This window comes from Crassostrea angulata, chromosome 5 (genome assembly GCF_025612915.1).
Source record: "Crassostrea angulata isolate pt1a10 chromosome 5, ASM2561291v2, whole genome shotgun sequence".
NCBI lineage: Eukaryota > Metazoa > Mollusca > Bivalvia > Ostreida > Ostreidae > Magallana > Magallana angulata.
The window spans coordinates 17,386,819-17,458,907 of NC_069115.1; the positions used below are offsets into that span (position 1 = coordinate 17,386,819).

The following is a 72,089-nucleotide window of genomic DNA, read 5'->3' on the forward strand; positions in this document are numbered from 1 at the left end:
TTTGCAAAGCATTCTGTTTCCATGCAGATGTGTGTATGTACACGATTGAATGCTGTCAGTTTATTACTTTTTTGTCATTAAAATACATAATTGTTGTTAAACCAGAAATAATTGTTAAGCTTTTGATTACTTTATTCTCGAGTATACTTTATCATCCCTCATATAATCATCAAATGTAAATTAATTTACTTAATACTCTAAAACAAATTAAGAAAGTGTTACAAATTTTTAATTCAGCATAAAAGGAATTAGAATACGTTTGATTACATTAGGTGAAGGTACATATCCCATCTAAAATATGTCCAATTAATTACATATATTAAGGTCAGGGGATCGGTTTGAAAGTGGCAATCAAAATACTATGATAATTTATGAGACCTACCTGTCACAGTGATCTGTCGGGTTATATACATAAAGATACCCACAACATTGTTGTCTTCTGATCCGACCCAGAGACGATGAGTGTTTTCATCATAACTCAGACTGTGTGGGATGAATATCCCAGATGGTCTTATAAGGAGATGTGATAAGAATTGTCCATCCTTGTCTATCATCTGTAATGTATTTGTTTTTTTATCACACAGAAGTATGTGCGATAAATCGTCAGTACAAATTCCCCAAAGCATTAACTCTGATCCAGGTGGATGCCCGGTATAAGAGAAACGATGTTTTCCATTACAGTCTATCGCCACAACTGCACCGGGGAAGATAGAGTCAGAAACCACGACATCCCCATTTTCGCAAAGACCATTTATTATTTTCTGGACCTTTGCTTACATCTTTGATCGATAAAGACAGAATTGTGTGTGACAAAATTTGACATCCGCTTTGATTTCTGGAAGAAAAACGCGCATGTACAGAATAGCTTCATTTCTGATGTTTTGAAATGTTTTGCTATGATGTTGTCGTTTTATTTGATAGACTCTTTGAATATTCTGCCACTTATGTGTTCTATGTTCTGCACAATAAAAGCAGACAGGTAAATCACAAGGTTCACAGTACATTTCATAGTCATTGTTAGGATGTTTTGAACAAACTTCATGCCCGGTCGAGTTTTGGTATATTTTTTCGCGATATATTACAACATTGTGGTCTATCGTGTCGAGATCGTGTATATGGTTTTCTCTACACTCGGCACACAAATCACTCGGACAAGATAAACAACTGTATTCCGTGTCTCCTGCACATTTTAAACACTGGCGGACTTTATAACTGCCGTTGATTGTGTACATGGTATGAAAAGCCTAAAAACACAACCTGTTCAAGAGAGAAAAAAGTTTTATAAATGGTATACAAATATATGAAAAGTACATTATATCTGAAGTAAAGGAAAAAGAAAAATAAATAAATAATAAAAATCAAAAGAGGAATAAAATATTATACTTTTATAGAACAGAAAACATAGAGTAATATATAAAAAGCTGTAAGAGAGAGAGAGGAGAGAGAGAGAGAGAGAGAGAGAGAGAGAGAGATTTTACGTATGCCCTACGTTTTTGTGTTCAGAAGGTTGATGTTTAGTTCAACACCAAAACAAAACAAAACTTATTGTTATTAAACAGTGGGAGGTCTTCCCATCTGTTTCTTTTTTTAATATTTCAACTTTTGTTTCTTTATAAAATCGAAGAAATGCTTTCCCTTGCAACATTTCAAGAAACACTAATGTCAAAAGACTAAAAATGATATTTTTTATTTATTTGACCTTTGACCTGTGTATATTATTTTGTTTGCCAAATGTCAAATCTTCATTTTCAAATGGCCCTATGTCGCTACAGTGTATGTTTAAAAAGTTGTAAGTGGTTGTTAACTAAGTTGAAAAGTTAAGGGGCAGAAACTGCTTCAAAAAGACATTGGATCCTTTTGATATGGACATATTGAAAAACACTTGAAATAAATTAAAGACATTTATAAAAGAATCCATCTCATATGGTTTCAGAGTAGTAGCGATCATTACAACCAATTCATGAAATAGGGGCAGTAACTCTATAACTACTTCAAGGTGGAGCTGAAGGGTTATACTTTGAGATACCTTAAGAGGTCCGACTACATTAATAAAAATGTGTTTTATATGCCACCCTAAACATAAGAGTTAGGAACTATCAATAATTTTTGGATTTTCGAATAACCATGACCTTTGACATTTATGCCATTTTGAACAGACAATGTATCCATCCAAAGTTGTCTAATGTCTCTATGAAGAATGGTTTTGAAAGTTATTAAAATTTAGAATGTTTTTAAGATGTTTTTGTTTACCTAAAAATTCCAATTAATCGTGATGAATAAGACCAAATTTAGCAAAATTGCTCATAATTTACCATAAAAGTTACATGTGCAGTATAACAGTAAACAAAATCACACATTTCTTGTACTTTAGAAGTTGGCTTTTAAATGAATATAAAAAAAAACACTTCTGGAAGCGAAAAATGCTTTCAATTCCCAACTCCTCTGTATTACAAGGTGTAGAGGTTTTTACATAGGCAGATTGGCATTTACAGAAAAAAATCTCTGAAAAAAACACCAACTCAATAAAAATCAAAATACATGTAACTATATTTTCAAGAGCCCACAGTGCAAACATTTTGTTCCATGTGAATTTAATTGAAAACAAACACTAAGATGGTAGTGAAGAATGCAACCACACACTTATATAACGCTACATCAGGTTTAAAAAAGTTCTCAGGTTTTATGACCACTCTTAAAAACACAGAACATAATGTGGTCTAAAAGTGCTTTATGGTTTTACAGCCGTATTATATGAAATCTGACTCATTTTTTTTCACTTTCTTTTTTACGCAGGACTTAATCTAGAAACAATTGACATTTGGTTTTCCCAGTTGATTTCAAGCAGGAAGTATATTGTTTAAAGCAATAATTGTAAATTGTCCAGCGAAAACGCAAGTTAAAGAGACATTTACAATGAAAAATTGGTACCATAAACACAAAAATCAAACATTTAACATCAATGTACAATCAGGTTTTATGACCACTCTTTGAAACAAAGAACATATTGTTGTCTTTAAGTGCTTTATGGTTTGACATCCATATTATATGTATATGAAATCTGACTCATTTGTTCACTTCCTTGTATTCACAGCGCTTAATCTAAAAACAATTGACAAAATTTAAGTTATATACACATTCAATTTATATAATTATTATATCCAATTCAAATGAGTAAACAATGTGAGTAAAAAGTTAGAGAGTAAAAAAAAGTAAAAAGGTAACTTATGTATAGGTATAATATAAGGTCGACTTTAGATTTCTACCCCCTTTCGCCTTCGTTATCAGCGGTCTAATTATAATTAAAGACTGGGCGAATTACAATGTCTCAACTAATCTTTCTTAAACCACAGCTGTGTCTGTGCGTATTCAAAACAGGGCGAAACTGTTTGCAAGTAGAGAAGGGCAAAAATTACGCGGGGCGAGAATAAAGTATTTACCACATGTTTGTTATAAAACATAAGTAAAACAGTATTCACTTTGTAAATGGCTAACTACACTACAACTTCTACAGTGCTTATGTATTTTGTAACTGGAAACAAAATCATTAAACTCTTCATACATTTTTTAAAGAATAATAAATATTAAAACATATCAAAAATGAAATAAATAAGCATCTTCAATATTGATGTGATTTAATACATTAAGAGACACGGTCTGTCTCAGATTCACACACATTTGATTCAAGCAATTTCATAAACTCGGATTTAAAACAAAAAGTGTGGAACAAATTTATCATCATTGTACAATTCTATCACTAACACCATAGTATTATTTGTAGGTGTGTATTTCAGGTATACATGTATCTAACTGTTTTGTGAGAAGTGTTGAGGTTTATAGTTGTAAATAAAAGGACCTTATCAACACACCTGATCCAATTAATGCATATTTATCCTGCATACTACAACTAAAAGATTTTTTAAACGATGTACTTACGATTGACATTACAAAAGCACTGGATCATTGGTAATGGACATCCGTTTCATAGAAAAATATTTGCATTTCCATTGTTCTTTCCCACTGTAAGCCCATACGGAGGAGCTGCAATTATTTCTCTATAATTGCAATTGCTCTGTCAGTATACTATGACGTCATAAAGGTGTAACGTTATATATACTTTTACATGACGTTATAGATTTAAACCACTATACGATACATCATGTGTTTTTCTCAAACCCCATTAAAATTGACGTATTTACATGTAATATTAAAACATGTTTTTGATAACATTTTAAAGTAATTACTGTTTTAAAATATCATTGATTCTGTTAACAAATTAAAAAGATACATTACAGTCTGAATGTTTACTTTCGATGTAATAGCTAAATGTCAAGGTCTAGCCTAATACAGGGTATTTGCGAGTGGCAAAATGCAAATATAAGTAATAAACAACGATTATTTAGTGAACATGGCGTTATGAATAGCAACTGCTCTGCTGGCATATTTTCCATGATGCGCTAGCGCGCATCATGGAATATGCCAACAGAGCAATTGCTATTCATAACGCCATGTTCACTAAATAACGTTGTTTATTTCTTAAATATATTCCTCTGTATTTTTGTGTTTCATTTGGTTTTTCCAGTTGATTTCAAGCAGGAAGAATATTGTTTAAAGCAATAATTGTAAATCGTCCAGCGAAAACTAAAGTTAAAGAGACATTTACAATGAAAAATGGTACCATAACAGGAAAATCACAAATTGAACATCAATGTACAATAAGGAAAGGTTTTTTAATTTCAAAACTTCCACGTGTTTTAAAAAGCAGGATAAAATTTCCCCGCGCATATCAACAAATAAAATTGATGTTACCTTCTGTTAATGAAGACGCTTTACCTTCCAGTATTGACCACATTGACAATTTATTTGAGTCATTGATGTGTTTTCAAAGGAAAAACAAGGCCAAATGGAAAATTGAAAGGGGGGGGGGGGCTTTTTTGAAATATCAACAAATTATATTTACATCTACCAAGCATAATTTCCTCTATTTCTTACAGAAACTTATAGCAAATTCATAGCTCTATAGATACAGCCAGACTGAAATCTACACGCCCTACTTATCGATTGGTCGAAATCTACAGCGGCTGAAAGTGACAGGACTGAAATTGACACGCCCTGATTATCGATTGGTCTGAACCAACAGCGATCTTAGTAAAATCCCGGACTGCACGAAATAATCATGACGATGCCAGACTCAAAGTCTCACATGAGACGATTTGGTCGTTTCTTTTAGCTAACGTACTTTTGTACATTAACAGCAATTTAGTGAATTTTACTAACTTTTCATAATCAGTTTATTAATTAGTTAAAGAAAAAGATGTTAATATAAACAAAAATGCTTTCTTTGATGATTCATGCGGGTTATGAAGGTAGCGATCATAGCAGGAACAATTAACATAACCCGCTAACGCGGATTATGTATTTTTCCTGCAATGTCACTACCTTCATATCCCAAATGAATCACCACAGAAAGCATTTTATTATTTAAGTGAATTTCAAATAGTCACTAGACATAGAAATGCAACCCGGAATACCCAACTCTTTTTTGCTATAGCAAATTACATTACTTCAAATCACAGTAGATCCTGATAAGCCAGAAATATCATACTCACACAACGGTATTTTAAGATCTTTATGTCGCAGTAGTTTTTCAAAAGAAATAGATTGTAATGAGTACAGTCGTTTGACCAGTTCCGAAGAGGGTACAGATTTGGAGGTGCTGTAAATGTTCCTGGGTTTTATATTTAGATCTGATTTTTTGGCCGATATACACCATATCCCTACTGATATAACTGCAATTATATTACTGCATTTAATCTTTTTAAAATAAAATTTTATTCTAACAAATTACAGTAAACTTATTACATTCTATTAAGCGTGTCAGTTATTTTGCATACTTTCTGTTGTCACTTTTTTTCATTTTGATCATCGTATAGCACACTATTAAAATGTTTAAAAACGATAAAATACTTTATCATCATTTAGTTTTTTGTAAAATTAACTCAAAAATGGGTAGGGATTTGATACAGGAAATTCGGACTGAAACATTTATTAAAAATTGTAAATGAAAACTTAATGCTTTGTATTTATTTCGTGTCGCTGCCATTCATTAACTGTATTTCATTTTTAAAAGAGTTTAGCAATTTATATTATTTTCACAATTAAGAAAATATCAAACATAGTGTAAAATAAGATTTTTCCTAAATATTTCAAAAAAATATTCAATGGCCAATAACTCAAAAAGTACGTCATTGGCCTACTTTTTTGAAAGTGAAAAATAACACTACAATGATTGGTCTATAACACAATACATTGTTTTTCATTATCATCGGTGGATTTTTTTTTCATTCTGAGTAAACGTATACATTAAAGCGCTGAATCAAATCGTCGTCAACACGTTGAAATTTCAATTTCTGCTAAATATCGTACACATTAAATATATTACGTTTATAGTATATTCAATGTACACTACACAATCAATAAATGTTTTATCACAATAGATTCAAATCAGAGAGTGCTAACCATAATTTATTATTGAATAAAACAAAATTGATTTACAATTGCTTGTTATTATACACGAATCCGGAAACACTTAATTTACAAATAAAAAAAAAATTCTTTACATGTATGTGTCCAAGTTGAGATGTCTTTTTTCGCGCGTTTGTGAAAAGGGCATCTGTTAACATTGTAATTACAAGAACTGCGTTAAGAAAGAAAAAAAGATCAGCATTAAAATTTAAAAAAAAAACTTGGAGAATGTGTATCAAAATTGCTTGGTCATGTACATTTATCAATACATAAACTGTATCTTCACATGCACTTTTCTAGTAAACAAACATGTATACGATTCCGTATCGTCTCACAATTCTATGGCATCTTTATTAGTCATGCATACCGATTTTTGAAATACAATACTGATAAAAATAGACCCTATTAGATGATAATCATTTCACTGTATATATGAATTGGAACATACAAGTAGTAACAGTTCATTTTTTTTTATAATTTGTAGTAGTAATACGTATATGAATATAGTATACATTGACTCATATGTATCAAGACAGATAAAAGTATTACTAAGAACTTCAATTTTGGTTTATGTATAGTAAATCAGGTTGGTGATGTGTATTAGCTCAATCAATTTGTCAATTTGTTGGAAAGTTCACTTATATATTAGCACCCAAATTATTACAAGTTACATTGAATTTTCATCACTTTACCCTGTGATGTCTCAGCCACAAAGAGGTTGTCCTTAGTGTCCACACATAAACCACATGGCATGACTAAATGGGAGTTGTCAATGTAGCGGAGGAAATTGCCTATTTGATCCAAGATGTGGATACGGTGGTTGTCACAGTCTGCTGTTAAGACTCGACTCTGGCTGTCTGTAGCAATACCAAATGGAAAAAATGGTTTCTCGGTCTTTGAGGGAAGACCTGTGTATATAAACTGGAGTTCCCCGGCCTGATTGACCACCACTACTGCACCGGCTTCATTGTCAGCTACACAGATATCTAGGTTCTTGTTCTCACATATGTACTTAGGAGAAGCATTAGATGAATAGAAAGGCTGTCCTTTGTCATCAAATTGAATGGTTTGTTTTTTAGTTGAGCCAGAGTAACGTACAACTTTTGATCGTTTTTGATCATCACTGACTATTGCAACTAGGAGCCCTCCAGAGGAGGTACTACATAAATTGCACGGTCTCCAACTCCCTAACTTGATTATCTTCTGTATCTGTGTATTTTTCACTATGTTTACAGTTTTGTCCTCGTAATCAGTATAAACTAGTTCACCATCTTGTGTTACTGCTACGTCTGATGGCGTGTTCCCTGACTTGGTTTGGATTGATTTCACTAGTTTACTATGGATGTTGTATAGTCTGATCATGCTGTCTAGACCACGCGTCCAAACTTCTTGGTCATTTTGACATGCCACACTGTATAAAGTATTGGTTTTTCCATACGCAGTGTTTATTTCTGTGATGAAAAATGTAGATGACGCTGACAGAGAACCGATCTGTCGATGAATTTGTTTCCTGTTAATTGTTTGAGGAATAAACTTGGGTAGAGAAACAACAATTTTAGGGGGTATGGTTTGAAATTCGGTATTTCTGGGTTTATAGGAGAAGACTTCATTAGAATTAAGTAACTGAGTTAATTTAGCACTAGTTTGAGTGATGTCAGAAATACTGTTGTTAATTTCATCTTCTAGCTTTTGTAAATCAACCATGCATTTATACTTCATCTTATCTACATCAGATTGGAGCTTCTTAATAGCGATGTCTATTTCTCTGTGCAAGGCTTCACCGTGTTTGTTAATTGCTATTGTCAATTTCATGGCATTTTCATTTAGACCATCTTTTTGAACTAGGATGTTAAATGCAATTTCTTTGTATTTAGGATAAATAGAATTTTCAAATTCTTTCAAATCTCTTTGTATTATTTTTTTCTTCTGTTTTAGTACATTCAAAATGTTAACTTGTGTATGTTCTAAATGTTTACCTGAGGAGACACACTCAAAACAAAAAGGAACGTCACATTGTTTACAATAAAGGTCACATAAATTTGTAGGATGTTTTGAACACTTAGGATAAAGTCTCCCGCGCTCGTTAAATGGCACTATTTGATGTTCTTCAGATTTATGAGAGAGATGTTCATTCTTACAGGTAAAACACAGATGCATGCGGCAAAATGCACAGTGCAAAGGGGGTACAGGAGCTTCACAGAGATGACATCGTACAACATCCTGGAGATTAAACTCAGAGTCCATGTTAAAAAAAACCTATGGGTTTGTTAGAGCCCTATAAAAATAATAATAACTGAAGATGAATATTAATCATTGTTTAAGAAATGTTATTTTTTACTCGTGTTAAAGAAAGCTAATGTAAACAAACCTGACACGTTAAAAATTATCGCCTCTTTGAAATATTCTGTATCCTATGTTTTTTAAAAATATTTCTTGATAAATTTGACGACTTTGTGATCAAGTCTTGAGATATTTGTTACGTTTGAAACACCTAACTTAATAATTATTAATAAACAAGCTACAAACCTTTCAAATTGAAAGTGGACATTTCCAGAATTTCACTCCCTGGTTTTTATACCTTAAAAGATTATCGAAAGATTTAAATGTTTGGCGATGGGGCTCTTTTTAGGGCATTCTAGATTTGTCTACCATTTGTCTTATATTTACATATAGAAACAGATTTTATAAAGCAAAATGAGCTCTTATTGAGACGATATTAAAATGATATTGATTGTTAATCAACATATTCAAATGAAATTAAAATTTAAAAAAATCCTCGATCCTTTCCCTCCCTCCCACTGATAAGGAATTTTAAATTTATTGGTGACCAAAAAATCCCCCTTTTCTTGTCTATATCTAAAAGGTATTTAAAACACCTTGCAAGATAAAATATTGTTTTAGTTCATTTCAAAAACGTTTGTGTTTTGTTTCATTTTATCTTTCCTTGTCTCCAGTTCAATCAGTTTCATCAGATAATTACAACATTATTTTCAAACACATTGATTACATAGATTATTAACCATGCATGAAAAAAATGATTTTTTTAACTGCATGGACTCTGTTTAATGTAAGATACTATGAGATGATATGATGATATTGCAGTTATATTGTATTTATAATAATATAGATTATTGAAAAGAATATGAGGTAAAAACAATTATTTTATATTTGGTATAGAACCCCCCAGAAGTTTTGCATCCTTGTTATGAAGAAAGGCACGCGATTTTATCACACCCTAAGTATCACCATCCCCTTTTTCAGCCATTATCACATCCTTTTTATACCTTTTCTGAAAACCTTTGCACTGTTTATTTAGGATTACTTCGGATATTCTACTCTTTTATTAAGTCTTTCCACCTTTCAGATGAAAGACCTTTAGTAAGTCTTATGTTTTCTATGAGCATTAATCTATCTTTTCTTCTCTTTATTTCTAGGAGGCCGCTTTTTTTTATTTTCAGGGATATTTAAGCATTTGTTTCCTTCTGTTATTGACCATTAAAAGTTATGATCCTTTTAAGGACGTTGGATCCTGCGATCAAAAGTCTTTGTTTTTTTAAGTATTCTTTTAACATCTACACACATAGCTAAACCAAAATTCAAAACAAAATGTTGGGGTCTCTATGCTCTTTTCGGTGCTACGGTTCATATGTAATATGACCTTTCTGCACTGAGAGTGCAAATTCCACATGAAACATGGTATCAAATATCAATTTACATTGTTTAGAATTAATAAAATTAAAATCATCATAAAGAAAAAGGTTACGATATTTTCACATTATTAATATTTTGACATTTTTGCACCAAAAAACCAACTATTTTTTAATTAAAAAATTCAACATGAAATAAAATTTATTAAAAAGTCTCAAACTGTTTATCAAATTTTGACAGACTTGTTAAAAAAAGGTATGGGTCTATATTGTTAATTTTGAGATATAGCATGAAATAAACTAATTTCAAGGGAAAATTTGATTTCATTTTTTCTTGACTTTTATTAAGAAATGAACTCAATGTCTACCCAAGTTATACTCGTATAACCTGGGTTGGGGCAATTTACGTTGTATAATCCGCGAAGCGGATTATAAAAAAGCGTAAATTGCTCCAACCCAGGTTATACGAGTATAACTTGGGTAGATATTGAGTTCATTCCTTATAATTTAATTTTCTGGAATTTGCTGTACAAATTGGGTCCGTTTTACTTTTAAAAATGATATAAATCTGTTCAAAATTCATACGTAACGTCAAGTGAATTAGTACGTTGGTGCATTGTGACGTGTCTTGTGACGTGCAAACCAGGTTATACAAATTTAACTAAATTTTTCTATCCAATCAAATGCCGCGTTACAACCAGAATTAAATTATTGAAATATAAGTTAATAAATCCCAATATATGTCGATAGAAATGTTGAAATATTGTTAAAATATGTTTTTTGAAACAACACAAAGATATCTTAATGCATAAACTATCTGGAAATTTGGTCTGCATTGAAAAATAAGAAAGCTACAATTACGGTGCTCTAAAACAACTGAGTTATGAAAAATGATCATTTTTTTTCTTAAAAACCTTCCGCCACAAAATATAGTCCCCTACTAAACTCTGTAAATATATAATGTTCCTTAACTATTTCATTCAATATAGTTCATATGGCATTATAAAAAGAGAATTTACAAGTAGAGTTCATATATGACACAATATTTTTAGACTAGAGGTTACCCAAAATGGCCACCCCAAATCAGAGGAACAAACCTCTTTAATCATTGAATCATTTTTTTAAAGATGTGGTCTCATAACTGCAATCGTGTGTGCATACAAATTTAATAACACGCGCTAGCGTGTTATGATAATTTGTTTGCACACACCGTTACAGTTATGAGACCACATCTTTCAAAAAACACTGATTCAATGCTTATATTTACGTTTTTTAGAATTTATTTTCTTCCCGCAAATATGACTTATTTTTTAAAAAGCTCTGTTTTATTCAACAAGTAATGCGACATTAACGGAAGAGCCACTGGAACAACCGAATTATGCTGACAAAACTAGTGCACAGCGTTTCAAATTCTAATAACACAATTTTATTTTTCTTCCGGTAATTTTAAGAATTTACTTTTGGCATACTAAGAAATTAATCAATTGAATTCATTTAATCGCCAAAATATATTTACATAAATGAAATATTTATCAGCGTTAGTATAATATCAGGTCGTGATCCGGTCTGAAATCGCGAGAAGAGTCAGTTCATGAACATGCTCTTCGAGAAATATTGAAGGAGTACTGAATGTATGCATACGCCCCACTTTTGGTGATTTGGTCTTCTGTGTTATCCGTAAATATCACTCAAATCAACCAATGCAAGCTCTTCTGTTGTTAGGTTTTCTATTTACAGGCTTGTGTAATCAATATTCACTTGGCGGGCACATCAGTTTTATTCAGAGTAAGTTGAAAAAAATATCAGAAAGGTACTTTAAAAGATATTTACTATAAACACAGGGAATTCTTAAAGCAAATACTTGAAAAAACAAAAATAATCTCTTAAAAAAAATTTATGGCTTTGTGGTTTTCGCAATTTCTAGTACAAGATATATAACAGATTATATATTTTTTGAATACTTTACATGTTTTAAGCAATCTAGCAAATTATTATAAAATATGAAGGTGGTAAGACCTCTAATTGTTCGAAAACAATTATCTACTATCACTCTTTTTGTGTTAATTCTGAAGTCAAAATTATGACTTTATGAATATTTCAGTATAGATGAAATCATAGTACATTTGGACGTCAAAAATACGCGGTTTTAAGTACTTAACAAGTTTACGAGTATTATAACTAGATTTTAAATAGAATGATGTTAAACAAAACATACTAAATAAAGTACCGATTTATAAAAAAAAAGTTTTATTTGGTTTAACAATGTAATCAACTGATTTGTACCACCGAAACCGGTCCTAATTATTTATATACCATCCAATGTGAATGAAAGATCTGCCGGATTATTAACCTGTAGACACCCACTATTGTTAGATTCTGATTCGACCCAGAGACGATGAGTATATGTGGGATGAATATCCCAGATAGTCTTCTAAGGAGATGTGGCAAGAGTTGTCATCCTTGTTTATCATCTGTACTGTATTTGTTCTTTAATCTTACAGTTTACATGTGACAAAGCGTCAGTACAAATTCCATTAAGCATTAATTCTGATCCTGGGGGATTCCCGGTATAAAGGGAACGATGTTTTCTATTACGGTCTATCGCTACAACTGAACCGGGAAAAATAGAGTCTGAAACCACGACATTCCAATTGTTGTTCACTCTTGTATAACTTGATCTATACATACCGCATTGTAGATTCCGATTTGACGAAAACCAGCAGATATATCGTAGTATTCATGCATTGTCTGCTCTCTTTACAATCATGGTGGTTCTTTCCATATGCTATGACAGCTTGTAACGTTGTAATTTCTATCTACATGGAAAAAAAATCATTCTCTTCGTTGATCCATATTCACTAAGTAAATATTACTAACGGACACACGATGGGGACCCGTTAGTTTTTTTTTAGAGCAGGTACGTTAGTATTATCGTGCAAATAACTAATAGATTGTATTATTAATATAATTAGAACATAGAAAATAAGCATCTTATTTAAAATCATACCATAGTATTTTTTCATCACTCGAACAAAACGAGAAACTTTCGCTTAAGAATGAAATTTACTCAACATGAAAAAAAAATGACGAAAATGAAAATTCATTGTTTAAATATTATAAACTTTTGACTGAAGTTTAAGTTTTTAATTTCTAAAAATAGGCTAATGACCTACTTTTTGAGTAAATACTTGTTAAACATTTGTTCAATGAACAGTACCATAATCCCTACAAAATTCACATTGATTTAAATTTTATGCGGAGTGAAATTGTTACTTTAAAAAACATAAATATTGTAATATTTAAGAAGTAAAAAATGAAAAAATGTTAACGCATGACTGACTACGCCCGAGGGTCGACGCACGACGACGGATAAAAACCTATTTCAATAGACTCAGCTGACTTTAAAACTACTTCAGCAATGTATTTGTATATTCGCTTCATATCCAAAATTTATGTATAATCAAATTTCACGTTTTCAATCATATCATATGTTTGAATGTTCGTAGGCGAAAACGATAATAGTAAAAGGAATGTAATTCTCGTAGGCTTAGAAAACGAAATGGCTGCATGTATATTGTTATTTGAGTTCCAATGAGTTTGTAAAACATTCGTCTTATTAAGATAAAGCTTGAATTGGGACACACACAAACCCCCCCCCCCCAAAAAAAAAATAATTAAAAAAACCCAATTAAATAATGCTTTGATTTTTCTACACAAAAAGACCCCAGAGAATTGTAAAAAACGTTTCAGTTTCCCTGAAGTAAACAACATTAAGTGAGAAAAAACCTGCTTTAGAAGTTTTATAACTTAAGATTCCATAATATTTAATCATACATGGGGGTAAAACGTTAAAAAATAAATTGTGATTAATAAAAAGAAAGAGTCTTAACAACAAACAAAAATTGTGTTGTTCTGATGGGGGTTCACATCTTCACAAGTTATTTATCTGTCATTTTTATTGTAGTTAGAATGTACTTACCTAGGCGTGCATGTATACTAGTGTATATGAACATTTATGTTCTTATTCGTTTCACTCAAACGAACATAAAATATTTATGAAATAAACACAAACTCGTGAGTAGGATGTGAAGCGCTCTGAAAGTGCAGTTTTAATTAATTCCAATATAACAATAATTTCTTTCTTTCAAAACCAAATCTTCCACATCTACAAAATAAAATTGCAAATTTTAGACAGTGGATACATCTATATATTATACAATATGAAGCAAAGGGCGGGTGGGTGGGACTTACATGACTGCACGAAAAAGAGCCTTCGAATGGCTTTACCAGTCAGTACACAATAACTTTCACGGTCATTCATAGCCTGTGCTATGAATATCAATAGTGTCACCTGACTAGGTGACAATAATAACAACCAATAGATGTAAAGAATAAACAAACACTACCACATGTTTAAGTAACATTAATAAATACATGGTAAGTATACTTAGCCTTTCCACACTTAATAATTAAAAGTTTCTACCCGAAACTCTAACGGAATTTGATTGTTAGATAGCAATGCAAGATGCCCGTGTCAAGTTATGCAAATTCATTCATTGATAGTGTGTGTGTGTGTTTTAACAGAATAATTAACGACACTCTGTACTATTTACTTGCACCAGTGCGTGTAAACGTTGACCTTTGATAAGACGTTAACGCATACGTTTGCCTTTAAAAAGCGGAGCTGCCCTACTAGATTTTGTGCCCTTGAACATTTGCGTCAAAACTATATTTGTCGTTCGTCAATATACTTCATTGTGTAGTAATGATTTACATGTAATACCAATTTAAAAATAATAAGGTTGAATCGTCTGGAAAACCGCATGGTACCCCTTATAATTTTAATATTTTACTATATGATATATTGTGACCAGACTTTTATAATTTTGTGCGGGTACAATTTTAATTACTGTGTCGTTAAAATAAAAATAAAGAGGGGGAAATGTAAGAGGTTTTTCTCTTTTGGGGTTAGGACATTTTTATTTTCAAGCATTTTATTTAGTAAAATACAAAAATAATTCAGGGTACCATACGGCTTTCCATACAATCGGTTGTACGAAAAGTTTTATTTACCATGCCTGGACACCACACAATGATGCAGTAGAATGGAGTTTTTTTCCTAAAAAAGATTAATGACTTTATACATCAACATACTGTTGACAACTTTTGACAATTTATTAAAACAAATATCACATTCAGTCTTTATTGTGTATTTTTTAACAATTGGCATCATATACCTGTGACTTTTTTAAAAACTATCACAACCAAACTTTTGCTAATCATGAAAACTAGTATATCTATTAGATGTTTACAGAAAATATATCTGAGGAAAAAAGGCAACTACAATTTATTCACGAAGTCATTATATGGACTGTAAGTTTATAAGTATTATAATTGACATATCACACCGACGTCTTAAGAATGTCCACAGTTATGAATACCAAATCAACGGAATGGACACCCCGTAAGAGATTGTTCATTCCCATTACAGCTGACATCATCCATCCATATTTGCCCGACTCCTTTACCGAAATAAGCATTGGTTGTCGCTTCTGCTGATCTATTAGAAAAATATTTTTATTTTTGCTTTATTTAACATACATACTAAAAATTTGTAAAAAATTAATAAATAAAGTTAATTAAGATCTGATTTTACCTTTTTAATTTATTCTGATTTAACAATACATTAATAATGCATAAACATAATGACCACTAAATCTTGTACATGAAAAAAATGACAATAACAAACTGTCAACCATCTCAAAAATCCGTACAATGATATGCTATTCAAAGCAGGGAAACACAGACCTCTAAATAGATAGAGGTAGGGTCAGCTGCCCAGGAGGAGTGAGCATCCTCTGCTGACCGGTCACACCTATGTCATATATATAGATGTATAACTATAATCATAACTTTTTACTTTAAACCAGGTTCTCGATATCAACGTTGTTGCAAATACTCATCGCCGCTCATTCGTTCTTATTTAGAGTAAAATGAGGTCGAACCTAACCGCGAGTTGTTTGTCTTTTGAACTCTTGTTAAAGTAATAAGCACACTAAAAGACAAATAACTCCTCTGTTTATTTTTAAAAAATTCTTTTAATAAGATGATAGATGGAGTTATACTTCTTTGTGATACTCTATGGTAAACAAGATCAAGTAATATTTTAATGGTAAATGTTATTATTCAAGTTTTATACTATAACTATATAAGCAATGAAAAAAGCATAACAGGGGGTATTTTGTATTATAGAAGAATGTGCTTTACGGTCTTTTATTTAAAACTGTTTTATATTTTATAGACCTGAATTTATTTGCCCAAAAATCAAACGTTAATTCAAATTAAATGATCAGAAGTCGAACCCAGAAACTAATTGAAAGTATTAAAGGACGATTATTTAAATTCAGTGTATTAGCTTATAAAAATAAGATATTATATTTTGCAGTACGATTAAAATTCAAATTTGATTTAAAAGTATTCCCTAAATGATTTTGCATATTTTAAAAGCATTTCCATTTCCGAACTATGCAGACATTTAACTAGTTTTGTTAATTCCATGCATTTTTAAGTTCCACCAGACCATAACAATGGAAATTAAATTGGTCTGTTTTTTATGAAGTGCACTCAAGAAGTTAATTTTTACAGCACCAGTGACGGAAATTTGCCCGCTTACTAGTTTTGATGTATCACTAGGAAATCGCAAAATATTGTCGTTCACGAAAACAAAAGTTTATTGACAGTGGTTAAATTGACAGAAACATGCAAAGCTTTGTAATTTAAACCACAAGTTATATATTGTCTCACATGCCGATGTCGATCTCATCATTACATAAACTCTTACTTTCGTCCTAAGCGGCCTAACGCAGGTGTTCAGATTCACATTTTTTTATTACCAGAAACTAGAATATTACGCTGCGAAAAAAGTTTAATAATGATATAAATTCTTTTGTTAACGCTGTTTTAAAAGAAGTAATGTAATATTTTTGTATTTTTTTTATACATTTTTTAATTAATACAGAAACCCTATGATGACGGAACTTTTTCGTAGTTTTTGGCAGCTCAGCGACTTTATATTCTTTGACTGAATAGAATATAATAACACTAAAAAGTACTTCCTCAAACAGATAACAATATCGTGCCATATAATATCATTTAGAATGCCATATGCATGCATGAAGATATAATAGCAGTCAATGTTATACCCATCGTATCCCAGCATTCTACAGACAACTTGAGCATTGTTAGTATTCCAGATGTCATCACAGACGGTTCCCCAGACGTTGTTAAGCAATACTTCTAAGCGTCCTTCTACACGTCCCTCTTTATCTAGACTCCCGTTTACCAGTCTTACTTGCAAAGTTACTGAAATTAAAAACAGGGAAGTTTACATAAAACCATCGCAGGTACGCCCACACGTTGAATTTATCAAGCACTAGAAATGATCAGCGACAAAAACAATTTAAACATAAAAAATCGGGAAAAATTGTCCTTTCTTCATGGCACCCAAATATTCTTTATGTAAAATTTCATATAACAAAAGAACAATTAATATGCATCAAATCGGGATTTGTAAAATTCAATAAATTCATTGGAAGATTTATTTTCTTTATTCTTGTTTTCCCCCAAAAAAGTAAAGAAATGATGAATTTATAAAATAATTATTGCTCTTTAAAATAATCTAAATCTTCCCGACGGGAATGCAGACAGAATTACCAACTGTTGTTCGAACACATTTTGAGTAAGGATTACACGTCACATCTCCGCAAGTTTTGTTTACCTATCATCAAAATTTAAAAAAAGGGAAAAGTTTTAATCTATGCGTTGAAATAGATCTATAGTCACAACGTGATTTTAAAAAAAATGTACTATTGGTCTGTAAGTTTTTGAGACTTGGTATGTTTGGTCACTTTTACACAGGTCATAATCATCATTAACTTTAATGTTTAGGTGTTCTTAACAGCTTAAGTAACTAAAGGGCGTTTCATGATATCTATATCTATTACAATAACCTGTAAAAACATTGCATCTGATAATATACAAAAACTGTAAGGTAATTATAGGGTAAAAATAAATCAATTTTATGTTTTAAACATTTGAGAATTTTTAGACCTAATAAAGAAAAATGATATTTAATTCACACATTGTATTATTCCGCGAAATAAAAAAAATAATCTTAGTTATAAAGTACATATACATTTACAAATGTAAATGCAAAGAAACCTTGACAAAAATGAAAAAAAAAATAAAAAAAAATGTTTTCTATAGATTTGATTGTAATAGATAGATTTACAAATTGATGACGTCACGACTGAAAGTGAAATGTTATGTAAGTTGGACAGCATTTACAATACAAGAAATATAAGAACTCTTATATAGTATTTCGACTTGTTTTGTTGCACACAAAACAAGAGGATAATTAAATAGATATCAAAATATTCGCTAAGAGGTATGTAATTTTACGAATATTCCTCCGCCAGGCTTTCCTCTGTTGTTTTTGTTTTATCATATAAAATATCAACTAGAACAACACCCCGTATATTTTGAACTTCACATAAAATACTTATCAATCGTCTGATCAATGCTCAAATTTAAAAGTTTTGCTACAATTATGTGTCTTGTTGCTTTAGTGCATCATACCGTTTTTCGTGCAAACGTTTACTGTACAAAGATTGGAAAGATTTTTTTAGTACTGGATATATAACTATTGCATCTATAAGAAAATATAGGATTCTAGCAGTAGTTTTTATGGAACTGAAATGTATATTTTTAAGTGGAAATCTCGTCTTAGAGTTGTTCTACCTCATTTTATAATCCGGAATACATGTAGGATATTAAAGCGTATCACGTGATGATACACCGAATGGGTAGTAAAGAACTACCCGAATCTTTTCATTGACATCTTTTTACAAGGAAAATACAAAGTTTTTGGTCTCATTGTAAATGGTAATTAATCTTACAATTTAGTGTGTTAGTGTCAAAATAAGACGCTAAATATTGCATATGCTTCCTTAACCTATGTTTTCAATAATCAGATTTAATTTTCGGCCGCTGAAAACATACTGAATAAAAGAAACTTACCGGGTGATGTACTTCTCTAAAGACATAGTCGCTGTCGTTAATCAAAAAATAAGAATAAGGAAAAAAGATGTATTTCCTTCCACTGTTCAGCTCACAAACAAAGTCCTTGCGATTGTAGTTGATAGACAAACAAGCGCTGTAGGCCTCACATTCCAAGAAACACATCAGCAAACCGAGTTTTTCTAATACCACAAAAGGTGTCATTGGTAATTTCTCCCCGAACTTGTAGACCTCTTCAGTTGATAAAACTTTAGGATTACAGATGCATATGATGAAAACAAAAAAGAATAAGTGGAATTACTACATTTTTTGACATATTTATTTTTGTGCATTGATAAATAATGCTGGTTGTATCCCGATCATGTGAACTTAAAAAGTGTTTTACAAACATGAACTAAAGTAAACAAACCAGGAGTATTTTTATATCAATTTGCCTGATGTATGTTTCCGTTCTAAAAGAGAAGCATACACCTAATTTTTTCAACCATATGCATACTACAAAATCTGATTGGCTACAAGATTGCAATAGAGGATGGATTTTACTAAGTTTATATTTGCATGCGTTTCCAACATTTTTTGTTCAATGAAAATTTGATGACACAAGAATGATGTCTTTGTCTTTTTATTCAATACAATTCAATACAGTTTACTTACCCTATTGGTGTTATCAGTTACAGGATTGACTCTCTACGTGAAAGAAAAAGCGGACTAAGAAACTGAAATTAACAATACTACGTATTATCCGCGTTTGAGAAGAATAATACACCATATAACCTCTGATTTATGCATTGATAGATAACACAAGTTGAACAAAGACCCCTGTTGATTAAAATATCAGTTTAACATCGTTCACGTGATTTAAGAACATATTACGTTACCTCTAGCTATAGTCTCTTTATCGATTTTAAACACTAGGAAAATAAAAAAGTGAAACATACATATAAATGTTATTACAGGTAATACCTACAATTATTGACCTCTGCTGAGTTTCAGAGTGCTTATCAATATGAAGCCCCAAATCTGGGATACAGGGTGTTAGTAAGCCCCTCAAATTATATTTCCATTAACTGAATTATACGAAATTTGCTATATTCACCAGGCTAGCGTTGCCTGTTACTGGTCGTGCAAACCCAATTCCTTTTTAGGGTCGACAGGAATTCCCCGGAACCATATCCTCATTATATGTATGAAGTATGAAGGCCCAAATATGGGATCAAGGGTGTAAGCAAGCTTCTTTAATATAATTCCCATTATAACTGCATTATATGAAATTTGCTTATTTCAGCAGGCAAGCTATGCCTGTCACTGTTCGTGTTAACCTAATTCCTTCAGAGGGTTGACTTGGCTTTTCCGGGGTTCAATTTTTACCAAATATGAAGACACTAATATGGGGTACAGGGTGTTAGCCAGCCCCATAATATTCCCATTATACCTGTATTAAACGAAATGTGCTATCTTTACCAAGCTTATTACATGTATGCTGTTACTGGTCGTAGAAACCCAATTCCTTTTAAGGTTCGACTGGACATTTCCACGGCCCATTCTTACCTTACAAAATATGAAGGCCCCGATATACGATACAGGGTGTTAGAGTAAGTCAGTCCCTTAAATTATATCCCCATTACTACTGTATTATACGAAATTTGCATATTCACCTAGCTAGCTATACCTATTTATGGTCTTATAAATCAAACTGCTTTTGAGGGTCGACTGGATACTACCAGTGCACAATCCTTACTAAATAGCTATATAGCTAGCATAATATCTATATTATACAAATTTGCTAGTTTCACCAGACTAGCTATGCCTGTTATTGGTCGTGTAAACCAAGTTCCTGCAGTATAGGGTCGACTGAACATTACCAGGGCCCTTTCCTAACTAAATCTGAAGGACCAAATATGGGATACAGGGTGTCATCCAGCCCCTTAAATAGTATTTCTATTTCAATAGTATGTAACGTATTTTTACCTTTTCGCCAGGTTAGCTAATTATGTCTATTGTCAGTGACAATTTTTACTATATGACTGTTTGTTTCAATAATAAAGTAAGTTTATTTGGATTTTTCAAGGTCGTTTACGGAATTTGAAAAGTGAACCGACAACAGAATTCTGTGGTCGGTTCACTATTCAAATTGCCATTAATATAATCTAAAATATACATGTACAATATAAAAACGGCACTGATTATAATTAACTTGTGTTAATTATGTATCGGGAATATGGATGAAGCTAGCAAGTTAACGCGTTACAATATTCCAATCGCTTACATCTGATTTAGATTTTTTTTCTATAAAGTACATGCATAAAAATATCAAAATTATGATTATACCGACAAAATACAGCAATTTTTTTATATAAAAAGACTCACATAGTGCTTTGAGACACTCATATAAAAGATGCATGAGTATTGTCAAATATGTGACCGCATTGATCAGTCATGACCGACGGAAAGAGATTACATGACCAGAGTTAAATAGTTAACTTGTTTCAAAGACGTTTATATTTTACTGAAAAATAATAAGCTTGTACAAAGATTTTGACATTAAAGCATAAAAAACAAATAAGCAATGATATTTCATTTTTTATTAGATACACTGAGTAAAAAGGAGGAAAAAATCAAACATTTATAAAACTATTGTTAATAAAACATTTTAGCATAATTCTTTCCATTTTTATTCAAATAACTAGTGAGCTTATCGAACATCGACGATAGATGTTAACATGATTTAAAAATAAAAATTACTTCATGAATCAATAAACGATCGTATTTGTAATAAAATCATCTAATTTTTTGGGGGGTTAAAATTTAAATTCATACGCATTTATGATTAGCTAGCATGTCTTTTTTTAATTGTTTATCATTGGGCAGAAATATACGTCCCTTAAAAAGCTGTCATTGTATAGGGTGAAACTACCAAACGATACAAACAGTACTCTGCTTTTTCTAAGCAAAACATCTTTGGGTAATGTAAAAGTTTCGATTTCTTGGAGTAAGCAACACGAGGTGAAACGGAACCACTGAAAACATGATCTAACTAGAGATATAACATATATCTTAGCCATTGGGAAAAAACGTGAAACGATTAAATATAGGCACTCAATAAAAGAATAAAAAAAATATATTTTGTTAGTTTAATTGGGGTAAAAATGTCTACACATCAAATCATTTATATATTTTTATTGTAGTTAGAGTGTACTTTCGTACTAGCGCATATGAGCATGGTTAATGTAGACAATAAATGATTAAGAGTTTTAACCTGAAACTCTAATGAAAACTCATTTGTAGATGTCAGCAATGAGTACAGTGTACGATGCACGTATCTAGTAATGCTTTATCATTGATAGAGAGAGAGAGAGAGAGAGTAAGAGAGATAGAGAGAGAGAGAGAGAGTGTGTGTGTGTGTGTGTGTGTGTGTGTGTGTGTGTGTGTGTGTGTTAACAAAAATAGATAACGACAATATGAACTATTTACCTGCAGCAGTACGTGTAATCGTCGACCGTTGTTATGACGTTAAAGTACATCATAATAATCAAAGAAACAAGTCCGAATACATTAATAAAATGTTATCAGTAGGTAATCAATGGTACATTAGTAATTCTGTGCCCCTGAGCATGTGTATCAAAGTTATATTAGTCGTAATTCAACATATCTCATTGTGTCGTGATGATATTATCTAAAAACGATATAACGATGATACGTTGGAATAGTTTGTACGAAAAATTTGATTTACAATGCCATGATGCCAAACAATGATCCAGAGGAATCATATTTGCAAGTGTATTTTTCCGTAAAAAATATTGACTTTAAACATTGATTCACATATTGTTCATATTTTTTGACTGTATATTTAAAAAAAAAATCAGTCTTAATTGTGAACCTTTATACAATTGGTATTATTTAACAATGAAAAATGACTAATTTTTCAACCATCACAAATCATGACTTTGCAAATGCTGGAAATGATGTATTTCCTGCATATATAAAGCAAAGAAGGCAACTAAAAATTCTAAAACTAGGTTATAATATGGACTGTGAACCTTTAAACAATTGGGATTATTTAACATTGACTAATTTTTTAACCATCACAAATCACAACTTTGCTAATCCTGAAAAATGATGTATTTCCTGCAAATGTAAAGCAAATAAGGCAACTAAAAAGTTAAAAATGTTAAACAATACTAGGTTATAATGTGGACCGTAAGTTGAGTAGTAAAAATCTTCAAAAATTTATAATATATTCTACGGTGCTACCGTTGTGGCTAGCGCCACAAAAGTTACACTAACCTTAAATCATTGTCAACTTAGTGAGACTTTGACAGTAATCAACTACCATCAACGAATTTTTGAGAGAGAGAGAGAGAGAGAGAGAGAGAGAGAGAGAGAGAGAGAGAGAGAGAGAGAGAGAGAGAGAGATAATATTTTTGTTTTAAAAAATCTTACAAAATACTTAGACTTGCTTCCTCCTAAAACCTTTTTTAATTTTGGAGAGAACTGATCAATCTGTAAAATGCAATTTATTTAATTTTGGTCAAAAGTGTAAACAATAAGTACAGTAATTTTTTTGCTCTTGTACCTTGTTGTTATCTGACTTTTAATGTTTCCTCCTGGTTCACATCTATTTTTTTTTAATGTTTTTTTTTTGCTTTCTAATTATATACATTGAATGTTTAATGGTTTGACAATATGTAATATCTGCATAGATTTTTTAAATGTTTATCTTTTCTCTTTATTCTTTTTTATTTAGTCCAAAATGACCTATTTTTCACACCCTTCCTTACTTATATTTACATGTACTGCACATGCATGCACAATTAGCTTAAAATTGGATCGATATAAGGAATAGGAAATCATTCTTTGAGTATTATGAGGTGATAATTTTGGCCGGGGCGTGATCAAATCCAATAAAGCCCTAAAGGCTTAATGATAGATTTGATCACGCCCCGACCGGAACTATCACCTCATAATATTCAAAGAATGATTCCTTATTACTTATATTTATATAATTTTAAGCTATCGTGCTATTAGATATTCAAATAAAAATATGCAAACCCCGCTGGCGCCTCAATTTGACGTCATTTGTATTAAAGGTTATATAGTTCAAAATCGATACGTAGTATTATCACAGGCAAAGACACTGGAAAATGTAAATATACGACAGTAAAGTACTGTTCTTGCTTGATCATATACAGTGTAACCTCTCTATCAAACAAAAACAAACATTAAAAAACAAATCATCTGAGGCAGCTATCGCAGTTTATACTGAGAGAGTTCACTATTACTGACATATCACACCAGCGTCCTCTGCATGTACACAATTATGAATACCAAATCCAAGGAATTGACAATCCGTAAGCATTGTTTCATTGCCAATACAGTTGACATCGTCCATCCAAATCTGTCCATTTCCTTGACCAAAATATGCACTAGTTGTAGCAATAGCTGATCTACATATATAAATAAACGATTTTTTAAGTTATCTATTTCTTTATTACAGAGATATGTCACAGGACTAATTACAAAGTTCATAATTCATCATAATTGCGTTCTTTTCAACATTTTATGTTTTCATTTCCCATTGTTCATTTGTTTCGTTTCACGCTGCTTTATTCATTCACTCATTCATTTATTCTTAGTATGACAGTAGTACAAGAGGTCACGTGGTTGCGTTGGCGGGCGGATCGGTGAATGAATGGGTGTGTTAGACTGGTTTTTCGGGTTCCAGTGAGTGTCAGTAATTTTTAGCACGAACTTTGAGAATTTATATCATGATGCCATCAAAAACAGAGTCGACAACTCGACTATTTATTTTGTAGTCATAAATCGCTGTTATACTTGGTGAGTTATTTTAATTAAATCTATGTAATATCAATACGTGTACTATCTACCTTAAGGTATCCCACTCCTCATGTTTTGATTTCATTGCGCAGATGATCATTATATTTAAAATGAATATGATTTTATTTATTTAATCATCACAGATAGATTATTATTTCATAATTACACAACATTCATAAAGAAAATCCATTTGAATTCAAGAATCAAACAAGTTTTTTGGGGAACTATTTTTTCGTGCGGAAGGTTTTTTAGACGAAAATGACAGAAACAAGCAATTTTATGAATTTTCAATATACTTTTCTTTTTATTATACTTTAATCATTATTCACATTTTTAACATTTGATAGGTTTGTAACATATTTTATAGGTTCTGTGTGACATGTACAAAATCAAATCTTGAGAATGTGAAAGCCGTTTAGCATAAAATCATGCATATATATAGAACATGTCTGAATTTTTTAAGCCAAATTTTGCGAGAATTTTACCTTTGAAGCCCTATATCTAAAATTTGACTTCACTGACCCCCATGTTATATTATGTCAAAATGATACTGATTACATATTTAGGCAAACTGGATTAATCTTATTAAATTCTTGATATTCAACAAGTTTTTATTTCATATCCAATTGTAACAATTGAAGAAAATGTCTATTCTAAGTGCAAAAAGGTCACAAAAAAATTTATGCAGCTTTGTACAAATTTGTTCGTAATCCCACTATTCAGTGTGACCATTGTGCATAATTAAAAACAATATTTGAAGAAATAAGTTTGCTTAATCAAAAATACTGACAACAAATCCTAATCAGGATGAAATTGCATTTTAGGTGCAAAAAGGTCAAATTAAATGGGCCATAACTCAGAGGGATGGATACTGATCCCCCATTATCTTTGTATTTTTAAGTTTGTTTTGTCTACAGATTTCAATGATATACTTCTCAAGAAAATCTTGATACAACAACATTGAGGAGTGGGATACCTTAAGATAAAGTTAATGGTTAATGTATGGAATGAGAGTGTTTTAAATATAATAGTATATGATTAAAGATCACCCGTGGAAACTGTTTATACAATAAATTCAGTATCATTCCATAAAAAGGCCTTGGAGTTCTGGTTCCCAATGAAGCTCGGAAAATATATAATATCAGCTACCCCTTAACAAATGCACATTAAATAACATGCTAATGTATTAACTTAATAATATGCTAATGTTTCAACTTTATAAGCACTGAATCTAGATCTTATATAATTACAAGATAATTATTTGCTGTAAACAAGATTTGCGATGGCAATGTTATTGCAAAAACTTCTCGTGGCTTGTTTGTTCTTATTTAGATAAGCTTCATTGTTTAAGTCGCGAATTTTTCACAGGATAAAGCTCTGCCATTCAGTCAACTGAATGTAAACTGAATGGTCTGGAAAGGTAACTGAATGGCATAGCTATGCCATTCAGCCCCATTTCCGTTACCTTTCAGTCACTTTTCAGTTGACTGAATGGCAGAGGTTCATCCTGTGTTTTGTGTCAGTGAACTAATTTACAGGTATGACTTGGAAATGGCAAAACAATGTCGTCGCAAAAGAACGTTGGTTTACAGTTAATAATTTGATATATTGATATAAAGTTTTGTAACTCAATGTATAAGTTTAATATAGCCTCATCTGATAGTCCATTTCGCCATAACATAAACCTTTACTTTGGTCAAATACGGTCGAGCACCGGTACTGGTGGTTAGATTAACATTTTTTTTTAATCAAAATATTACAGCCACGCTTAAAAAAACTTTTATAATGTAAAAAATTCTTTTGTTGACATGTCATACAAGAGATTTGTCCCCTTAAGATACATTAGATTGAAACACAATTCATATAATTTTGGGCAGCCCTGTCGTCTTTGTATCATTTGACTGACAAAAATAACACAAAAATACATGCCAAAAAGGATGAAAAAAGGCTGTCATATAACACCATTTAATTCATTTGATAGTATACTTTAAGACCAGATGACACGTTCCTCTTTTTGTATCTCCTCGAAATAAAGAGTTCCATTAAAATTAATATGTATAATTATTTTTTGAATGATTAGAATTTTATGCTATTGCAATCTTAAACCTAAATGGCCGAATGGTTAGAACGGTGGCCGCTCAATGCTAAGAGCGGAGGTTTCTAAGGTCGTAAGTTCAAACCCTGGCCCCGGCTGTATCTATATACACATGCATTTTTATATCAGCAATTCAAAACTTAGTGTATTTTCAAGAAGATTATATAGGAAATTGCTTACTCTAGTATTTTGCAGAAATGCCTGGTAATGTATCCTTATTTTTTGCAAGAAATAATGTCAAAGTAGTAGTAAATAAAAAACAAATTCCTGGAAAAAGTTATATAACATTGAGAAACGTATCGTCTGACCTTAAATAATAACATTTAAAATGCCAGGTTCATGTATTGAATGAAAATATAACACCAGTCAAATATTTACTTTTTGTATCCAAGCATTCTGCAGACAACTTGAGCATTGCTAACTGTCCAGATGTCGTCACAGACGGTTCCCCATACGTTGTTGTACAATACTTCTACACGTCCTTCTCCGTAATGACTCCCGTTTGCCAGTCTCACTTGCATAAATACTGAAAAAGGAAACAAGTAAGTTTACATGAAATAATCGCAGCCACATGCGCATGGACAAGAACACACGCTGAATGAATTTAGCACTAAAAATGGTGCTGGACACAAACACTATTTTCTGAACAAGCTGTCCCTTCCTCAGGGCACCAATATGTTCATTATATAAAACATCATATGCAATGAAGAACAATTAATAAGGATTAAATCGGGATTTGTACAATCAAACAAATTCATTGTCAATTTTCTTAATACTTTCTTGTTTATTCCTGATAAGTAAAGGAATGATATGCACAAAGATACATGTTTTTGTTTACTTTCGGAAGTATCAAAATCTTACCGACGGGAATGCAGACCGAATTACCAAATGCTGATCGAACACATTTCGAGTAAGAATTGCAAGTCACAGCTCCACAAGTTTTGTTTGCCTATCATCCAGTGTTCCAAAAAGGAAAAACAAACAAGTAAGTACAATATTTTTTTAAAGATACAATTACGACTTCGAGTAAAACACGTAACAACTACATGTTGTTACATAATTTCTAAGGATGACTATATTAATCCCAATTGCGGCATGCACTGACTCTAAGCTTTCAAATAATTATTTCACTTTAAAAATTTAAAACGTTGCAACTTGATGAATGGTGAGTATATTTTCTTAAATGTTTTTTTAGTATAGGGTCACAACCCGATTCACTGTCGATCTGTATTTACATTAAGACAAAGGGAAAAATAAGAGAATGGATATGTTTGGCTACTCTTACACATGTGCAGGCCATAACCACCTTTATCCTACACATAAATTTGTATGTAAACTTGTTCTAAACAAGTAATGTTCGCTACATTAAAAGTAATTACAGGGTTTTCCCTGCATCTTCCCCCATTACAATTACTTGTAAAATATTTAATTCTTATCATGTCCTCAAAGAAAAAAAGAAAAAAAATTAGTTATAGAAAATTAAAGAAATGAAAAATGAATCAATTCTATATCTTAAAATAATGGATTTTTTTTAATTTTTATATGATATCATGAAGGAAACTCTGATGTTTTAATAAGCCTCTGTCCGTAAAACAAAGTATCAACGTATTAGAGCTATGTTGTTAGTGTTTTTCGGCAATAATATATACATGTAAATATGATACAAAGATAGTATCCAAATCAGAAAACAAAATTCTTAAAAAGCAAAGACGGCGTGCTCTTAAAAAGATTAATTAATTCTTACTGACAACAGTGCTCACGGTTAACTACTTGTGTACAATTCATATTTTACATTATATTTCATAATTTTATTATTGTATATTAATTTCCGCAATTAAATAAAAGCATCCATAAAATTGTCCTGCTTAAACAAAAGGAAGTTGTTCTTTTGACTCATTACAATAATTCAATGAAACGTAATATTTGGACAATATCTTTGAAAGCTCAAAACCAAAACTACCAGAAGATTTTATTAAAACTTTTTAGATAAAGAATTATGTCGGAAATGAGGTCAAAAATTATACTGAAACTGTAGCTGAATGAGGTCAAAATTTAAAACAGTTCCTGAAAAATCCCCCCCCCCCCAAAAAAAAATAAATTAAAAATTGCGTCTGCTGAAAACATACTGAATAAAAAGAACTTACTGGGCGTAGTATCTCTTTGTAGACATAGTCACTGTCATTAATCAAAGAAAGAGTGCTGTTTTTCCATCCATTGTTCAGCCCACAAACTAGGTGTCGGCGGTTGTAGTTAATAGACAAACATGCACCGTAGGCTTCACATTCCCTGAAACACATCTGCAACCCAAACTTTTCTAAAAACTTAAATGGGACCAATGGTAGCTTTTTTCCGAACTCGAAGCCCTCATTCATAGCAGACGATTTTAGATTACAACTGCATGTAATAAACACACAGAGAAGTACAGGAATATACACATTCTTTGGCATATATGTACCCATTATCGTGCATTGATACATAATGCTGGTTGTATCCCGACCATGTACAGTTAGAGAGTCTTTAACAAACATGACCTAATGTAATACACCAGATCTTTTTCTCAATAAATTTGACAAATTTAAGTTTTTGTTTTAAATCAGATCCATACAATATTTTCCTTTGTTCAATGAATATTTGATGACACAGGAATGGTTCTCCCTCATTTTATTCAATACTTTATATCTCGCTCATCCTATTGATATTATTGGCTGCGAAACTGAAACATAAATTACACTAACACATAGAAATTAACAACACTTTTACTTTGCTGAAAAACAAGAGCTAGGTTTGGACTTATATCCATAATTTCTTTTAACAGTGTGCTGAAGCTTATTTGACACTTTAACATGTCAAATTATTAATATACAGTTGACTTTTTCACTTTTTGTGCTTCTTGTTTAGCAGATATGATATTTCAGAGGCCATTCCCGAAAATCGGAACATTTTGAAAAAACAAATCGTAAACCGTCTTTAAGAACATATCCAATAAAACCAATGCTAACAATTTTCAAATATGGGGCTATGTTCTAAATGTTTTCACCTCTGCATTTTGCTCAAGATTTCAGTATTTAAGGTTTTCCGTCTTCACGAGGCGTTAAAACAAATCAAGTTTTTAATAAGTTAGACAGTTACTGTTCTTGTTCGACCGTTTTAGTTATCCTGATACATAATAAAGTACATTTTGCAATCATAACAAAATGACAAACTTTTATTTTTATAGAGCACTTTCGTTTGTCCATTTCCTGTTTCGAGGTTATAAACTTTTTCTAAACCAGTGGTGATTACTGAAAGAACCAAACTTATTGGAAATATAGCACAATGTGTGCAGATGTGCTTAACATGTTTTGATTTTTTTTATTGGCGTCATAGTATACGTATTAACAATTAATGCTATAACTATGTATGAAATATTGCTGTTTAAAATTGTTATACCCACACTTTCTGAAGAAAATTCGGGTATATTATTGTTACATGTACCCTGTTCCGTCCGTCCGTCTATTTGCCCGTCCGTCTGTCAGGTTTAACTTTCTCAAACTGTTTTAAAATCTTATAAACCAGGAAACTGAACTTTGGTGTTTGATTTGGGTTGTCATGTAGTTTTGTAAAAAAAAAGTTTCAAAAAGTATCTTGTAGTCTTGGGGGTTAAATAATTGGTAAAAAATGACGTTTTTTTTTCATAAAAAAAAACTTCTTCCTCGAACTCCTCTTACATTTAAAACAATAAATAAATCATTTCTTGGTATATGTTTTGAGGTGTCCTATACATGTAGATGCGCAATAAGTAATGGAAATTTCAAGTTTGTCCGGGGGGGGGGGGGGGCATTAGGTGATCGAAAAATGCCAATTTTGTTTTTGTTGTTGTATTTTTTTTTTTTTTTTTTTAACAAAAAAATCTGGTTTCAAAAACGTAAACTTTTTTTTTCATAAAACATGATTTGGGTGTCGATTTTAAGTCTGATCAGGTTTCAGAAATTTTTTATTTATTAGGGAGACGGCAACAAAAAATAACGTTTTTTGCAAAAAAGTATGGTTCCCGGCACTCTTACAACTTTTTGAGTAGCTACGTCATCTCTTGGGATATAATTGGGACTATATTTTAGATGTACAATAAGGATTTAAAAAATTTAATTTCACCCAAGGAGTCCAATAGTAGCAGAAAATTGACGTTTTATACTCTTTAAAAATCTAGATCCCAGAACTCCTCTTATAATTCAATGAATAGACACATGATAATTTTATATGATAAGGGCTGTCCTATAGATGTGCATAAGGTTTTAAAAATTTTGAGTTTCATCAAGGGAGCCAAATAATAGCAGAAAATTGACATTTATCACTCTTAAAAAACCTAGATCATAGAACTCCTCTTATAATTCAATAAATAGACACATCATAATTTTATATGATAAGGGCTGTCCTATAGATGTGCATAAGGTTTTGGAAAAATTTCATCCAGGGAGTAAAATAATAGCAGAAAATTGACGTTAATCACTCCTTACAAAACCTAGATCCCAAAACTCTTCTTATGATTTAATGAATAGACACATCGTATCTTTGGATATGATAGGGACTGTCCTATAAATGTGCAATAAGGTTTTGAACAACTTAATTTAATCCTTGTTGTGTAATAGTAGCAAAAAATTTACATTTATCCGTTGCACGGATCTAAAGAAGGGGCAGGGACTCCAGACCCCCCCCCCCCTCCAAAATTCAAATTGCCAAACATATGCCTAGGACACCCCCCCCCCCCCCGGCAAACTCACATAACTGTCCCCCCCCCCCCGCTTCCCCAAAAAAATTCCTTGAGCCGCGAATGTATCCCTCCTTAAGGTGGAATAACACACCTGGAAAAAGTCACTTGAATTAACAGGAATTTTGTTGAAAATGAAAGATATAATGATAAATAAGCTGTACAAATGTCAAAAAGCTAAAAAATTTGCAGTTTGGGGATAAAAAAATGAATATCCAAACTAATTATTCCAGTAAGTAACAACAAAAGCCCCTGAATTCGAATTTGGGATGTACGGGTCAAAAGTCCGAGACATTATCCATTCGCTATTGAGTAAGTTACATGTGTCAGTCCATGAAATCCTTTTAATAAAACGAAATGTCGTTTCAATCAGCGGTCGGCTGAATAAAATGACGTTTTTATTCCTCAAGATAAAAAAACCCTTGCATTTATTTTTCCTTGAAATAAAAAACCCCTTAAATTTACACTCTTTTTAATTGTCGAATGATCAATTAATGATTTTAAAGATAATTTTGAGTCTAAAAAGTTTTATAAACTGGTAAAAAAAAATCCTACACATCAAATTAAACCTCGCATGATTGACAAATGATTTACTGAGGTTTTTATAAGTTATTACAGGGAGGAAGGGGTATTTTTTCTTCATGTATTTTTATGGGATTGTTCTGACCCCATGATACAGGAAAATACCAAATATCTTGAAAACTGTTGAGATCCTTACCACTAAACTTATTTATATTCTTCTTTCTAATGTCATTATGATGAATGGTGTAAATGGTGTAAAGTACATGATCCCCAGGAGTTGTCTTTAAACTTTGATATCTTTTCACCCGGCTTTTGTGAATCAGTTTTTAAAAAAAAGATTTTAAATTGTATGGTTATCAATACTTAAATCGTTATTATTAGTGAAACTGATATCAGATAACTTTTAATAATAAATGCTAACAGATGTTCTGTGTATCTATAGCATATCAATAATTTGATATATCGACTGTAGATAAATCAACAGTGTTTATTTTATGAAAAAAGTTGTAATGAATCATACCGTCAATGCGGATAAATACAACTAAAATTAACTGTTATCATATCAATGACAATAAGTATTTAATTATTAATTGATTAATGATTTCATAATAATGTAATGCATTGATATCGTTTTCATTTTATTCATTTACTCATGGCAGACCGGTAGTATTCCTAAAGTTGTCCAATATTTTGCGTGAAATTGTGTTCTTGAGTCATCTAAAGAATGGCTAAAAATACATAGATATTTGATGCAGATGATATAATATTTACATCTAGATTGGTGTAGGTACCTTTTTTATTCGCCAGTACTTCCACTCGCTGCCGGAAGCATATTGAGAAATCTTGGGGTTTTTTTCTCCACCTTTTTTTTATTTTTTCTTCGGTTAATAGACACGCTTAACTGGATGCAGAATATATAATTTGTTTTAAAATCAATGAATGCATTCTCTATATGTTGGGCTTCAAAGCAAACGTTCCCGTGGACTTAAAATAATCAAAATAATCTTTTTAACAAGAAAAAATAAAAAATTGTGTGCTTTCATTTCATATCATTTGCTTCTTATTAAAGCAATATGAGCTGAAGTTTTAAGAATTTTTTTTTGCTGCAAAACCCTGCTAGTACGATCAGTCTGCATGTAACTTTAACATTTACGATAAAAAAGAATTGAAAAAATCATTGATTTTTGTCAGAAGAAAGATTTCTCTTTTAAAGAATATATATAGCAATCCAATTTTTGTACAGGACGACAATATTTCAATCTTGCTTCAATTAAGGTTTCTTAACGGCTTTTCCCACTATAATAAGGCTAACAGAAATGAAAAAACTATGATATTTGTTGTCATTTTTGTAGAAAATAACATTTTTGTTAAAAAAAATTCAGCATGAAAATTGCAGCTCATATTGCTTTAGTGTTATTTTGTGCGCCAACTTAAGGCTAACACAATTGATTAAGAGAACATATTTGTAGGATGGTTTTTGAAATAGTATTGTAGGAAGATTGTTATTATAAAAGTAACTACAAGGTGTTAGCATATTTCTGGATCCACTAATGTATTTGATATGGCGGTATGTGATATAATAATTGCGTTACTTATTGTACATATAAAAAATTCTCATCTCTTCATACTTATTTGTTTGGTCTGATTCTGTCTTGATTATATGTGGGTGTTTTCTTCTTTTAGTTAATTCAAAGTTATATTATGCTTATACAAACAAAAGGTTTATGTATATCAATGAACACCTTTGATTGACATAGTTCTGTGGAAAAAATTGATAAGTCCGAAAAAGGATTATGCTTCTGTCGTATGGGACGCAGTCACACATTTAACCACGCATGAAATGAAAATGGTGCAGCAAAAAGCAGCACACCTCATTATTTGGAATAATATACCCTTTATTTTTTCATATTTTATTTATTACTACATATAGTTAACGATTGAGACTTTAATCATAAAATAAAAATGTAGGAAATTTAAAAATGAACGAAAGTGAAAGTTAAACATTGTTCACCCGAGGGCAAATCAAATATACAAACATATTTTCAATTAAACCGATAGTAATCATAATGCAAGAAATCGGTTTAAAGTATTTCGCTGTATAAGTCTTATAGGCCATGTAACTCGTTTACAATAAAAAAAATTTAATTTCACGCACCTGTAAAATTGAAATTCAGTAAAAAGCGCAAAACTAAGACATCTAAAGAAATACTACACGTCTGCCATGAGTAAATAAAAAAAAGGTGAAAACGAAAACGTTGCATTATAGGAAATATGAATTCTTGATCAATAAATAAGTTTCTGAACTGATATAATATTGCGGTGTTTTTTATTTCGCATTTCACGCTCTAGTTAAATATGATTTAGTTTTAATAATTTGAAGTAAACGGTCAGCTTTTTCAAATGCAATAACTATACGAATTCAAATTGACTTGATTTTCTTTTAAAAACAACATTGTTGATTAATTTATAGTCGGGATGATATTATTTCATTGATTTACTACCTACATTGAAAGGCTGTTAGCATTAATTATTAAAATCTATTAAGATACAAGCTTCAATAACGTTTGAAGTATTGGTAACCCTACAATTTGTAATCTCCCTTTCAAATCTGAAAGTAAATAGCAAGCAGAGAGTTGAATTTATTATACAAAAGCAAATGATTTGAAGATATTAATAATATCATTTGAATTAAGCAATTAAAATTGAATAGTTCTCCAAACAATTATTTCAATTCAATTATTGAACAGAACGAGTTTAAATTTGAATTAAAATAATGAATGTGCCAACTTTGGATCATCATTTTCTTTGATAAAGCGCCATCAAAAAGCGCAATGCATGACACGATTTTTTTCTTGATTTATAAGCTATTAATATTTAATTTTCAATTATGCGTTAAACATATGTACTAAACATATAATATTAGACAAGTCGATGTACTTTAAACAATGACGATATATGTACCATTCTGTATGAAGAGGTACAAGCATAAATGCAAAATTTTAAAACAACACTATTTCATACATATATGTAGGTATACACTGTATCATTTTTTGTTACAAAATTATTACTTGGTTAACTTTCCTATCGCATTTTTGAAAAGCTTCTGAAGCTATGGAGACTTAAAATAATATGACATAATAAGAGCCTTTCTTAAACTTCTAGATCAACTCATCTTGTGAAGAGTACAAATATGTAAGTGTTTATATGTTTTCCGCGAAATGAATCAGAAGATCCAACAACGAACAATTTGGTGTTCATGTATTGTACATCTTGAGATCAAGAAAACAAGAATACAATATTAATGTGTAGGGACAAACTGATGTGATAATCATGCATTTATGAATTTGGTTAATTGATCTTGAATAGGTTACGTCCAAAGCAATAACAAGCCACATACGTATTAACAATCAGAACGTTTTTGTTAAAACGGACACAAGACTCAAGCGCACATTTAAAGATGTCGTATATTATAAAGAGCCTGAAAACAACTTTTCTCCAGAAATGGTATATTTTCCGGATCGAACTGTACAAAAAAGAATCAACATCGGTTTCAGTTTACAAGGTTATACATTTACAATTTTAAGATACAAACTTTGACGAGATAATATTAGTCATCTTCGATCAGTGGTAGTAATAAAAAGTGACTAAAATCAAATACGAGGCTTGTTCAGTATGTATTGTCTATTGTACGATGTCTCAAAAGCTCTCAACTAGCTCAGATAGTAAAATGAACATCTCATCGCTTCAAATTCTTCTTCGCGACTTGAAATACATAATTTCAATCTTAAAATCAAGTTTTGAAATGGTTTTGGAACAAGGAAAAAGCTGCAATTGTGTTAGATCTGGAGAGTATGATGGGTGTGATCAGACGGTAACCTTCGTTGACTTCACAAGGTCAGATGTATGTGATGGAGCATTATAAGTAGAAAAACATCCTTAAATCCTGACATCATTTATGACATTTTTCTCATGAGTTTTTTTGTTTAAGAATAACATCTCGGTAATTCCGACCTTTAACACTTCTGTCCTTCGGCACCGGAATTTTTACGGCTACACCATTTCATGAGAAACACATGCAATAACAAACACGCCTTGTGCTCAATCGGAACATCGCTCGGCTTTTTCAGTCAATTTTTTCAGAAATTGCTTGTCAGTTTGCACTCGTACCCGCTTGTTACAGGCACAAGTTGGCCATATTTTGCTGCGACTTTAACAGACTTTCTTCCACTTTGGAATGTCTTTCTCCATCATTCTCAAAATATCTCATAAGACATTATCAGGTCCCAAGATTAGCAAAAATTTGCATTACCGAATAATTGAGTTTTGTGCGATCTTGTATATGTTTTTTTTTTTAATTTCATCCCGTTCCCAACTTTTTTCCAACAATAATGGACGAGTTGCTCTATTTAAATGACTTTAGATTAAAACTGTGAAGCTTTTGGCTCATGTTAATGCCGTTTAAAATATCAAGTATATAGCTTTTCAAGATTTATCGCACTGTGCTACAGTACACATTATATATCAAACAGCTCTTGTAAAGCTATTTTAAATGAAATTTTCTCCTTGAGTAAAAAACTTCTAAAGAATAAGTGTGTGACTTGTTTGCCTTTGGATCACTGACAAATCAAGGTAAAAAGTCAGCACAAGGAATATATCTCGTTAAGCGTAATTTTATAACTATGATAAGCCTTATTTTATAAACACATACATGAAGAACAAGTGTAATTTTATCGAGTTTGGTTTTGCTATTTTGTTTTAATATGAATGTACATATAATTTCAGATAAGTTTACTGTGAAGTTCTCGCTAAAGAAGTATAAGTTAATTATAGCAGTTTAATGAGTTTCAACTAGTTGTTGAGATCTTTTATTAAGGAGGTCGATTTGTGCTTTTTTTTTTACATGACTCTATGTATAACTATTTAGTAGAACTATAGTCTACATTTATATATTCTATTTTGACTCTGTTCGGTTTTTGGTTTACTTTTGCATAGAAACACATTGACAATGTTCATGTCTACAGCAAAGTCCGCCTAAAACTGTATTCACAACGTTCTCTATAAAATATTAATCTTTTTACGCTTTAGGATACATGTAATTAACAGTTGCAAGATTATGATTACTTCTGCAAAACTAAGAAATGGCCACGCAGAAGTTAACAGATGATTTTCAACGAATTAATGTTATTTTTATGCACGTCAATGTAACAAAATTACATATGAAATACCGGTAACTGTAATTGCTAAATAAAATTAAAAACCAATATTACATGTATATTTTGTTAAACATGAATTAATTTCATACATATTATGAATTCTGTAGAGGAATACACCTAACGATGGGCCAAACAGCAAATATAAAACATAGGTAATCACAGATTACAAAGCTCACCGAGACAAGGCATCAACTTTATGAGGCATCACCTTTAAAACCACCTTTATCATATGATATGAAAATCATAGTTAATGATCTTGGATATTCATGGATACTGTTTTGACACAATATCGTATATCATATGTAAAAAAATTGTATGATAATCCTATGTTCATTTCATACATTATTATAAGATACAATGTTTATCAATACAATAATATAAAATATGATATTGCATCCAATGAAACTTACAATATATATCATTTAATACAATATAATACTGTAATAAATATTGATGCAATATGATTTTGTAACATATAATATGACATTGTATCGTGTTATACATTATTGTATTTAATCACATAATACAATATCATAATATCTAATATAAATACAATATAGCATTATTTGATACTATATCATATCACATAATACATCACAATATTGTAACATATGATATTATATTGTATAATATAGTATAATTTTGTATTGTATGATATTGTATCATATTTGATACACAATATTGTATCATATGATACAATATAATTTGATAAAACATTGTTTCATATCATATGATACAATATCATCTGATACAGTACGATATTATATAATACAATATCATTTTATACAATATCATATCATATGATACAATATCATATTATACAATATCATATTATATGATATCTTATAATATCATATAATACAATTTCATGTATTATATAACAATATATTATATAAACCAATATCATATTATACAATATTGTATCATACGATATGCTATAATTATAATATACAATATCGTATCATATGATACAATATCATATATTGCAATATAATATGAAACAATATCATTCGATAAAATAATATATTATACAATATCATATTCTACAATATTGTATAATAATATACAATACTATACATAACAATATCATAATACAATATCATATAATAATGTACAAAAAAATTGATACAATATCATATCATATCATATAACTTTTTACAATATAATGTATGATATTACATTGTATCATATAAAACAATAGTGTATCATATCATAGAATACTATATCATAGAAATCATGTTAAATCATTTAACAACAAACACATCTATCAAGCAGGTTTGAGTGAGGTAGGAGAATTTTTAGCATCCTTGATAATGGAGATCAGGCTCTGCATCTGAAGCTACCTCTGCCATTCATTTATATTATAGTTAAATCAATTATGCAAGCTATTATCTATAAAACATGTAACCTGTTCCAAAAAACTAAACCTCATCCAGCATCCGAAACCTATGGCTCAGATTCAGCATTCAAGCCTGTCAGATGCATCAGTATCATTTGATGCATCATCCCTGCAAGTTTGGTGATGTAAGGACCAGTAATAACTAAGATATAATCATCAGAGGGCACCTGCTCTAAAAACTTTAACCAGCTCTTAACACCTTAACCTCATCCAGCATCCGAAACCTATGGCTCAGATTCAGCATTCATGCCTGTCAGGTGCATCAGTATCGTAAGACGCACCATCCTTGCAAGTTTGGTGAAGTTAGGACCAGAAATAACTAAGATATATTTTTTAGCATCCTTGATAATGGAGATCAGGCTCTGCATCTGAAGCTACCTCTGCCATTCATTTATATTATAGTTAGATCATATATGCAAGTTTGAAATAGTGCTATTACCTACATATATTAAACATGTGACCTGTTCCAAAAAAACTAAACCTCATCCAGCATCCGAAACCTATGGCTCAGATTCAGCATTCAAGCCTGTCAGGTGCATCAGTATCATAAGACACACCATCCATGTAAGTTTGGTAAAGTTAGGACCAGTAATAACTAAGATATGATCATCAGAGGGCACCTGCTCTAAAAACTTTAACCAGCTCTTAAAACCTTAACCTCATCCAGCATCCGAAACCTATGGCTCAGATTCAGCATTCAAGCCTGTCAGGTGCATCAGTATCATAAGACGCACCATCTATGCAAGTTTGGTGAAGTTGGGACCAGTAGTAACTTAGAAATGGCTATCAAAGGGCACCTGCAACAAAAACTTTAACCTGCTCGAAAAACCTAACTTCATCTAGCATCCGAAACCTTCGGCTCAGATTCAGCATTCAAGCCTGTCAGGTGCAAAAGTATCATAAGACATTCCATCCATGCAAGTTTGGTGAAGTAAGGACCAGTAGTAAGTAAGATATAATCATCAGAGGGCACCTGCTCCAAAAACTTTAACCAGCTCTAAAAACCTTAACCTCATCCAGCATCCGAAACCTATGGCTCAGATTCAGCATTCAAGCCTGTCAGGTGCATCAGTATCATAAGACACACCATCTATGCAAGTTTGGTGAAGTTTGGACCAGTAGTAACTTAGAAATGGCTATCAAAGGGCACCTGCAACAAAAACTTTAACCTGCTCCAAACACCTTAACCTCCTCCAGCATCTGAAATTCATGGCCCAGATTCAGCATCCAAGTCTCTCAAGTCCATTAGTAGGTCCAGATGCATCATTCATGCAAGTTTGGTGAAGATAGGACAAGTAATAAGTTAGATACAGGACCTGCAACAAAAACTTTAACCAGGTCCGGACGCCGACGCCGACGCCGACGCCGACGCCGAGGGTATAGCATAAGCTCCCCCCGACTTCGTCTCGGTGAGCTAAAAATGCGGACCTGAACATATCAGAATGGACTAAGCGATTAAAACGCAGTGTGAAAACCATTCATCCTTCTATTTTTGATAATTTAGAAGTGAAAAAAGAACTAGATAGATTACACGATCATTTTGTACTGGTACCTGCTGACAAAGCAGATAATACCGTTGCCTTTGCTTGTAAGGCTCATTATTTAAATTGTACTTAAATGGAACTTAAGATGTTATTTACGTGGTTAAGTGGTGGTTAATTACTTACAAAACACATGGGTATTAAATACTCGGAAGGGGAATTTACCACACTTACATTTTGATTTTTTTAACCACACGCAGGAGGTATTTTACTCAGTTTTAAGATAACAGTGTAACCAATTTTACAAATTTCTCCCACGCGTAAACAACCACTTTTACAGTATGCTGAATGATCATCCTAGTGGGTTTTTTTCCTTCTTACGTACCTCGGCAGGCAAATTATCCAATAGTATGTTCAAATCGTGGTCCCCAGAGGTAGGGCGGGGCCATAAGGGGGACCTAGCTTTACATTGGAATATATAGAGACAATCTTTTAAAACTTTTTTTTCAAAAACTATTTTTCAGAAAAGCTCTTACCCCTGTAGAAGCATCATCGGGTACTGCCGGAGAGAGTGTGGGCCACGATGGGTGATCTTAGGAGTTTTACATGTGGATATAAAAATGGAGGAAATCTCTAAAAATGTTCTTCTTGATAACAATTTGTCAAGATAAGCTTATATTTTGAAAAGCGGGTTTGCTTGGGACCACAACGGGGGTCAAGCTTTACATTAGAGTATGTAGAAAACTCTTTTAAAACTTTTTTTCAAAAACTATTTGTCCAGAAAATACAAATTCTACTGTATCACCTATTTGACAAAAGAGCCAATCGTTGTTCAAAACGAAAAAGTTGTTTAACATATTTATTTATGGGATAATTGTAATATTTTACAAAACAATAATAAGAAAAAAGATGTACTCTGACAATCATTTACAAATTTACCCCTCTTTTTCATTGCGGTCATAATTAAACAACTCATGCATAAGTTATAGTTCATCGTTACAGGTGCATGAGTACTTCTTTGTTACTGCCATTTGTGCTTGTAAATCATATCTGTCAAACCATCAACACACTTAAGGAAAATTCCCTATAGAAGGTGGTAATGCCTCAACAATTTTTTTTTTCAAAACAATAGAGAAATGCGAATTAGGTGGATTTAATACTCATAATAGGACAGACAAAATAATAAAAATTTATCACTTTTTATCAATAAGAGGTGTTTTCAGCAGACATGATTTATAAACTTTTTTCTAATGACCTTAAACAAATAACCTAGGGTCAAGATCAAGACACATCCTCAGAACACGAGAAATCTTTTGTGAATATAGTTCTTTCTATGAGAAACATTTGGACCTAACACGAATTATACTTTTTTTTCCAGTGACTTAATCAAATGACCTTGGGCCAAAACTTTATTATGACAAACTTTAGGTCATAAACAATCCTTGTATGAAGTAGAAACTTCCAGTGTTTCTCAAAAAGACTGATATGAACCGGATACAGATGTAAAGGAACACAAAGAGACGTGCAAGCAGCATAGAAAAGGGTGATTTCTATATAGCCCAAACTTTTTTTGCGGTGGGGGGGGGGGGGGGTTAACGACTAACTTGTGGATATATATTGACATTGAACAGTATAAATTAAAAAAAAACGTGATTTGAATCCTTATATATGTAACCCAATAAATGTTTTATTTTCAGGGTAAAATGATAAGAGGTATTTATATATGTCTAATCTATAAATGTCTAATTATAGATTTAAATAAGGATGTCATTGCATAGTAAATAAAATAGTGCAAGGCGCAATGCGTGTGCAAATAGTTAAATTTGCCGGATGCCTTATATGGACACAACTGTGATCACCCAAAGCCGATCACAATAAACCGAATACATTTAGTAGAAAAAATCGTTCCAATTTTGCCGTCAAAACAACACTTGTTTGTCGTTGCATATAGCTTTATTTTAACAAATATTTTATAAAACATAGATCGATTTTCAAAAATATTGCCTCTTAATTATGATTTTCTGTTTAACCCATATGCATATTTGGGGGAAAAACAACAATAAAATTAATAAAGAATAAATGATCAACTGTTCAAATCCTATTAAAGTAAAATTGTCACGACAGCCTTATAAAGATAAACAAATAAACACAAATCTTACACGTCATAAACAATAAAATTGAAAGTTCTCCGTTGTCACAAATCTCTAGTACAGGCACAAAAAATCCTGTGAGGAAACAGATCTAGACTAGAGGTGTATAGGACTGGCATTGCGTGATACAGTAGCACACAGGTATTATCATGGCGATGGACTGCCAGAAACCGATTAAATGCCTTATCTTATCAAACAATGAACATATCTTGAGTAACATGCATAGTATACCTTACATTGAGATAACCTTATGGCAACAACAGCACGCCATATAGCAGCCCGAAACCACGGCAAATACGAACAATGCATAGCATTAAAAGTATCACACTACTTAACAAAGAATAAATAGTCTATACAATAACCAAATTACACGCTATTACGTGGCAAAAATACAAATATATTATGCATTTGTATTCCAAGTTTAAACACACACACTCGACACGTGACCACACAAGAACATGCGCGAAAAAAACACCTTTCTTATCAGTTCTACCGCGTAAAACCAGTGTGTTATAAAGTAACAAAAATACTTAATACAAACAGTAATGTTAAAAAAAAAGTAACTGTAGTTATATTACAAAAGTATAAAATACTTCAGCTTACCCCTAATAGGAAAAGGGGTCACTAAATTCTTAGCTGATTATATCTGCCATGGAGATATCATGGCCACTGTCTGAAAGGTCTGCAATGCGGCATTTTAAATAAAGTAATTAAACAAAAGAAAAAGAATTGACCAATTCTATAGCTGACACAATGTTCAGAGAGGTACACTACGGCTACTAGTTTAAAAGAATAGTTAAAAAAGAACGTTTTATAGGTTCCCTAAAGGATGCTTATACGTAATAATATAACAATATAAATAGATTTTGTGGCAACAATCAACATGTATAAAACGTCAATGTATATTTACAACTAAAGAAAATGTTTAAAGGGGATGGAAAGTCAAAAACATAATTTATTTATTTTAATAAAGTGGTGTGAACTATCACATGTGGTCATGCTGTTTTGAAAATAAAATACGTTATTAAGCTTTAATGAACGTTTAAAGTTGGAGAAATCGTATCAACTGGAGGCTGACATGATGTAGAACTCTTTTGTATTAAAAACAAAAACAAAATAATTATTTTGACGTCACACCAACTATTCCGGTTTGGTTTACATATACAAATGAATGTACTCAGTGCTCTGAATATAATTAACGCTGGTTTATGGCTTTGTGTTACTCAAATAATCGACTAAACAAAATTGATAATGTTTGAGTTCACACGTCAATCTAAAGAATAAATACATGTATCATTGTATGCGTAAATATATGAATTTTTATAAGTAAATGGCAGCTGTTAATCTGCTATCATTCAAAGTTGAAAACGACCTCAATTTAATTTTTTAATCCAAGTCAAGTTCTTCGCTAACTGAATTAATGTTATAATTGTAATCGGGATGTTTAAAATTCATTCTTTAAAGTCAAAATTACCATGTCGAAATAACGATGGCAGACATTTTCTATGATACTTGGCATCTGTTGACAATTTCCACTTTTACGCGGAGATTTCTCCGACACTAATCTCTGCTTTTAGATTTCAACGAACATGATCCATTTGACGTTAGTTTGTAGTTTGCAAAGGTAAAAGAACGGTCTCAAATCAATATTGTTTCAAATTTTCCAGAACTTGTCATTTAGAGCGAATATACTGATGCATGATGTTATGTTGATAAGACAAACCGGAATAGATGGTGTGACGTCATAGATTAAAGTTCAATGGCAGCCCCCATGGCGGCGGGAAATTTAAATTAAGCGATCGATTTTCTTGATTTATTCATTGTTCCAGGGTTTTTAATGAAAATAAATACGATTTACAATTATAGTAGATGATAATTAATTGATTTATTGCACAACATATTTTAATTTCCTTCCCCTTTAATGACAAATGACCCCAGCATCTTCGGAGTGATGACAGTTATGGTTCCCAAAACCCGCAAAGGAGCACTTTGCAAGAGATGTCTCATTACATACACAGGCGACATTATCCATCCAAATCTGTCCACTTCCTTCACCAAAGTGCGCCGATGAGACGGCCTCTGCAGTACTTTGAAAAGAATACAAACATGAGTGACATCAAAGATATTGCTGAAAGAAATCTTATCTAGGTTCATGTGATAGATAAATTGACGAAAGTGTATTTTGTTCGGTTTTACAAACATAAGGATTTTTAAAAATGCATGTTAAGGATACTGGATGGTCAACAGATCACCCAGTCGGATCACCCAGTCAGATCACCCAGTGAGATCTGTCTTAAATTTTCAAATATACTATTTTTGGTCGTAAACTAATGTTAAGTAAAGAAGCTTTTTGTCTACAGAAGGTAAAGTCCAACAGTCTAATAATCGCCAAGAATCGTCACAACAATTAAATCCTCATTAACGCAATGAAAAGCAATTCGCGGGGGTGTTAAGGAAGCATATGGAATCTGAGTTACACGTAATTCCGTGAAATCACAAATCTTAGTTATTATGTACATATTCAAATATCTAAGCAATGAAACGTAGACCAAAAACCAATAAATAATACTGAAGACAATTTCTTTTTCAGAAATTGGTTTGTTTTACGTAGATTTACACATTGATGATGTCATGACTAAAAGTTGAATGTCGTGTGAATTTGATCGGAAAACATTGTTAACATATTCAAAATATAACTAACCTAAGATCTCTAATAAAGTATTGTGGTGTGATTTATTGAGAACTGAACATAAGAATACTGGGAGAGATGGTAGTTTTATCAATCATTCGCTAAAAGGTATGTAAATTTGCTTTTATTTCTCGGCCAGGCTTTCCTCTGTCCTTGTTTGCGATATTAAACTCCGACTAGAGCAACACTACCCCGTATATATTGAACTTCAAATTTTATACGTATCGTTAGTTTTATCAATGCTTAAAATTAAAATATGCTGCTAGAATCCCATGTTGTGTGTTGTTTTGATGCAACATACCGTTTTCCGTGTAAACTTTATAAAAGTTGGGAAGGTTTTACGAGAGCCGCATGAATAACTATTTAATTAAGAAGAACATAGAATTCTAGCAGCGGTTTTTACTAAACTGAGATATTTTGCCTTAGCTTGGTATGTTTTTTTTTTATTTTGGAAACCGCGGGGTAGTGTTGTTCTATCTCATTTTATGTTAAGGAATATACGTAAGCTATTTATAGTTGTCACGTGATAATGCACCAATGTGGCAGTAATGTACTACCCCATTTTATTGCAATGACATGTATTTTAAAGGATAATACTAAGTTTTTGATCTTATTCAAAATAGTAATTTAATTTCACGATTTTGAATATAACAGTCAAAATAAGACGCTAAATTGTCCATATGCTTCCTTAACACCCCCGCGAAATGAAGCAAATAATATAAAGCTTGTTTATTTTTTATAAATTCATTCTTTTTCTAATTGAAAAAAAAACCAATTCTCTTTTTGAATGTTTGTTTTCAATAAGTAATGACAAAAATTTAATTGAATAACATAACATAATCAGAATTTAATGGAATGTGCATGCAAGTTTTTTTTTATATTTGTGTTATTTTGGTTTTTTTAATTGAAATCCATTTACTTCATTCTTCTCGTAAAGTAATTCGAAGCAAATTAAACGGTATATATTTAGAAATGTTCTGCTGTTTATCTTTCATCAAAAGGCTTAAACAATTTTTTTTCAAACCGGACATTTAAGTTGTATCTGTAAAAGAAACTGTTCAATACTTAAACAATTGTTTTATAATTGTTACCCATTATATCCCAGCATTCTACAGACAACCTTGGCATCGTCGTTGTCCCAGGAATCATCACAGACAGTCCCCTCTGTGTTTCCTAGTGTCACAACTACACGCCCTTCTCTCGGCGTTGACCCTCCAACCAAATGTACAGAGACTATTTCAATTAAAAATATATATTTAAAGCAATTTATAAGAGCTGTATTCTTTTTTTTAGAATTTTATTTGATGCAAAAACCGTTAGTATGTGCTGTAACTTAAACTTTTATGATATATATGATTTGAACAAATCATTAATTTTTGTCAAAAGAAAGAATTCTCGTCTAAGGAATATATGGTAAATCAATTTTTGTACAGGACGAAAATAATTCAATTTTGTTCCAACTAAGGCTTCTTAACGGCTTTTCCCACAAAAATATAGCTAACAGAAATTTATAATATCTGATATTTTTGTTATTAAAGTAGAAAATAACATTTTCGTAAAAAAAAATTCAACATGATAATTGCAGCTTGTATTGCTTTAAAAAATTATAACAATTTTTTGTATGAATAATTTCTGGAATAAACAGAAATTTTACATGATTGTTTCTGTTGGTGTGATATTTAATGCAGTTCTAAAATGGAAGGAATATTTTAAACATACAAATAGCATCAGTGTGATGATAAATCGGATATTAAGATAAAAGAGAAACACTTACAACATACAACTCCGACATCCTCATCGTGAACACAATTATGCGACATGTATCCATTGTGGAGACACCTTGCGATAGACGTTTCTTGGCCTGTGCAATGAACATTATCTAAAACAATATTTCCCAATCCTTGGCCATATGGGGCACCTTGTTTTTGAAAAGCACCGGTCCTAGAAAAGGGCACAGACATAGAAACATATATTACTAAAAATAAAAACTATTATACAGTACCGCAACGTTAATTCTTACAAGATAAACTACAGGATTTGATTCATGCACGATAGGATAGTATTAACGCACGATAAAACAGTATACACGCATGATAGGAAAGGATTGATACACGATAGGAAAGGATAAACGATGTTTATGATAAACGTATAATCGCTTTAAACGATCTTCACGAATAAACTGATAATGGTAGAATTTGAGAAAAAACACGAACGAATTCAGATTTACGAGGAATTTCTTTTTAGTAACAGATACCGAGTTTTTAATCATCGCTGCATCAATTATAGAATGTATAAAAAATGACCAGTTAATTTTTTTAACGAAAATTTTTAGCTTAAATGATCAATGAATTATCTGTATTGTTAACATTGTTAAGTAAAATTAATGTTTACGAATGTACATGTATACACTCCGCGTACGATTTAATGTATTAGATACAATTTACCCAAAACTTAGGCGGCCGATAGAGGTGGCTTGAGTTTATCTTAAGTTTGTTTTACACAAATTTAGAAGTTTATTTTTTAGTTATTTAAATTCAGCATACAAATACAGTGTATTCATAACATAATTTTAACAAAATTGATATCTTGATATTCACCACTATCAGAGTTATGGTTTAATTGATATCTACATTAGCAATGGTCGTAATGAGCTGTAACATATTTCACATAGTATGCAAATGGGCTGCTGAATAGATTGTAAACACGTAATGGTTAGTTTACAAGAAGTACTTGCGACTATATATGTAAACTCGCAAAACCTGAGATATTATCAAAAGGACCTTTTTAGACAAAATGTAGGTCCTAAGATTCGCGTTAGTCCTATTTATGACCCTACTTAAGTCAAAATCGTAGCATCCTTTATGTTACGAGCTCCTGTTTTCAATGGACGTCGTCATGAACATTGTCTTTTAAATAAATAATTTTCCATTAAAACTATAGTTTGTACTCGAAATAAAAAATAGATTTTAACAATCATAAGCCAAAAGATCGTGTAAATAAAATAAAAGGCTCAGTACTTGTGTAAGCTTTCAACAGAAAACATTAAATCATGCATTATATATGACTATGTAAAATAAAAAAAAGATATACAAAAAGAAGAGCTTACTGATTGGCGAGATTCTATGTGAAATCATTAAGGCAAAAATGAATATTTTATCATTGGGTTTCACAGCAATGAAAAAAAAAACCATGACTTTGTTGTTTATGCTCTTTTTCACATGTTAAAGTTCCAGCTATATCATGCATACTTTCTTACGATGAAACAACACTTTTGATTATGTATGTTACTTGATTTGACTTTGTAGAAAACCTATTGTGATGGTTAAATGTATTGGTATGGCAATTTTGAAAAGAGGAAGACTTTTAGAGTATTATCAATAAACATACTACTTTAAATTTTAATTTGAAAAAAAAATCTTTCAAATGGAGGATGATTTGTACAACGTGTTTGGGCGACACATTTTAGTTACAAATCTAAAGGATAACCCGTTTAAAAAAACTCTTTTTATATTAATAGATAATGCACACCAATTATTTTCTTTGCAACTTACAAAGTCAATCCCTGTAATATCCGTTGACTTGTTTATTTTAAAAAATGATCATTTTAAAGTAAAAACTGTTTGCACATATATTGTAATTATGTTGTAAATGTGTTCTTGCATTCTTGAAATTGTATTTTCCACTAATAATAATATTGCATTTATTTAAAAAGATAAATAATTCGAAGATACAGAAACAATTACAGAAGAGACTCAGTTATCCGGACGCTTTCGTTCCCAAGTTCAGTCATCCGGATAAGTTAAGCGTCAGGATATCTGAAATGTGTCTATTGTTGTCCTGAATGATAATGTATGCAATGGCTCCCAGTGGTGATACTGAGTTTGTTTTTGCCTTTCATACTAAATAGCAACACGTGTATAAAAAAATAAAAATTAGCTAAATGTTTTGCCTTTTTTTTAAATAAAATTTTCCCATAATACACTTACCTGTAACCTTTAGTCAAATGATAATTAGACGGGGCCACGTGACTGAATTTGCCTTTTCGTTCATTGACTCTTAAGTTAAAATCTATATATATCACATATTTTGGGTGACCAATAGATCAAATAATATATACAATGTTACTGATTGAAAAACCAAGTTAAATGTTAATGTTCATTTTGTCTGGCTTAGTTGGAATATATAATCATGTATTTTTTTAATGTTTTGAGACATAAGTTTACACTTTTTTCTATACTTTAAAACGGACAAAACGTTAACCAGCCATATTCATGATTTAAATTTTTTTCATCAATACTCAGTATCGTAATGTCTCTCATCAGAAACAAAGCCGGTCTTTCTTCCATCGATAAATATCTCGCACAAATATTAGACCTATGAATTCATGCATTCATGAGATAATGCATGGTAATTATTTTTTAAACTTTTTATTTGCCGTGTGGTAGTACATGTAAATAAATAGTACTTATCTCAATTTTAAGAAGATAAAAACTAAAAGTTTTTATCGTAGTTTTATAATTTGATTTAAAAATCCTTTATTGTAGTTCTTCGAAAAAATTAAAATTAAATCGCTTTCGAAATTATGTTCATTTTTTCCAGGACACGCATGAAAATGTGCGCTAATAGACGAGAGTGTATTGAAAGGACACATACAGATCCCTGAAATGAAAATGTCCTACAACATTTGTTAATTTTGCTGTTAAAAGCGTCAACTTCGTATACATTAGGAATTTTAATATCAAATAATTCTGGATTAATAGCTAAAATTAACAATTTACAATTATCATACAATAATTTTTGCTTTTGCAATTGTCAGTAAAACGTATTACCGCCATGTGAATATTGTTCCTAGACATGAAACCAACTCTCCTTCATTAGCACTAAGTAACTGATCTGGACCTTTTCTTTATTTTTTTTTCTAATCAGTCCTTTAACTGACTTATCTCTGTACATTTATCAATTAATGTCTTTATCATTCTGTTGCTTTATTTTTAATGACATATATAACAGTCAATCAGGAAAGGTCTACCCAAAACATGACGCGATTCATCACTTTTTGTCTCCATTTTCTAGTTTTATCGATTTAAAAAGCTGTTAACTGAATTCGGAGTATGATTTTTAATGAAAGGAACAGTTGTATCGTAATTTGTGTAGATGATGCACGAGTTTACAAAAAAAAGTAGTAAGTGGCGAACGAATTTATTTTTACCTATCAATTTAATATGAATCGCGCCGCAAGAAAATCGTGACTGATAAGTTGGTCTAAAAAATCAAAATGGCTACCGTGACGAACTTTCTTATTGTTATAGTACTTGGAATAATTATTGTAAGAAGAAATATTTCTAACGTCAGGTGCCTGTGTTTGTTATCGGTATGCAAATGTAAACTTTGTTCGGTAATTCAGCAGTTTGAGAGTTTTCGGAGTTTTCATAAACCTTGTAGAACAGATACCGTCTGACTTGTGGATTTTCCCTTGGATTACAAAATTAAATAAATCTAATAATTTTAATTATCTACCTAAATATAGTTGTTTTGATTTACCCGGTTAGTTGTAGGGTTTTTTTTTAATTTTTCCTTGGGGTCTTATTTTACATAAAATACCGTTGTGTCAATTTTCTACAATTATGAAAAACAGTCTCGGTCGGGATTTAGTAAAATTTAGACAAAGTATCAGGCAATTGCAAAAAGCCGAATTTTAACATACTAGGTTGAAACAACCAATTCAGACCCATAATGTTTGGAACATATTCGAGGAAAATGTGGACAATTAAAAATTCAAACTTTCAAGACCCCGTCTTTGAGTACTCTCAGTACTTTGATTGATAATTGCATTTGGTATGGATTTTAGTCCCGTTTATATTTTGCATTTACTTTATTTGAAATAAACAATTCTTTTTTTACTTTGAACATAAATTTGACCTAGCTTAGACATTAATATTGCTAAGTTGGCTATATGTTACGGTATAAGACATACTTAAGTGGGACTTATGCTTGTCCCAAGATTCCACCTAAGTACACAGATGCCCTACTTAAGTCAAAATCCTAGCATGCTTTATGTTCCGAGCCCCAGGTAAATTTTCAAGCAGTTTTTCTTTCAGAAATCATTGAGCGATTGTTTGAACAAACAAAATATTTTTCATGGAAGATGTCTTTATTCAAGAGTTTTAACTGAAAAAAGGTTTGTTCTTTTTCAAAGTGTCGCTCTATATTTCCCATTCAAAAATTGATTGAAAATGTCAATGATTTTTATTAAGCTACAAAAATAGTGTCACTTTTAACGTCATACGCTGCCAGTGAATGAAAAGAAATTGAATGAATATGTAAAAAAAAAATATCATGTCAGCTATTCTAACAAAAAAATTAAATGTACCTTAGACACTTTTGAAAATTGCAAATTATGCGGGTAAAATTCGACTTATATCATTTATAGTTCATTCTGATTATTTATCAAATATTAGAATAAATCAAATATAAGAACTAACGTTTACATAAATCATACTTTTATTTAAAAGATACCAAGTAAGGCAGATATAACCATATCCGCGGTGCACGTGGTTGCTTTCAGCAGAATCCATGTTTCATTTACGTTTGCCTATATAAACTCTGTACCCTAATAACACGATAAAGTTTTCCCATCAAAGTTACACCTACTTGAAATTATTACGGGTTTTATATTCTCAATTGTCAAAAAAAAAACCTAAAGATAATTATCAGAACTTTAATCTACAAGAGATGTTTGTGAAACACATATGCCCCTCCTTTGGAAACCTCTGCGAAAAAAAGGATTAGAAAGTGGAAATAACTTGATAATTTGAAACCCAACAGCATAACTCTGGCAAAAATTGCTCAATCATACCCAAAATAGTACTTGACCTAGATAAATAAATGATAAACCTGTATACCACTTTTTTTTGAGTAAGTTCAAACCCTGCGAAAAAAAGAAACGAAACTGCAAATAAATGGAATATTTCTACGTCGAAGGGGCATACCTCTATCTCTGCGGACAAAATAATTTGAAATTAAATGATTTTTTTAAATTCAAACAGCATGGCTCTGTCAAAAATTGCTCGATCATACCCAAAATAGTACTCGATCGTACCCCCCAAAAAACTTGACTTAGATATTTGTTTGATAAATCTGTATACTAAATTGTATTTAAGGACGTGCAAACTCAGCGAAGAAAACAAATGAAAACTGCAAATGAATGGAATTTTTCTATGTTCAAGGGGGAATAACTATGTCAAAAATTGCTCAATCACACCCAAAATTGGACTTGACCTAAATATTTTTATGATATTGTTATGATAAATCTTTATACTTAATTCTATTGCAGCACGTGCAACTTCTGCGAAAAAATGAACGGAAACATTGTAGACCGACCGACCGACAGACAGACAGCAGCCTAGCAATATGCCTTGCCCTCTTCGACGGGGGCATAATAATTATCATCTAATCGCTTAAGTGTATTTATACTCGTCTTACAATAATATAATCCAGCAGTTAATTTGGAATTTCTGATTACTAACATATATGGCAATTTTATTATAGTATTAATGCATAAATAATGATCTTTGCTTACCAGGCATATCCCAACTGACGACAAACAACCTGAGCATCTATATCATCAAAATGATCATCGCAGACTGTTCCCCAACTGTTGTTATACCAGACTTCAACACGTCCTTCGCCACATTGAGGCCCATCAATAAGTCTAACATCTACATTTAAGAAACGGAACAAATCACGTTAAACAAGTACACATCAGAATTTCTTTGTATTTTGTGTTGAATTAAATAATCACTTGTTACTAGAACATGTTTTATACTCTCTGTGATGTTCATCCAATTTTTCTCATATTTTGTTTTATTTCTATTGTCAATTTTATCTGTTGTTCAATGATAGATAAATGTATTGATTACGCAAATAAAAAAAAATGATAAAAAGACTTGTAAGAAATATAGTTGAGGAAATTTATCTGAGCAGCAACAGGACAGGTACCAGCTCGGATACATATATCTTAATTGTTTTGAGTAATTTAAAACACTTTTTTGAAATATTTGACCATTCTGCCGGTTTTAATCAGTCGCGTTTACTGTTAAAAACAGCACAACGTTGACCAGATACCGTGAATATTTTAATTTAGACAATACTGTTTTCTTTTGTTAATATTAAAAGGTACATAAGTATTCAATTTTTTCTTTCATAAATATTTTCTGAATTTTCTGTAGATTTCATCTTTGTTCATGTTTTAATACCTTTCACATAATGACTTCAACAGCATATGCATTAATTTTGTGTAAAAATGCATTGCTATAGGGTCATTTGTTTTTCGAATAAACAGTGATAAATTTAAAACATCTTTTAAATATAATGTTATCCTCGTTTGCGCATCGTATCAATTTTGTTACATTTCTTACAAAATACTCTATAAGCAACATTGTTTGATTTACAATCGATATGATTTTTAACGATCTATGTTTTGCCGTTAAAGTCTTGAAAATGTCTAGGACAAGTGATACAGACCCTGAAACGTACTACTACACCAAAAAAGCGTGCGACTTTCGTGCGAGAAACGTTTCGTGTAAACCGTTTAGCGATTCCTGTAAACCGTTTAGCGTTTCGTGTGAATCGTGAAGCGTTTCGTGTAAACCGTTTAGCGTTTCGGGCAAAGCAAGCAGCGTTTCGGGCAAAGCGTGTAAATCGTTTCGGGCAAAGCGTGCGAGAACCATGTGAAACGTTCATCAGATTTCATTCGGAACTCTCTGACAATCTAATTGTTTCAAAATAGCGCTCGTGTTAAACATTACTTGAAACTGTTTGTGATTGGCAAAACTCCTTTGAGGTATTCTCGTGAAAAAAATCTTTAAGAAATGATATACTTATCTTTTTACAAAATTGAATTAATTTTTAACAAACAAAAGAAAAGTACGCGTATTGAAAGAAGACTAGTTACTGAGACTATTCGGCTGTGTACAACCAGTACACATAACCTTGGACATCGGGTAAGACCTGCACCTGGCTGAACCTCTCAATCAAACTCTGTGTATTCGTTTTCATTGGATGGTCACGCGTCTCTTTTTTTGTCAATAGCCAATAGAAATTTAATGACTTAAAAGTAGTCGGAATCAGTATTTGATGATGCACACAATTTCAATGATAGATTATTTAACATTAATTTGAAGAAAATTAAATGTAAACATAGAAAGAAAATATACTGTTCATTTCTATGAAATGCGGATTCTTCTGAATCCCAATTAAAAATATTTCTACAAGTTATTATTTTAATTATTTAAACACTGATAACGGAAAACAACAAGTAATTAACACACTGAAATTTTCCTAAAATGTACACATGCAATAAATCATTTTGGGAATCTATATGCATGGTACTTAATTCAAATAGATTATGATAGATATATTGTACGCCGTTATGCGGTGCGCCGGTTATGTATACGAATATTGAGACAAACATCTAAATCATTTTTTTATTTTTTGTTCTATCCGAAATCCGAAATAGTAATGACAACTTTCTTTATTGTTTAATCCATTGATTTTTTTTCTGTGATATTATGTACGGAACATTTATTTACGCCAATGATTCGACATTAAAAAAAAATTAATCGGTTGTTTTATAGCATTTTTCGAACTTATATGACTAATTTTATTTTGATTAACTTTCAAAATTATCAATGTAAATAATTACAGGTTTATTTACAGTTATTATTTTTACATCGTATTCTCTGAAACCAATTAAAATATTAATGTGAGAAGATAAAAACAAATCCCGCCGAATACTAAAAAAACGATTTCAGTTTGTTAATCATACAGATTTTATTTTTGGTATTGAATATTGTGTGACGGTAACTTTTTTCTCTGGAATTTTTAATTAAACTAATAAGACTCATATAGATATTTCTTTTGAGCAATAGATATATTTATAAAAGTAATATTTTTGGCTAACTCTGTGAATAAATAATTTTTTGCTTGAAATATAAGTACCAAATTAATTTAATTCATCAATTCAATACTTATGTACATATATGTTTCTAATATCAGTATGTCTATTATTTCGTGTTTTCTTAAAATTAATTCTTACTAACAGGGTCAGGGCAAAAAAAAAATCCGAGAGGACCCGAATCGATCAGGATAAAAGCGTGTCCAAAGCGTGTGAAAAGCGAGCAAATCGTTTCGTGTGAGAATCGTTTCGTGTAAACCGTTCAGCGTTTCGTGTAAACCGTTCAGTGTTTCGTGTAAACCGTTCAGCGTTTCGTGTGAAGCGTTAAGCGAGCGTGTAGCGAGCGTGCAGCGAGCCTGTGGTGTAGTAGTACGTTTCAGGGTCTGTATATTTACACATTTAACTGTTTTTTCCATCACAGGCGTCACATAAATGTATTTTTTAACGGAAGAAGGTTATTATGTTTCTTGTGAACTAGAATTTTTAAAGTTCTTGTCTCTGCTGAAGTCACCATAGATGTGTGTAAGGCGGTTGGATTTCTGTTAGAATATCCAAATTTGCGTAAATTGTTTTGTATTGCTTCCCGTTGTTTGCAATATCTAATATACTGGTATTCCTTGCACAATTTATCTACTTTATCATCCTGGTACATGTCATTTACAATGTAAAATACCGTTAATATTTATATTAAAGCTGACATGAATTCATAAAAGCAATAGGTCGCCATATTAGTTTCGATCACTCCTCTACTGCCACTGGGGTATATATATGGGTTGGGAAAATTACGGTCGGTTGCTTTCGGAACGAGGCATTCAGGTTGCACACACTTCTAAATGCATGAACTACACATTGTAGTAAAATGTTTGTAATAAAAAATAAAGGAAACAACAATAAATAAAACTCAATATATATTTATTTGTAGAAATAATTTCCAAGGAACCCGTATACTTTTGCACAGATAGTGCTGTCTTACCGGTACTTCGTATGCTCATCAAACACGTGTCTCGTTCATACAGAGTGCATAGCGGCTGCTTCTTTTTGAAAACCCCGGCGGCACTACATCAAACGCAGTAGCTAAATAATAATAAATCCATAAAATAATAAAATAAATAATAGGTGAGAACCTAGTAAGTTGCAAGAACCTGTGTTCGAACCCTTTGTATATTATATATACAATAAAATATGTTCAAACCAATAAATCCAAGAAAGTAAAAACGTAGCATCGTTTCCATCGGTTTCTACAAAAAAACGCTCAGTATCTAATATCTATGCAACATAGCTCGCGCATGTGCGATGTTATAACATACAAAAGAAAACGGTGTACATTTTGAAGTATATGTGCCTGTTTTGTTTTGTCGTTCATTGGATATTCCTTGCCAGTGCAGTGGTTATCATATCATTTTTGTTCAAAACGAGTCTCGGCACGTCTTTTCGTCCAAGGTAACGTGTTCGGGTGTATGAAATACCTGAATGCAGTGTAGCATGAATAATGTTCTCGACCTTATATAGGGGGTGTTTAGCAATGAGCAGAACAATAGAAATCGACAACTAGTATGGCGGTAGTCGGAGATAAATGGGAAAAAATGCATATTTATGAATTCATGTCAGCTTTCAATCCTGGCGAAGCGAAAACTTGAGACATATAATTAATTAATTTAACAATATACGATTATACATATAAATATTGTTAAGAAAAACAACAACTTGATAGTACATATTTTGTTTAGTTTAACTTTAAATTTATCACTAGACGCCAAGAAGTGTAATGAATAAAGAAAGCATACACTCACCATCAGTTTTTAATGATATCTTTTTGTACGTTCTCCATCCTAATTCTGTGCGTGTATATACGTGGCTGTTCCATTGGCAATAGTGCCGGCACATTTTTGTCTGAAAGTTAAAGCTGAAGTAACGACAGGCATCAACACATAACAAGGCACAGGCAGAGACAGAATCTGAGTGTCTGGTGCCAAACAGAGGGTCAGGAATTATTTTGTTTTCGAGCGCTGGAACTGTAATATAATCGTCGGACACCATGGCTTCCGAAAATGCAAGATATAGAAACAGCAAAGGACGTCGATATGGTAACATGATATTTGAAGTGTAGTATTTTTCAAAACTAAGTCTCTACTACACTGTTGATTTGCATTAACTGAAAAATGTTATCTAATACTACATCTTAAATAGCGTCTTCTTTATCATGGATCAATGCTCGTTAAAATTTGATAGCCTGCATAAAAAAAATGTGGCGAGGGTTAATCTTTACACTATCGATTCTTAGATAGTTTCTACGTAAGATAGCTAATTGACCAATAAACATTCACAACTGCAAGTTATTTTGTTTAATGATAAAAGAAACACTAAATCTATGAAAATATTTGAAAAACAAGAGGCCCATGGGCCACATCGCTCACCTGAACAGCAGTTCCTTGTAACATTACATTTCGTAGCATAATTATGCTTTTTCTATTTTAAACATTGAACCCCTTTCTGGGGACCCAGTTATGGTCCGAGGTTTATGGTTGGCTTGAACAACATAAATAGTAACATAGGAATGAAAATGTGAAGCACTGCGGTGGGACCGCACGTACACAACCTGAAAAACTGAACATAGCAGAGTTCCACTTCAAGAGGAATAACTCTCAGACTGTACAGAACACAAGAAAGATAACTCTTGGTTCCACTACATTAGAGTTTAAACAATTTGAGGATCCTTGCATAGTAATCTCACAAACTGTAGCATTATAGTTTTCGAGAAAAACTTTTTAAAAACATTTTCAATATATCTTTCTATGTTAAACTTTGAACCCCTTTTGGGGCCACAGTATTAGTCCAGTGCTAAAGTTTTAATTATTTGGAATCTACATTATTTAAGGATGCTTGCCTAGTTATCTCACAAGCTGAAGCATTATAGTTCCCTAGAAAAAGATTTTTCAACATTTTCCCTCTATATTTCTATGCTAAACTTTGAACACCTCTTGGGGCCCCAGTATTAAATTGAGATCACGGCTTTTATAATTTCGAATCTACACTATTTGAGGGTGCTGACGTAGTTATCTGACAAATTGATGCATTGTAGTTCTCGAACAGAAGATTTTTAAACATTTTCCATATATACCGGTACTTCTACATTTAACTTTAAACCCAGCTTGGGTCTCTAGTATTAGTCCAGGGGTCACTATTTTAAAACTGTCGAACCTTCATTATCCAAGGTTGTATGCATGATAGTAGTCTCACAAATTGAAGCATTGTAGTTCTCGAGAAGAAGATTTTTTAACATGTTACCTTTATATTTCTTTAATAAATTTTGACCACATCTTGGGGCCCCAGTATTGGTCCGGCGGTCACGATTTTACCAATTAGGAATCTACATAAGCGAAGGATGCATGCATAGAAATTCCACAAACTAAAACATTGTAGTTCTTGAGAAGAAAATTTTTAAACTTTACCTTTGTTTTTTAAAATGTATAAATTTTGAACCCCTCTTGGTGCCCATCAATTGTCCGGGAGTTACAATTTTTTGAATCTACATTATTTAAGGATGTACATGTATGCATAGTAATATCCCAAACAGTTGCACTATAGTTCTTGAGAAGAAGATTTTAAAACATTTTCCTACATATGTTAAAATCTAAACCCCTACTGGGGCCCCACTTTTTGTTCGGGGGTCACGATTTTTACAATCTTCACTATGTATACAACCTTTTGTGTATGTATTGGCATTTTTGGTGAAGTGGTTCTTGAGAAGAAAATTTTTAAACATTTTTCATATGTAGTTCTATGTTAAACTTTGAACCCCGCCTGGGGCCCCAGTCTTAGTCCGAGGGTCACGATTTCTACAATTTAGAATCTTCATTATACATACAAGCTTTTGTGTAAATATTGGCATTTCTGGTGCAGTGGTTCTTGAGAAGAAGATTTTTTAAACATTTTCCTAAGGTATTTCTATGTTAAACTTTGAACCCCGCCTGGGGCCCCAGTTTTGGTCCGAGGGTCACCATTTTTACAATTTAGAATCTTCACTATATATAAAAGCTTTTGTGTAAATATTGGCATTTCTGGTGCAGTGGTTCTTGAGAAGAAGATTTTTAAAAAATGTTCCATATGTATTTCTATGTTAAACTTTGAACCCCGCCTGGGGCGGCCCCAGTTTTGGTCTGAGGGTCACGATTTTTACAATTTAGAATCTTCACTATATATACAAGCTTTTGTGTAAATATTGGCATTTCTGGTGCCGTGGTTCTTGAGAAGAAGATTTTTAAAGACATGCACCCTAAACTTACTGTTTCGCAATTATCTCCCTTTTGAAAAGGGCTGTGCCCTTTATTTTATCAATTTATAACCCCCTTTCCATAAGGATGCTTTGTACCAAATTTGCTTAAATTTGGCCCAGTGGTTTTTGAGAAGAAGTTGAAAATGTGAAAAGTTTACAGACGGACGAACAGACAGACAGACAGACGGACGGACGGACGACGGACAACGGGTGATCAGAAAAGCTCACTTGAACCTTCGGTTCAGGTGAGCTAAAAACAGGAAATGTCATATAATTCTTTTTAGTTCCAATATGTATGGGGTACCCTTCTTTTATGAACAGAAGATCTACCTGTTATTTTTTTAAATGATCTGTTTAACCGTAAATCATTATTATTTAGCAAAGAAAACTAAAATAGAGATGATATTGTTACTTTTTTGATATTTTTATACAAAACTATTTTTCTTAAGGAGATTTATGCGTCGCAAATGATCAAAACTATTCAACCCTCTTTTTAAAACTGCAAATATATCTTTTAGGTAAAGGTTTGACGTAACCCGTCCTCTAACCTGTCATCGTAGGACATGTCAAAGTATATTAATGATTATAAAAGCAAACAGCGCATAAGTATTTGTCCTCATATGTCTAATTTCGTAATCCCTGTCTCAAGATGTCCTCGCTTCACATTTTGCCAAGTTACTCGATATTTATAAATAACTCAGGGTTCAAACGATATTCATTCTAAAGTATGACAAATTTCCAAGTTGTATCAATAAAAACATATCTGTTAGCTTATCAGGTTTCAATACACGGCTAAAAAATGTAAGTCTACGGGGCTTTTGTACTACAGCAAATCCGGATGATAATGTTGAAAGTCCCGAGGACTTCTGGATGGAGAAAAGATGTAAACATTCTTCATTATTAATCTCCGTAAGAAATCTGTGAAATTTTCCGAGTGAAAAATGATGCATGTAATGTGTGAATGAAATTATTTTTGACATTTTCCCTTTCATTTATTTCAATTTTACTTTTCTATTTATTGTGAATTTTTATTAAAATCTTCCAAGCGTACGCAATAGCTCGGGACAGAATATAGTGTTTTTTTAACAATTTTTTTTCAGTTCATGCATATAAATGTGCCCAATCACTGTATTAGTAATCAACTCTCATAGTATTAAAAAACCAAAAAAATCTAATATGATTTATTAAAACAAGTTGATTATTCGTGAACGTTACACAAAACAAGAAAATCGAAGCAAATGACGTTGCTCATAGATCCGTTTTTGCCTTATTTCAAGGCTGCTGCCTTTGCATTTCAATTTTATTTTATAAAGTAATACATTTCCTTGTTGAATAGTTTCATACAAAGATCAATTTTATTTCAAAGACATGCATTTTGTTAAATTAAAGATCAGGTTACTTTTTCATTGGAAAAAGCATCTATTAGGGGAATATTAAAAACCCTTTCGCCGAGAACGAGTCGTAAAATACATTGTCAACCGTTTTTCATTTTTCTTATCGTTATCCCTACTAATTCCAAAAAGACCGAATGCCTCTTTTTGCTGTAAAATAATGAACTGTGTAGGTTTTTTGTACAGAAGTACATTGTACATGACATGAAATTTGATGACAATTAACTACAATGTATTGTCTGATTTTGAAACAAATTTCAAGATTTGAATTCAGCATGATTGAATCCACAACACTGCATTCCTTTAAAGTCAATGACCATTGAAAAATCTTTAAAATACTCAAGTTGCATGTATTCAGTTTAAAGATAAATTGTTATGGTCCCTTGAACAATAAATTACGTAATACATGAGTAAAGTTAGATAGTATACGGGAAGATAACCTTAAGATGAACATATTTGCCTCTGAATTTGATAACAAATTATTGACTAGTAAAGAGTAATAATAAAAATGCTTTAGAGCCCTCTTGACCCCTAATTGAAGCGGTCATCCCCATTCTCCTGATGTTAATGGAAAGGTCTCGTAAATATAAACATATTTTGTTCAACAAGTGTTCAGAAATTGTTAACCGTTTTAGAGATATCTGAACAAAAGTGTATGAAGGGCCGATCCCTTGACTCCTTAACGGGGTGGGGTAATAAATCAAAAATTTTAAGAAAGCACATTGTTTAGAACATTATTCATAGCAACTTTTGTTCTATATTTCTTTCAAAATATTTCTCCTTTTCAGATATTATTGATCAAAGTTTTGGACTTCTGACCCCTTCAAACCCCTTAATACGTTACATATGGGAAAAACATTGAACTGTATAGCTAAGCAGCCTTACAAAAAACACTTTTGCCTCTTATAATTAAAAGACTTTAGAGCACTCTTGACCCCTAGTTAAATGGGCAGCCCTTTTCATATAATTATGTAAAAAAATCCCGCATAAATTTAAACAACATGTCTTAACAAATTATTTATATATTAATGAACAGAAAATGTGCGAAAATTTCATGGAAAAAAATGTAAGCCAATTTTCGAATTTAGGCGAGCTTTAACGCATTGTGTGTAGTGTGTGTATTATACATAAGAATATACTTAGTATCATCTACAGTCATTCCTCTTCAATGCCACAAAGTTTCGCTTCTATTATGATGAGTTTCAGCACCAGTGAAAATCACAAAATTCTCAAAATCTATTACCAGAAGTGACGTCATCAGCTCAACATTTAACAATCTCTATTATTAACTTTGACTAATAAGTCCGGAAAATTTGGTGCAAATCGGATGATGCTCTAAAAAAGACAGAAAAATGATAATAGAGAAGAAGAATCCGAAGAAAAACAGAGGGGTTTTCCGTTGGAAACGAAAGACCTTAATAACTACTTTGGATTACAGAGAAATGAAACCCTGAACGATAACTTTAGAAATAGTTAATGTCACTGATATAATAACACTTGGTATTCATTCACATGACGCTCTAATTCATTATATATTAAATGCAAGTAAACCGTTTGCCTTTTTTAAATGTAATTACTCCATGCATTCACATTGATTTTTGATATCTTTTTTTCTTATAAAACAAACATTCGTGGTAATGGTCGATATCTTATCTACAGTGAACAGCTGCAAGCATTTATTATTAAAATAGAATAACTGTTGAAGTGTTGATAACCCTGCAGTTGATAATCTCTATTTAGATCTTAAAGTAAATAGCAAGCAGAATTTTTAAAGTTTTGCATATATCCGGATAACAGATGCTTACCGATTGATTTGAAGATATTATAAGTATTGATTTAATTACGAGATTAAAAATGCATAACGTTAAAAACGTTGAAAAATATTTTAATTAAATCATTTAACAATAGTTCAAAATTAGTGAAAATTCGAATGAAAATCTGGAATGTTTAAACTGTATATCATCATTGTCTTTAAAAACATCACCACCAGAGCTCACAAAGCATAATACCGTTCTACTTTTACATAGATTCACATTCATATAGATTTATTTTATAAGCATTTGATGTTTAATGTTCATTTATGCGTACAAAACAGTGCGTAACACTTAATTGTAAATTTATTCAAGATCATATGGAAAAAATTCAGGCGTTAAAACACCTAGATCTTTTTTAAACCGATGTGGCAACTGACCGAAAAAATAATGCCCAAATCAAATATTTTTCAAAGTGCTTTATAAGTGTAGATCAACTTGTTTACATTATGCCACTTAACGCACTTTGAAAAAATAAATTCTTAATTTTTTTTTAACATTTAGATGTATAGGTGTGTTTCTATATGAAATATTAATTGATATTTCGTTTTCGATGAACCGATATACGGAGATCCATTTTTTCAGCAAGGGAGATAATAGCATCAGATGGTATTAACAAGGACGTTTCTCATGCGCTTATTAATCCCCTACTGGTTTTCACCAGAGGGCACTATAGCTTTCCTCTGCGTCCGTCAGTCCGTCTGTCTGTCAGTCTGTCCGTCCGTATGCCTGTCCTACTTCAGTTTTCCACACTTTTTCTTTATGCGTTTGAGGAATAATATAAAATTGCTGAACAGCTTCAAAATGTCAAACTACAGATCAAGTTTATACTTTTGTAGCGTCTGGTTGACATATTTTCGAGAAAAATAATTTTTTATATTCCAATTTTTTAATTTTTGGGTTCGATATTCTGCATAACAGCGCATTGTGTTCACAATTTACACAAACCGGTATCGGACGTGTATTGCTTATGCAATACTCTCAGAATGCTTGTTCATACTGGATGAGCTTCCCACATAGAACATTAATCCTACCACTGGATTTAGTTCCTCCCAGTGGCCTGATGAATTGTGTTTGCCAATTTATTAGAGATCAGATACAAATGTATAGATTTCTGGAACAATTCTTTGAAGGGGATTATTGCACCTGTCGAGACCATTGAAAAGAAAAAAATCAATAGGGTACATTTACATTTCATTGTCCTTCCCAATTTCGCATGTTATAAAGCGATGATTTTTTCAAATCAATTTAACACCACATAAAAGTAAAAACATCGAATTTTAACTTCATTTTTTTTTCTTAACGAACAAATAATATATTAATAAATGTTAAATACGTTGTTCTAACCCAGTTTATGTCTAAGTATAAGGTCGCTAGCTTTTGAATTTAATTGAGTCGTTATTTAAATTTCAGTGGTTGTGTGGAGTAAAAAAAATCTTTAGGCATCAAATTATAAAAACAAATTGATAAAATAGATAATTTAAAGAATTTATTCATTTTTGAAATTCTATTTTAACATTCTTTATACGTAATATACATTTCAGCCAATTATAAACATAAAAAAATAATATTTAACACTAAGTAATTTGACGGCTACTTCTCTTAAAATAGCCCTTTAATTCGGAAAGTAAAATATGAACTCGCCCTAAGAATCGAGTAGACAGGGATTTTGAAATATGGATCTATAATATGAACCCAGATATAGATCAATCATCTGTTTTGTAATACTTTCTATGTATATATACATGTACATGTATTAGTTTGTGTTTTGTTCTATACTATTCATGTGCATGACTGTAATATGGCTTAGTCTTATTTTAAATTACATTAAAAAATTGTCAAATATGACTTGGAACCCCCACTCCCAAACAAACTCAAATATAAACAGTCCCCCCCCCCCTCTCCCCTGTCGAATGATCTATAATTTGGGTGTCTAAAAACTTTTATAAACTGGTAAAACAATGTTATTCTTAAAAAAAATTATATTACACCTTGCATAATTGACAAATGATCTATCGAGATATGATCAGAGGTCATATTTCTACCCTGGGATCAATAAGTAGTATTCATTGACAAGTTAAAATTAATAACAATAAAAGCATGATTCAAATTATAAATGTTTTTACTCCACATTCACCCCCCCCCCCCCCCCCCCATCTAACCTGGTTATAAAGATTCAGTCTTCTTAATACATTCTCACATGTGTACAGTAGCAAATTTTAAATCATTTCTTGATTGCTTTTCCTGATGATGGCAATGAGTATATCATAGTTTTGTGTGACTACTTTACAAAGTGGGTTGAGGCTTACAATCAGTTCAAGCATATCTTTTACAACATACACCATAGCATAGCATAGCATTGAAATCTCATAGCATAGCATTGTAATCTCATAGCATAGCATTGGAATCTCATACCATAGCAAACAATCTCATAGAATCGCATTCGTCATATCATATCATACCATAGCATACTATAGCATACAGTCATTTCATGCATATCTTTTACAAATTTATGCTATGCTATGGTATTCAACTTTAATGATATGCTATGAGATGTGTATGCTATGCTATGAGATTTGTATGCTATGCAATGAGAAATTGAAATGAAGGGCTAAATGATATGCTATACTATGCTATGGTATGCAATGAGATTTGAACGAAAACGCCTCCATACACAGAAGAGTTCCTCACATTTCGAAGTAAAATAATATTATGAAATATATAATTTAAACATTTATTTTTTTTAATAAAAACATTTAAAACCGAGTTAAAAGAATGTTGAATGCTATGCTATGGTATGATATGACGAATGCGATTCTATGAGATTGTATGCTATGATATGAGATTCCAATGCTATGCTATGAGATTTCAATGATATGCTATGAGATTTCAATGCTATGCTATGCTATGGTGTATGTTGTAAAAGATATGCTTGAACCGACTGTAGCATACAACAGTATTTTAACTCGGTTTTAAATGTTTTTATTTGATAAAATAAATGTTTACATGGCAGATTTGTGGTAGACGTTGACTTCTTATTATTTTACTTCGAAATGTGAGCAGTTATGCCAATGACAATAGAAATAATTGGGATGGAAATTTACCATTTGTTCTTATGGCTTCTAGGTCTTCAGTTCCAGACAGTACTGGGTGTTCTCCCAATTTACTAATGTTTGGTAGAGAAAATAATAGTCCCATTGATCTTATCATATGTTATCCTCCAGGTACCCCTTATCCCATCTGTCCTGTAGAGTATGTAGAATGGTTAAGGAATACGTTAGAAAATACACACGAGTTTGTCCAAGAAAATCTCAAACAGGCAGCGACAAAACAGAAAAAGTACTATGACAGGGGTTTAAAACCTAAAACTTTTAAAGAAGGTGACTTTGTGTGGAAGTGGTATCCCCCTACAGCAGGTATTTAATTATGCTTAGGGTGGATAGGTCCCTACACAGTTATTACAAAAATCACAGATGTGACCTATAAAATTAAGAAAACACCTGAAAGTTCATGCATTACAGTACATGTAGATCATATAAGACTATATGAGGGAGTTGTACCACCATTAAGTTGGGTACCAGAGGTTATTCCCCTTGAAGAGTCAATGTCAGATAATGGTATTGCCCCAGTAGAGACTGAATCCAGTGAGGATGAAGAGGTTTTATCACATTTTAATGTAGAACCCAGCCCAGTTGTAAACAGGTCCAGAGCTGGAAGGACAATTAAGCCCAGGGATATCTATTCACCCTGAATCAATCTCTTTTATTTCTGTTTTATTTTATCATTTTATATACTTTGATATGTAGAAAACATTTGTGGATGTGAATTCTGATATGATTGATGACATTTAATAACTTAGTTTTCTAGATTTACGTGGAAGTAAAATACTTTATAATTCAGTTAAAATTATCTTCTTTACTTCTTAAAATGTAATGCTTCTCTTGAGCTCCATTTTGTTTTAAGTTTTAAACCTTATAGCTGATTCTAACTTTTGAGGATATAGTCGATGAGAGTTGTTTTATTTTTTAAAACCCGTAGTTGACCATAAGAAGAAATATTTATAAGTTATAACAGTACATTCTGTCTTTCAATTTTAATCTAACTTCAGATTTACAGATAATTATTCATTGATAGAAACTACATGGTATTTGTGGTTCAGTAGATGAACATATTATGAATTATCTTTTCTGAGTTAGATTTTCATATAATAAATTAGATATGTTGTTGATGTTTAATGAGAAAGAGGTTAAATACTGGCCATATTTAAATCTCAGTATATAGAGACTATCAGTTTAGATTATTTAGATTTATATATATTTATATCTTTAAGCAGTTTAATAAATTAATAACTTGTAGCATATGGAGTTAAGGGAAATGCATATTATATGTATAATCAATTTATTTAAGTTTTGTCTTTTAAATTATTTTGGTAGCTATCGATCAGCCATGGAGGACGTTTTGGATCTGGAGGTCTCAGAGAAAGAAAGGGCATTTTTTGATGACGAGGGTGATAAGTTCCCGGAAGAAGGGATGATTTGTCCCGTTCCGGCCTGTACCAACGGAAAACACCTCTTTAAGAAGTACAATAATTACATTGCTCAATTCGACAGGTTTCATAAGAGGAATATCTTCATCTATAGCTGTCCTATTTGTAAGGTGAAGGACGCGAGGAAATCAGAAATAATCAGACATTTCAAACGTTATCACCCTACTCATGGAACACCAACATTAATCGGGAAATTGTCGGACAACATTTAATTCATAGATCCAGGAACCTTTAAGAAACCCAGGAAGAGAATTCACCGAGAAGAGCGTGAACGAGCTCAGCTACTTAGGAGACAAAGTTTTCCATCACAGCCTTTATTTGAATTGTCGGACAATTGTAACCCTAGGGACCAAAGATATTCAAAAGGTGGATTCCTTCATAATTGAACTGTGAAATTTATTCTGTGAACTTATGTCACAAAATTGTTTTTTGTTATATGTTGATGTACAAAAATTATAATTTTTGTTTTTAAGAAGGGAGGAATGTAACAATTTTGATTTTCCTGGAGATATATTTGCTTTAATTCAACCCTAACTTCATTTCTATTACATACCGTGTAGTCTGCATTACCGCTTAAGTCCTATAAACTTTATATTTCGATGTTTTCACATGTCTTGTAATATCCCCTATTTATTTTGATTTCACCGGCATGTTGTCATTCTTCCCCAACGTATTTTATTACCTGCAATTTCATTGGTCGAGAACGATAATCTCAGCTTATAGGATTATAGAATTATTTATAGAGTTTTATTGGTCCGCTAGGTATATATATGGGGCCACCCGGCAGATTTGAGTTCACTCTACTAGGGTCAAGAACTTAGGTTCGTTTCCTTTTTTCTCTCTTCACAAGAACTTCGTGTTCGTTTCCTATAGTATAGAGCATTCTTTAACAATGTAATTATTTATTGTAGTCTTAGTAGAGTCACTTGGTTGATTCAGGGTCGAATTAGATATCCCTTACATATAGATAATCTGATCCAATGTTGTCTGTCGTATAGTTCAGTACGTGTTGCTATTTTTATACTTGGTAATCCCCGTGCTCATTATTGACCTTTGTCCTTCTCTTAAAAGTATGGCCACCCACTAGTGCAATAAATACATATTTTCATTCATTCCTCATAACTTATTTCTATTATTAAGTTTTTGCAATATAATTATAAAAAAATGTAACGGGAAGGGAGAAATAATGACGGACCAGACCGGGATTCGAACCCGTGCCCCCTGAATCTCTAGTCAGGTGCTCTACCAACTGAGCTATCTGGCGCCGGTATTCGAACCGGTATGACCGTCTCATTCTTCCCCCCTTAAATGTCCCCGAAGATCACCCCAGGCTCTTCCCCTGGCAGGAGTTCACCTGTCAGTTCCAGGGGTTGGTCAGGGCACCAAATGTAACGGAATGGGAGAAATAATGACGGACCAGACAGGGAGTCGAACCCGGGCCTTCTAAGTATCTAGTCAGGTTGTAGAACTCCTGCCAGGGGAAGTGCCTAGGCTGATCTTCTGGGACGAAGATCATTTAAGGGGGAGAAATGTGACGGTCAGACCGGTTCGAATACCGGCGCCAGATAGCTCAGTTGGTAGAGCACCTGACTAGAGATTCAGGGGGCCCGGGTTCGAATCCCGGTCTGGTCCTTCATTATTTCTCCCTTCCCGTTACATATGTATGCTGGCATCTCATTATATTGTGCTACTGCTACTACATATATTATGCTGACCTTAATTGGTCAACATGATAATGATAATCCAATTAAAACACAATAATGAATTCCTTTAGCTGATCTTAACTAATCCTTTTCTGCATACGGAATATCAGACATGTATGTATGGGTGTTGCTAAAACGCGGAACGGAAAACGGAACGGAAAGCTGAACGGAATGGCAAATATCATCACGTTTATCGCTTAAAAAGGGTATAGACTGGCCAGAAACGATTTACTTTGTATCTTTTATTTATATCTAAAGAATGATTATCAACATGATGCTATCTTATTAATATTCATATGAATGTCTATCAATTATAGCATTGTATTCATTCGGCTTTAGTTGAGTACGAAATGGAAAAATCAAATGTATACGAATTGTGAAACATTAACATGATTAAACGAGCAAATTAGCTATAACTTTTTACTTATTTTGCTTATATGTATGGTATTGCTAGCATATCGGCGTAGCGTACACAGTTATGAAAGCGTTTTATGCGTGTTTTGAATATTTTTAAATTTCAAATATGATGTACATGTATATACTTACATCAAAATTGAATTTTCGGTGTTCTAGACGACCTTTTATCATACAGACGATACAGTATCATTGAGATGGAAGAAAAAACCGTAGGACTGACGACATTAAAACTTAAAACACAGTAAACACTAAAATACCCCGTAATTTGTGAAACTAGTAATTTGTGAAACTAGTATTTGCAATTTTGTTTACGTTTGCATTACTAAGCAGTTGTTTATTCCAGCAGCTATACACATATGATCCAAATGGAGAGCTCTAGACGTTGCCTGGTTTGATTTTCCGATTATATATTGGGACTATAGTCTGTTGATCCCAAAATATTCATGCAGCACATTTGGACGATTTATAATGGAAAATGTTGACATCTTTTCTCCATTTGGAAGTCACTCAGAAGACCTTGCACAATTTTTCAACACTATCATCCGGGTCTGTTGAAATGCAAAACTCCGTAGACTTCTTTATTTTTAGCCGTGTATTTATACCAGCTGATAAGCTAGAGATGACGTTTTAAAGAAAGAATAATGAGAATGTTTAATGCTTCTAAAAGAGAATCGCTTGAACCCTAAGGTATATATAAATATAAGCAAAAAGTGAATCGAGGATATTTTGGGACAGAATATAGTGGTCAATGCATGTACTGTTAATTTTGAGGAAATACATATTCTTGAATAAATAATCTAATATTGCTAATCTTTCAAAAAAAAAATTAAAAAAGTACATAAAGTATATCGTTTTAGCATGATTAACAAATCTATGAGGTAAATAACATTAGATAATATTTTCAGTTTTCCCTTCAGTTCCGCTTTCCGTTCCGTTTTCCGTTCTGCGTTTTAGCAACACCCATGTATGTAAACACGTGAACCCATCTAATCGAAGAGCTGGGTAAAACTAGTACTCGCTAATGAGACATGCAGACCTGTGTTGTGTACGTAACTTCAGACAAAGATCATTCATTTGTAACATGCATGTATTTTTATGACCTATTCTTCAAATCCACTTGCACTATTTTATTAGGTAAATAACAGCTTTAAGGCGGTGCAGGACACCTGAATATTGTGATGTGCATGTATACTTTCTATTGAGATAAACAATAAAGAATAGTAAATATTGATTAAATATTTACCCCCCAAATAATGTTACCTAACATTGAAGCGCAATGGGTTAGAACGTTTACATGTCTGTAAGAGCATTGGGGTCCAAGGTGTATTTTTGGTAATTTTACAATTGATATAAATGAATTTTCATGGGTGGGGGGGGGTCTGGACCCCTCACTCCCACCCCTTCTCTAAATCTATGCACACGACGATGTTCATGTAGGCACACAGAAGCAAATCTAAAACCAGCTACCGCCACGGGGAGGGGGCATAATTTAATTTTTAATTTTGTTTGTAATAATTATATATACCATTATATACTTTCTATGACATAAAATGTTAAGATTATTGATTAACTGAAAATTCACTGCAAACAGTTCTACCCCAAATTGCACATAGTGTGCTGCACATGTCACGATGTGTATTATCATATGGGAAGGGATCTCATCCTTCAGTTATGAAAATTATAAATTTTAATTGTATAACCAGAGCTTGCATGTAGCTTTCATTCTTAATTAAACAGGTACAAAACAGTGTTATTTAGGGGCAAACACATGGTGCGGGTATTACTGTCTAATGACAGCATCTAGTTGACATTTAATTTTTTCAAATTGCGTTAAGATGGTCCTTCAAAGTGCGTTGTGAGAAACCAACCATGTGTTTAGCCGCCGAGCGATCGAAAACCTTATAAGCAGGATTGTTGTTTTATTTCAAGAATGTGGAAATGTATTTACCTTTTAGAAAAAGCGACGTATAGCATCCATTTTCATTACATGTACCTACATTTAATAATTGATATAAACAAATATAATCATGATATTTACTGATACATGTACCCCCCCCCCCCCCCGAATAAAAATATTATTTATAATAATTTCGCATTATTTCCCCAGTACATATTTCTAACAGTGCAGTTGGATAATTGATTTAACTATTTTTTGTAATAAACAGGTAAAAAAGAATAGAAATAAATGCAGTTTGAGCAGTAAAGAAATTTGTCATAATTGGATAGTACTTAGTAAATCTGAACACATTCAATAATGCATTATTGTGTCTGTTCATCGGTGAGGTGTCATTAGTTGTCTAATAAAGGGTAAATGTAAGAGTTAATGTTGACACAATATACTATGTACGTTTTTAAGCGTTTAGCTTGATTTGTTAGAGTGACATACTTGTCATAGAAAAACAAAAACAAATAATGATTTTGACACGGAAAAGAGATATTAACATGTAATAACTAATTGTTACATTGATTTTGAAACCGTAGTGGCTCTACGTCAAATATTTCTGCCTTCATTAGTACTTAATTTTTTTCCTAATTATACAAAGGTTCAAAATAATAAATAATAATTTTCATAATTTTCATAAATTTTGTGAATTTTTTTTTTTTCAGAAATAGTACAA

At 31.9% G+C, this 72,089-nt stretch overlaps 2 protein-coding genes and 2 pseudogenes across 2 annotated transcripts in view; all 4 read right to left on the reverse strand.

The window, feature by feature from the left end:
- The window catches only part of LOC128184053 (uncharacterized), a 2,760-nt gene extending 2,025 nt beyond the window's left edge, over positions 1-735 (reverse strand). The window contains exon 1 of the mRNA XM_052853379.1: positions 383-735. Coding sequence (XP_052709339.1) covers positions 383-626 — 244 coding nt within the window. The 5' untranslated portion in view covers positions 627-735. The remainder of the gene's footprint in view (positions 1-382) is intronic.
- A 5,772-nt stretch (positions 736-6,507) lies between these two features.
- LOC128184050 (uncharacterized) lies at positions 6,508-9,107 on the reverse strand. Its single transcript, XM_052853376.1, has 2 exons — positions 9,049-9,107; positions 6,508-8,797 (listed from the first exon to the last, which is right to left on the reverse strand). The coding sequence occupies exon 2, from the start codon at positions 8,764-8,766 to the stop codon at positions 7,183-7,185; it is 1,584 nt and encodes a 527-aa protein (XP_052709336.1). The 5' UTR covers positions 8,767-8,797; positions 9,049-9,107; the 3' UTR covers positions 6,508-7,182.
- A 6,450-nt stretch (positions 9,108-15,557) lies between these two features.
- LOC128185170 (uncharacterized) lies at positions 15,558-19,638 on the reverse strand (annotated as a pseudogene).
- Positions 19,639-24,298: 4,660 nt separating this feature from the next.
- LOC128184052 (neurotrypsin-like) lies at positions 24,299-57,252 on the reverse strand (annotated as a pseudogene).
- Between the last annotated feature and the right edge of the window lie 14,837 nt (positions 57,253-72,089).

Excerpts from the sequence above, each read along its gene's own strand:
- LOC128184050 (XM_052853376.1), bottom strand. The coding sequence starts at position 8,766 with ATGGACTCTGAGTTTAATCTCCAGGATGTTGTACGATGTCATCTCTGT.